The sequence below is a fragment of the Triticum urartu genome, chromosome 7A, assembly GCF_056163025.1.
Source record: "Triticum urartu cultivar PI428250 chromosome 7A, HENAU_Tu73, whole genome shotgun sequence".
NCBI classification, from domain to species: domain Eukaryota; kingdom Viridiplantae; phylum Streptophyta; class Magnoliopsida; order Poales; family Poaceae; genus Triticum; species Triticum urartu.
This window is the reverse complement of record NC_141879.1, coordinates 481244443-481316320: the sequence shown is the minus strand read 5'-3', so window position 1 is coordinate 481316320 and position 71878 is coordinate 481244443. Positions and strand designations below refer to the sequence as shown.

At 47.2% G+C, this 71878-nt stretch overlaps 2 protein-coding genes and 1 long non-coding RNA gene across 3 annotated transcripts; 2 read left to right on the top strand and 1 right to left on the bottom strand.

The window, feature by feature from the left end:
* The first annotated feature begins 27943 nt into the window (after window positions 1-27943).
* On the top strand, window positions 27944-29353 carry LOC147960054 (uncharacterized). Its single transcript, XR_015612072.1, has 3 exons — window positions 27944-28793; window positions 28879-28952; window positions 29043-29353. It is a non-coding gene; the product is annotated as an uncharacterized LOC147960054 (long non-coding RNA).
* A 2424-nt stretch (window positions 29354-31777) lies between these two features.
* Window positions 31778-35859, top strand: LOC147960053 (uncharacterized). The gene is made up of 5 exons (XM_087533111.1): window positions 31778-31816; window positions 33809-34091; window positions 34714-34836; window positions 34917-35204; window positions 35295-35859. The coding sequence occupies exons 1-5, from the start codon at window positions 31778-31780 to the stop codon at window positions 35321-35323; spliced, it is 762 nt and encodes a 253-aa protein (XP_087389237.1). The 3' UTR covers window positions 35324-35859.
* Window positions 35580-70418, bottom strand: LOC147960052 (uncharacterized). The gene is made up of 3 exons (XM_087533110.1): window positions 69224-70418; window positions 66034-66902; window positions 35580-35783 (listed from the first exon to the last, which is right to left on the bottom strand). Exons 1-3 carry the CDS (start codon window positions 70416-70418, stop codon window positions 35580-35582), a joined length of 2268 nt encoding a protein of 755 aa, XP_087389236.1.
* Between the last annotated feature and the right edge of the window lie 1460 nt (window positions 70419-71878).

Here is a 71878-nt window from a genome sequence, read left to right as displayed (position 1 = left end):
ATACCTTGCTTTTACCAGTGTCAGCAAATGTGATGTGACTCTTATCAGATGGACGTAAGGTTGAGTCCATGAGAAGACTTCGATCACCAGTCATATGATTAGTGCATCCACTGTCCATAATCCATTCTGAAGCACGAGGTGTCATACTCTGCATTACAGTTAGGAGGATAGGCTTCACCAAGAGTATTGTGAAGCATAAACATTTGACGGGCAAGAGGATTATGGAAGCTCAGATCAAGATTGGGACTGATAGGATGAATGGCAAGCGATTCAGGAACAAAATACATAGTGAGACCATTTGGGCATTTGATCTTGCGCCCTACAAGATGTTTTAGGTCCCCAGCAATAGCATCAGACGCCTTTGATTTTCGGCTGGAGACCTTTCCCTGCAAAAGAAAGTTAATTCTTCTTAACCACCCACATCTTCAGGGGTGGCTTAGAAGCAATGAGTCTAAGTGCAGCATCTGAGAACTTCGGCTTTGGAGCCCTAGCAAATAGCCTTGCAGGAGATGAATGATACTCATATGAATAAGCAGAATAGTTCTTAGTTCTATGAACATAGCGGTTTGAAGATACACACTCATATTCATACATCTGAGTACGGTTTCCCTGCAAAACATTGGCGTTAGGGTGACTCGGGTGAGTCCTCTGTCTGTATGAAGCCTTTGGACCATATGAAGCCTTAGGTCTGGGATTTGTCTTCTTCCCAGGTGGTGTCATGATGACATTCACTGGAAGCTTCCCAAGACAGCTTTTGGGAACCCAGATCTTCTTCATAGGTGGCCCATTCCTGCAGTTAGTACCAATATATCTGGCAAACACTTCACCATTCTGATTCATGAACAGTTTATAGTTTGCATCAAAGGATTCATCAATGACAACAGGATTAGCACAGGTAAAGCCAGATAAGGTGGATGGATCCACTGAAGGTCCCTTTGCAGCAACCCATGTGGTTTTGGGATACTGCTCAGGCTTCCAGTAGAAACCATCAACATTAATTTTGCTCTCGAACCCAACACCCTCTTTCCTAGGGTTTCGGTTCAGAATCTGCTTTTTGAGGACATCGCAAAGTGTCTGATGCCCTTTCAGACTTTTATACATCCCTATTTCAAGCAATGTCTTCAACCTAGCATTTTCATCAGCAACAGTAGTGGTATCCTCCACAGAGGGGTTAGTTACTACATCAGTAGTTGAAGACGATGCAACAGTAACAGTAGTGGAACATCCAGCAACAGAGGTAGCGTTATCACCCTCAAGGCATTTTAGACATGGTAGTTCAAATCCATCCTTAGCGGGACTGATCTGTTGAGCGTGAAGTGACTCATTTTCTTTTTGAAGATCTTCATGAGCCGCTCTCAACTTCTCAAGTTCTTGCTTCCTTTGAAGATAATCATAGGAGAGCTTTTCATGAGTGGTTGTGAGCGTATCATGACGACTTTCAAGTTCTTGGTACTTAGCTTGAAGATTTTTTATGTCTTCAACTAAGGACTGTGAATGAGTCATTTCCGCGTCCAACAGGTCATCGCTTTAAGATTTCCATGGCCTTTTGTTGTTCAGTTGCAATTTTAGCAAGTGTTTTGTAGCTAGGCTTGGATTCACAATCAAAGTCATCTTCACTAGATGTTTGAAAGTAAGCATCGCGTGATTTTACCTTGGCACCATGTGCCATGAAGAAGTAGGTAGGAGTAGGGTCGTCCATGTCATCAGCTTCAGCGTTGGTGTGGACATCATTGTCTTCAGTGTTGAAGATGGACTTGGCAACATAAGCAGTGGCTAAAGCTAGACTTGCAACACCAGGGTCGGACTCCTCCTCAAACTCCACCTCCACCTCCTCAGAAGCAGATTCCTCCTCTGAATCCATTTCCTTCCCAACAAAAGCACGAGCCTTGCAAGATGAGCTCTTCTTATGAGATGAAGACTTTGATGAGGACTTGGAAGAAGACTTTGAAGATTTCTTCTTCTTCTTGTCATCAGAATCATATTCCTTGCTCTTCTTCTTCTTCTTCTTCTTCTTCTCGTTGTCCCATAGTGGACACTCAGAGATGTAGCGTCTAGGTTTCTTGCACTTGTGACATGTTCTCTTCTTGTAGTCATGAGTAGAAGCTTCATCATTTCTTGAGCTAGATCGTGAAGACTTTCTGAAGCCTTTCTTCTTAGTGAACTTCTGGAACTTCTTCACAAGCATAGCAAGTTCCTTTCCAATGTCTTCAGGATCATCGGAACTGCAGTCAGATTCTTCTTCAGATGAGGAAACAACTTTTGCCTTCAAAGCGCGAGTTCGGCCATAGTTGGGACCATAGATATCTCTTTTCTCAGAAAGCTGGAACTCATGTGTGTTGAGCCTCTCAAGTATATCAGACGGATCGAGTGTCTTGAAGTCAGGACGTTCTTGAATCATGAGGGCAAGGGTGTCGAAGGAGCTGTCAAGTGATCTCAGCAGTGTCTTGACGATTTCATGCTTGGTAATCTCAGTGGTGCCAAGAGCACGAAGCTCATTTGTGATGTCAGTGAGGCGATCAAATGTGAGCTGGACATTCTCATTGTCGTTTCTCTTGAAGCGGTTGAAGAGGTTGCGAAGAACACTGATCCTTTGATCTCTCTGAGTTGAGACGCCTTCGTTGACCTTGGATAGCCAGTCCCAGACTAGCTTTGACGTCTCCAGAGCACTCACACGGCCATATTTTCCTTTGGTCAGATGACCACAGATGATGTTCTTGGCAGTAGAGTCCAGTTGAATGAACTTCTTGACATCAGCAGGGGTGACACCTTCACCAGTCTTGGGAACGCCGTTCTTGATGACATACCAGAGGTCGACATCAATGGCTTCAAGATGCATGCGCATCTTATTCTTCCAGTAGGGATATTCAGTTCCATCGAAGACGGGGCAAGCAGCGGAGACTTTGATTATCCCTGCAGTCGACATAGCTAAAACTCCAGGTGTTTAAACCGAATCACACAGACCAAGGGAGTACCTTGCTCTGATACCAATTGAAAGTGCTTGTTATCGACTAGAGGGGGGGTGAATAGGCGATTTTTATGAAAGTCTTCAAAACATGGAAGTTTCGAAGACAAACAGTAGAAATGAACCTATTGATATGCAGCGGAAGATAAACTACACAAAGCAAGCCATAGTCAAGTATGCAATAATGTGAGAGTACAATGACTAATGGCAACTAGGTAGTAGGGATCAGGATGGAAGATGGTATGAAGCCAAACAGCAAAAGTAGTCAAGCAATGAAGTCAAACAGGTATGACAAGCAGGCAATGACTTCACGAAGACAAACTGTAAGTAAAGGGAAGAGAGGATAGAACCAGTCACTCGTTGAAGACACAGGATTTGTTTGACCAGTTCCAGTTGCTGTGACAACTGTACATCTGGTTAGGGAGGCTGAGATTCAACTCAGAAGACCGCGTCTTCACCTTATTCCCCTTGAGCTAAGGACACACAGTCCTCGCCCAATCACTTTGGTAAGTCTTCAAGGTAGACTTCCAAACCTTCACAGACTTCGTTCACCGGCGATCCACAATGACTCTTGGACGCTCAGAACGTGACGCCTAACCGGCTGGAGGATTCACAGTCCTCAAGTGTAATAAGTCTTCAGGTCACACAGACAGAAAGACTTCAGTGATTCCTAACACTCTTTGGCTCTGGGTGTTTGGGCTTTGTCCTCGCAAGGATTTCTCTCTCTCAAAGGCTTCGAGGTGGGTTGCTCTCAAACGACAAAAGCCGTGCACTAACTCTGAGCAGCCACCAATTTATGGTGTAGGGGGTGGGCTATTTATAGCCACTGGGCAACCCGACCTGATATGTCCGAAATGACCCTGGGTCACTAAGGAACTGACACGGGTTCCAACAGTCAGATTTCAAACACACACGACAACTTTACTTGGGCTACAAGCAAAGCTGACTTATCCAGCTCTGGATAAGTTTTGCTCTCATTGTCTTCGCTCGAAGACATAGGATTTGGGTTGAGCATCACTTCAGTCACTCTGACTGTGTTCACTTGGAACCCACCTAATAGTACGGTGGTTCCTATGACTCAACAAAGAAGAAAAGGAAACAACGAAACAACTAAGTCTTCGCGCTCCATAGTCTTCACAAAATGTCTTCTCATGTCATAGTCTTCAATATGAATATCTTCATGTACCACCATTGTCGTCAATGTCTTCATACATTTTTAGGGGTCATCTCCGGTAGGTAAACCGAATCAATGATGGACACTACCTGTGTTATCCTGCAATTCTCACAAACACATTAGTCCCTCAACCAAATTTGTCGTCAATACTCCAAAACCAACTAGGTGTGGCACTAGATGCACTTACACTAATTAATATTTTAGTTAAACTTATTACACTGACACGTGGGACCCACTGTCAGGATTGACCTGGACTGCGCCCGTTGACCGCTGACATCACAGTGACGTCATGCTGGCGCAGTAACTCATTTTCTGGATTTATTCTTATATAGGAAATTCCAGAAAATGTTGCAAACTTCAAAAATTCATAGTAATTTAACCGTAACTCCAAATCAAACAAATTATATATGAAAATTGATCAGAAAAATATGAAGAATCTGTTTATGGCACTTTCATGCATGATTGAACAAGTTAACCTCACTGAATAGGATGAATCATGATTAGGGCAATTTATGAACTAGCATTTGGAGTTGGAGTTTAACCTTGTTTGAATTCCACTTCAATTAACTTGGCTTACTGCTGCATTAGGTTAATTTAGTTCTTTAACATGACATCTCATTCATTTGATTGTGCATTGCAGTGAATGTTGGTTCTTTGTGTTTGCCGGTGGTTGTTCCCTCTCAGTAGACGTGTTTTGACGATGAGTTCAATGACACCGATGAAGAGTTATATTATCTTCAGAAGTGCCAGGCAAGCAAACCCCCTTGTTCATTCCGATACAATCCCACTCTCTTGCCCCTGCTCTCTTTTACTGCATTAGGACAACAACGATTCATCTGTTACTCGCTGCGGTAGCTGAACCCCTTTATCCTTTGCATGACCTGTCATTGCCACAGTAAATAGATGAAACCCACTAGCATGAGTAGGAGTTGTTTGAGCCCTAATGTGCCTACTCATTCATGCTTGTTTGTCATGCCTGCTACTGCTTAGAGTTGAGTCAGGTCTGATTCATCGGGGATGAATTGGAGGTGTGTAAACATGTCCTATTGTGTGTGAGCTAAGCGTGTGAACATGATTTGGTAAAGGTAGCGGTGAGAGGCCATGTAGGAGTACATGGTGGGTTGTCTCATTGAAGCCGTCCTCAGGAACTGAGTTCTGTGTTTGTGATCCATGAAACAGTTACTACCACACATTAGGATCCTTAATTGAGTCTCTCGGCTTCTTAATCACCCTTGTACTCTGTCTAGGAGTTGCAAGTAGTTTATGGTGTTTGTAGTATGCTGGGGGCCGTGCGCAGCGCTGACCTGAGGGGTGGGCTGTGTTGCGGTAGGCACGTGGCCGGGCATGCCGGGCGCCCGTTTGGTGTCTCGGAACCCTGTACACATCGTTCGGGGCCGTATGTGGAAACCTCGGTCGGACTCCCTGCGGATGGAACCTGAATAGGCGATAAACCTGGACTAGAGACTTGAGTGTTTAGGTAGGCCGTGGCCGACCCCTCGCTGGGCTTCCGCTTGAAGGTTGCCGAGTACATGTCGTGTAAACGGCGATAAGTGGTGAGAGCATGTGTGAAGAAGTACACCATGCAGGGTTAACATCATCTATTCGAATAGCCGTGTCCGCGGTAATGGACTTCTGGGTTGCCTATAACAGTTCGTAGACAAGTGGAAGTGGATACTCTAAAATGCGCAAGATAAGCATGAGTGCTATGGATGGCGTTCTCGTAGGGAGACGGGAGGGGATCCATAGTGGTGTATTGATATGGTGAATATGTGGACTCGTGTGCGCCACCTCAAAAGGGTTACTTGCAGTCGTAGTTCAGGATAGCCACCGAGTCAAAGCTGGCTTGCTGCAGTTAAACTCCACCACCCCCTTTCGATACTGATGCATATGTAGCTAGTTCTGATGTAAGTCTTGTTGGGTACATTTGTACTCACGTTTGCCTATTTTATGTTTTGCAGAGAGACGTTAGTCTCGCTAGTAGTTCCGTGTGGACTTTGACGTTCAGCTTGATACCTTAGCTACGATCTTGTGCCCTCGACAGGATCTGGTAGATAGTCAGGCTTCTCAGCCTTTTTCATTTGTAGATGTCTGTACTCAGACATGTTGAGCTTCCGCATGTGCTTTGACTTGTATGCTCTGAATGTTGGGTCATGAGACCCATGTTTGTAATATCTCGCTCCTCGGAGCCTAATGAATTAATAAATACTGGAGTCGTAGAGTTATGTTGTGATGCCATGTTGTATTTACACATATTGAGCATATTGTGTGTATGATTGAAATGCTTGGTATGTGTGGGATCCGACAATCTAGTTGTTTATCCTTGACAGCCTCTCTTATGGGGAAATGCAGTCTAGTGCTTCCATGAGCCATAGTAGTCCGCTACAGCCCGATTCACCGGAGTCCTGCTAGCCCAGCACTACTGCTCAGGACACTTGACTGGCCGGCATGTGTTTCACTTCGTTCATGTGTCTGTCCCTTCGGGGAAATGTCACGCGGTGACATCTGGAGTCCTGCCTAGCCTGTTACAGCCCGGGTTACCGGAGTCCTGTTAGCCCAGTGCTACAGCCCGGATTCACACGCTGTTGACCGACATGCTCGAAGTTGATTCATGTATGCCTGTCCCCATGGGTTAGTGCCGCTTTGGGTTCACGACTAGCCATGTCGGCCCAGGTTCTTTGTCATATGGATGCTAGCGACACTATCATATACGTGAGCCAAAAGGCGCAAACGGTCCCGGGCCAGGTAAGGTGGCACCCGTGAGAATACAGTGCGTGAGGCCGCAAAGTGATATGATGTGTTACATGCTAGATCGGTGTGACATAGGATCGGGGTCCTGACAGCGTTGGTATCAGAGCCTGACTGCCTGTAGGATTACCAAGCCAAACTGGTCGAAGTCGTGTCTAGAAATGCTTTAGTTATAAAGGGAATTGATTATGGAAGGGAACGTAAGGCTCTTTTTACTCCTTATACCTCATGGCCTTCTGATCTGAGTCAACCTCTTCTCTCCTACGGGGATTAAGAACTAGGCCTTCTCATCTATCTATCAGGATGACGAGTTACTATGGTAGAGACTTATAGGATTGTTGAATTCAAGCCTCAGTTCAGTTTCTACTACTTTTAGTATGTTGTCAGTTGAACCAGGACCTTGATATTGTGATGTTGAGTGGTTATGCCATCATTTTGCATGATGTCTCAATTCTTTTTGAGCATTTTACAGCCGTTATGCTGTCCGAGTCATCCCAGGTTTCTAGTTAGTTTGATGCATTTGCAAATCCCTTCTTCCCATCCCGATGTCCTTTGGGCCAGATTAAGCACACTAATCGGTGAGTTGAGGTACTCTATTGCCTCGACATATATCTTGGAGTTATTATTATGACCCTAGGTGTCAGGATCATCTAGCAATCTACCATGTTTTGTGTTCCCAGTGTGATGATTCTGGCCACCATTCTCGAAAGCATCCCGTGATGCCATTAGTAGTAGGTATTCTACTCCTGGGTTTTCGAACCCGTGATTCACCCTACTTCGTGTTGATAGTGTTGCTCGTACCTTTAGAATATTAGTAACCTTTGCGATAGCCCTCGAGGTCCGTGGTATTTCCTTCTTCCAAATACCATGAACCATCCTTGGCAAAAATTCGTTTGAATCAAAAGATCACAACCAGGGTGTTCTTGAGGAGTACTCCATTCATATTGTGACTCTGCCAGTTCTTCCTTTCTACATGGGTTATCCGGAAGAAATATGTTGAACTCGTTCGACATGCTAACCTATGCATCCACAACTCAGAAAGTTATATGTTCCTTGAGTTGTCCCTCCTTAGTTGTTTTCTGACCTTCGACTATCAATTGATAGCCAGGAGTAGTTGTGCATTCGTGCTATCGATGCTTATTATTCTCGTGGTCCGTCAAGCCATTCAATTTCGGAATGACTAGGAGAAACAAACTCCAGTACCTCATCCATTTCTAGGATTGGGTCAAAGTAGTTGTATTCTGCAGATCAAATGCAATCAAGATTTTGTTCTGTTCTACCCTGAAGTATTACCCACTTTATGTCAGGAATGTCATGAGAATTGCACCTCCTCTTATGAATTCTTGATGCAGTGATACTCTCACCATCATCATTCATTCCTCGGCCCTCGTGTTGTTGTAACCGGAATGCCGACAAGTGAATTGTGATATGTGAAATCAATGCTCCGAGCAACTCGTTGCTTGGTAGTAATGGACAATATTCTCATTCTTAGCGTGTTGGTTATTAAATCATCATCCTAAGATTGGCCGTGCTACCTAGTCCTTATTTCTGGTGCACTCTTCGATCAATGAGTTGGGATTATTCAATCCCTTGCTTATTTGATCATATCGTCTTGCTCTGAAAAGCAAGATTGCTCTCGACCTTAGTAACATATCGGTGGTTCATGATTTTCCGAAGATCTTCTCAGAAGTATTACCTGGTTGTCACCCGACCGCTGTGTTGAGTTCGTGATCAAGTTGGTTTCCTTGTAAACCACCCCTTCTCCAAGAATCCGTGTTGGATATCCCTGAGCTGGTTGGTTAAGCTAAACAACAACTTGGAGAGCTGGAAGATAAAAGCTTGTCTGACTTAGTTCATGTTAAGGGATATCTTTTTGTGTGTGTGTGTGTGTGTTGAAGGAAGATGATATCTCCATTGATTGGTCCTCATGATCAGTTGTTGGATCTATTGCCTTGTTAAAACTTTGACTTGAGTATGGGCTATCGTCAAGTCAAATCAGAACCAACGATGTTCGTAATGTTGTCTTACTCGTGGATGATCCCTCGAGCATACACCATTACATCTTTTGGTCTGACCAATGCTATCACCGTGTTCACATGATGGTGGAAGTCCAGTGATATGGAAATTCCGATGAGTTGTTGTTGAGCCCATCAGCAGCATTTTGTCCCCCCCATGATTCATGTTGAACATTACACTAGTATTGGAAACTTTTTAAGCATTGCCTTCATGCTCCGCTCATGAGGTATACGTTTGGATGAAAGGAGTGACTTCCCCTAATTCACGTGCATTTGATGAAAGTTGCCGCCGTGAATTTGAGAAAGCCTGTTTTTTGCTTCCTTCAGAACCATCCCAAGTCAGTCATGCATGTGCGAAGTATTCGATGGTTTGATAGGCTCGCTACCTCCACTCCATGTGTAATTCCTTACACCTCAAGCCACTGATTGATTTGTTCAAGGAGAATAATTTCCTTCTTAAGAATCATGACTTATGTTAGGACTTCGTTATCGTCGATGATGGTTCCCCACCTGAACTCGGTAGTGTTTTATTATAAGACCGCCACGTGGTCATGCTTGTCTAGGACAGTGTGTTCACAGGTGTGTAGCAGAACCAGCTCATGTTTTGGAGCTTGCTATCGTAGTTCATCCCCCGAGAATCTGGCAACGTCATCTCGTCGATTTGTGTTGCAAAACTTTCACTTTTCTTTCTAGATTTGATGAATCTGGAATATCCTGACACCAACCAGATCTGAATCTCAGGCAGATATGATGGTTGGAACGTGTCCCAAGAGTTATAATATTGGTCTCTCAGTAACCCGGTAACGTGGATGTCATTGCCAACCCACCTAGATGGAAGGCCTATTATTGTAATATCTTGGTTGAAGAAGTTGGTCACTTCCCCATAAGGATCTCGCAGGATCTGCATCCGTAGTTATTCCTTATGGATTCTTGAGCTTCCGAAGTCCGACCTTTTACTTGATGTTCTAGTTATCAAGCTATATCTATAAATGGGTTGCGCTAGCACATCAAGGAGAACATTAGAAGCGGGGTGCTAAATGTCTCTTGGTCGATCATCCAGATTTCGTTCCCTTGGCCTCGCTAAGGTGAAATCTGAGAAAGGGGTGTCTTTCTATGCATCTGCATTGTCCATCACTATTCGTCAAGGTAGTAAGATGTGTTGCTAGGATCCTCGACACGGATGTTGGTAGAACCTTGATGAATATGGAAATGCTCAAGTTCTTGAGAGCACGCGCAAGCAAAATCATCTCTTGCGTTGTCTTCAACAAGGTAGTCCACATCATCCATCCTAGTCCTTTTATGCCATTTCCTCGAGCTATTTCAAACGATCATTTGTAAACTGCCTTAAGCTAGTATGAAGAGCTTCAATGATCTCTGGATCAAAAGTAATTCTTTTTGCCACTTAAGGGAATATTGCTGCGAGTCACCTTTCTTAAGGTGTCTCGTTGTGGTATCATGGCAACCCAACTCCTCGCTACGTTGACACCGTTCACCACCCTCCTAGGTGTGGGAATTCCGCTACTTAGTTAAACCTTTTCATATGCTCATTTCCATCATTCTTGTTGTGTGTATCGTGTCTCATCTCGACAGATGTCGCTATGTCTCGTTCTGTGAGTTGATCGTCGGTTGCTCGATCTTCAAGAAGATCGACTCTTCGAGAGTTTCTTTTCTTCCCGTTATCATGTTGGATGGAGTTCTCAGATCAAGACATCGAGACAAATATGGTGATCGTGACAACGTTCCTACGAAGTGCAACTTGGATCGTGAAGACCGTGTTAGCTCGTGCTCCCTCTATCTTCTTAACTCACGTCTTGAATCTCGGGACGAGATTCTTGTGTAGTGGGGGTGAGTTGTCACAGCCCTAGAGTTTGCTTGTAACTTGTGGCATTGCATCTATGCATCATGTTTAAATTTCATGAAGCTTGAAATGGGGATTGATCCAAACCCTAGCACCAGATCAAATCAAACTAGGTCCAAATAAAATATATTCTCAATGACCCAGAATGCCCTTTGGAAATATTAATGACTTCTGATAAAGGTGAAAACCTTTGCCAAAAATGGTGAACATATTTATAGGTCATTCCTGGATTTTTGAGTTAAATTTTAAAGTATTTGAATTTGGGCATTTAAACGCTATAAATAATTTAAATGCTCAAATATGCTAAAATTAAATGTGGACCACTGGAATAATCCATAGAGTGTCCACAAATTATTGCAGCATTTTACAAAGTGCTTTAGCATTTTTAATAAAGCCAAACAGTTGCAGAAAATAGAAAACAGAAACAAATATAAGAGCGAAAGAGTTACCTGGACCTACCTACTGTGCAGCCCACCTGGCCGGCCTGGCACTGTAGCATCCCACCAGGCCCATCTGCCAGTCGTCCTCCACCTCGCGCCAGAAGGACGTGAGGCGTGTGTTCGCCGCACGCCGGCACGCGCCCGTGCCACCTCCTGCTTCTGCCGCTTCCCCCTCGACGCCTGGAGTTGCCACGCGACACCTGGAGCCGTCTGGATCCCCCTCTCGCCCTCTCGAGCTCTTCCCCCTCCTCTTTTCTCTCTCCCTCTCATGCCCGAGCGCAGCCGTCGCCACCGACGCCGTTCGCCGCGGCCACAGCCACTGCCTCGCCTCGCCGAAGTGCTCCGAAGCTGCGCATCGACCCCCTCTTCCTCCCCACCGAGCCGCGCCCCGCCGGAAGCCCTGCAGCGTCGTCCCCGACATCGTCTTCATCCTCTGGCCACCGGCGAAATCTTCGGGGATTCGCGAGCTTCAGCTCGTCCCCGGCCTCGCCGTTGCCTCTACTGGAATCGCCGTGTGCCTCTTTCCCCTCTCTCCCCGTGCTCGCCCGCGCCTTCTAGCCACCGTGGCCATCGGAGCCGATTGCTCCTCACCGCCGGCCATGTCGCCACCGTGGCTACGGCCGTGCAAGCATGCGCCCAAGCTTACCGCTGAGCTCACCGCACCCCCACGAGTCCAACACGCCTAACCGTGGCTCCTGCCATGCCCTGCACCGTCGACTCGTTCGACGCCCGAACTCCGGCCGCCGCGGAAGTGCTCGCCGGCGTTTCTCCGGCCACTCCCCGGCCGTGCCACCACCACGGTTGGATGCGGATGAGCGTCCGCATCCCATAGCTGTGCTCCACGCGCCAAATGGTGCCCTGTGGGTGAAACCCGCACCTGCACCGCCGCGTTTGGTCTCGCCGGCGGCTAAACGCCGGCGAGTTGACCCCGCTGACCCCGTTTGACCACGGGTGGGCCCAGTTTGACCCCTGGGTCAATGACAGGTAGGGCCCAGCCCTGCTGACTAATTAGGATTAGTACTAATTAATATTTTAGTTAAACGAATTACACTGACACGCGGGACCCACTGTCAGGATTGACCTGGACCGCGCCCGTTGACCGCTCACATCACAGTGACGTCATGCTGACGCGGTAACTCATTTTTTGGATTTATTCTTATATAGGAAATTCCAGAAAATGTTGCAAACTTCAAAAATTCATAGTAATTCAACGGTAACTCCAAATCAAACAAATTATATATGAAAATTGATCAGAAAAATATGAAGAATCTGTTTATGGCACTTTCATGCATGATTGAACAAGTTAACCTCACTGAATAGGATGAATCATGATTAGGGCAATTTATGAACTAGCATTTGGAGTTGGAGTTTAACCTTGTTTGAATTCCACTTCAATTAACTTTGCTTACTGCTGCATTAGGTCAATTCAGTTCCTTAACATGACATGTCATTCATTTGATTGTGCATTGTAGTGAATGTTGGTTCTTTGTGTTTGCCGGTGGTTGTTCCCTCTCAGTAGACGTGTTTCGACGATGAGTTTGATGACACCGATGAAGAGTTATATTATCTTCAGAAGTGCCAGGCAAGCAAAACCCCCTTGTTCATTCCGATACAATCCCACTCTCTCGCCCTTGCTCTCTTTTACTGCATTAGGACAACAACGATTCATCTGTTACTCACTGCGGTAGCTGAACCCCTTTATCCTTTGCATGACCTGTCATTGCCACAGTAAATAGATGAAACCCACTAGCATGAGTAGGAGTTGTTTGAGCCCTGATGTGCCTACTCATTCATGCTTGTTTGTCATGCCTGCTACTACTTAGAGTTGAGTCAGGTCATGTAGGAGTACATGGTGGGTTGTCTCATTGAAGCCGTCCTCAAGAACTGAGTTCTGTGTTTGTGATCCATGAAACAGTTACTACCACACATTGGGATCCTTAATTGACTCTCTCGGCTTCTTAATCACCCTTGTCCTCTGTCAAGGAGTTGCAAGTAGTTTCTGGTGTTTGTAGTATGCTGGGGGCCGTGCACAGCGCTGACCTGAGGGGTGGGCTGTGTTGCGGTAGGCACGTGGCCGGGCATGCCGGGCGCCCGTTTGGTGTCTCGGAACCCTGTACACATCGTTCGGGGCCGTATGTGGAAACCTTGGCCGGACTCCCTGCGGATGGAACCTGAATAGGCGATAAACCTGGACTAGAGACTTGAGTGTTTAGGTAGGCCGTGGCCGACACCCTCGCTGGGCTTCCTCTTGAAGGTTGCCGAGTACATGTCGTGTAAACGGCGATAAGTGGTGAGAGCGTGTGTGAAGAAGTACACCCCTGTAGGGTTAACATCATCTATTCGAATAGCCGTGTCCGCGGTAATGGACTTCTGGGTTGCCTATAACAGTTCGTAGACAAGTGGAAGTGGATACTCTAAAATGCGCAAGATAAGCGTGAGTGCTATGGATGGCGTTCTCGTAGGGAGACGGGAGCGGATCCATAGTGGTGTATTGATATGGTGAATATGTGGACTCGTGTGCACCACCTCAAAAGGGTTACTTGCAGTCGTAGTTCAGGATAGCCACCGAGTCAAAGCTGGCTTGTTGCAGTTAAACTCCACCACCCCCTTTTGATACTGATGCATATGTAGCTAGTTCTGATGTAAGTCTTGCTGGGTACATTTGTACTCACGTTTGCCTATTTTATGTTTTGGAGAGAGACGTCAGTCTCGCTAGTAGTTCCGTGTGGACTTTGAAGTTTAGCTTGATACCTCAACTACGATCTTGTGCCCTCGGCAGGATCTGGTAGATAGTCAGGCTTCTCAGCCTTTTTCATTTGTAGATGTCTGTAGTCAGACATGTTGAGCTTCCGCATGTGCTTTGACTTGTATGCTCTGAATGTTGGGTCATGAGACCCATGTTTGTAATATCTCGCTCCTCGGAGCCTAATGAATTAATAAATACTGGAGTCGTAGAGTTATGTTGTGATGCCATGTTGTATTTACACATATCGAGCATATTGTGTGTATGATTGAAATGCTTGGTATGTGTGGGATCCGACAATCTAGTTGTTTATCCTTGGCAGCCTCTCTTATGGGGAAATGTAGTCTAGTGCTTCCATGAGCCATAGTAGTCCGCTACAGCCTGGTTCACCGGAGTCCTGCTAGCCCAGCACTACTGCTCAGGACACTTGACTGGCTGGCATGTGTTTCACTTCATTCCTGTGTCTGTCCCTTCGAGGAAATGTCACGCGGTGACATCTGGAGTCCTGCCTAGCCTACTACAACCCGGGTTACCGGAGTCCTGTTAGCCCAGTGCTACAGCCCGGATTCACACGCTGTTGACCGACATGCACGAAGTTGATTCATGTATGCCTGTCACCATGGGTTAGTGCCGCTTTGGGTTCACGACTAGCCATGTCGGCCCAGGTTCTTTGTCATATGGATGCTAGCGACACTATCATATACGTGAGCCAAAAGGCGCAAACGGTCCCGGGCCAGGTAAGGTGGCACCCGTGGGAATACCATGAGTGAGGCCGCAAAGTGTTATGATGTGTTACATGCTAGATCGGTGTGACTTAGGATCGGGGTCCTGACAGATTTCTAGAAGATGCTAGTCTTCGATAGGACTAGGCCTTCTCTCTATTCTGGCATTTTCTGCAGCCCAGTCCACATATACAGCCTTCCTTTGATAATGTTGCATATGTAGTGTAGATCCTTGCTTGCGAGTACTTTGGATGAGTACTCACGGTTGCTTTGCTCCCCCTTTTCCCCCTTTCTTCTTCTTTCTGGTTGATGCAAACAGATGTCGGAGCCCAGGATCCAGCTGTCACCGCTGATGCCTACTACTACGTGGAGACCGCCGACGACCTGGAGTAGTTAGGAGGCTCCTAGGCAGGAGGCCTTGCCTTTTCGATTGATGTTGCTTTTGTGCTAGCCTTCTTAAGGCAAACTTGTCTAACTCATGTCTATACTCAGATATTGTTGCTTCCGCTGACTCTTGTGTATTCGAGCTTATGTATTCGAGCCCTCGAGGCCCCTGGCTTGTAATATAAATCTTGTATTATTTTAATTTGTGTCTAGAGTTGTGTTGTGATATATTCCCGTGAGTCCTTGATCTTGATTGTACACATTTGCGTGTATGATTAGTGTACGATTGAATCGAGGGCGTCACAAGTTGGTATCAGAGCCGACTGCCTGTAGGTAGCCCCCTTTCCAACTCCTTGGCCGAAGTTGAGTCTAGTAGTCCAAAAATTTTACTAACATTGGATGTGTGTCTTACGGGCACACGTCGCCATTGGGTGGTATTAGGATCTTTTACTCCTCATCTATACTCTGGGACTCTGATCTCTCGTCTATTCGGGTTAAACATTTTACTAACTCTGACATTAGGCTCTCGTAACCACTTCCTCCCGGAGAGCCCTGACATTATCGATGATCGCTTGCTTCGCCAGAAGATTCTGCAGATACTCTTTGCTGTTTTCCCGAGAGCCTTGTACCCACCGCCTTTGCAATTTCGTGCCACCGATATATCCTTATGGATAAGTACATACAGTTGACGTTCATACCTTTGTCCCTAGATGCTCTTGTTTCTAAAAGATGCCACGAAATACTCTCCGTTGTCCCGAGAACCCGTTCTGCAATTGCCTTGAAGTTCTTTGCCACATGAATACCCCTACAAATAATTCCTCTCAATTACTGAAGATTCTTCATCCCCAGTTGTTTGAGTGTTTCACAAAAAATCTTCGAAATCCTATTTGATCTTCCAAAAATCCTTAGCAGCTTATTGCTCTTGAAATTCTTGCTTGCTTGCATTATGGTTAAATCCCATAAGTATAGTAATCTTATTGGCATCCTTTGCCATTATCATTTGAGTCTGTTGATTCAATATGTTGCGGATGCTCACAATCCTAAGTCTGATCATAGAATTCATCCTTCCGTCTTGGACGTCATTTGACCAAGAGTTGTTTCTCGACCAATCAAATTGCCGTCAAATTGTATCCCTAGGGCTATTCAACTTACTTATCTTTTGATCAGAGCATCTGCTTCTGATCTTCTATTTTTGAAATCATGATTTCTGTTCATTTAAGCATCAAATTATTCAGATGTTTCTATAATCCCAAGCCTTTGCATTCTTTCTTCTTCTGGTTGAGTACCGATACTCACATCAGATCCTATGTGGACCACCAGATCCTTTATGGATTTTATCTGACAACGTCCTTCATATTCAATAACCTCTTGGAGCCTTTCCTCAAATACATAAAGCCTTTGGTAAATTCTATCCTCTGCCTTCTCAACCATGCTCTGCCTTCGAGCTTGTGTTATTTTACTCGTGGAGTTTGTGGTATATGTTCCCAAGATGCCCCTATGGGTTGAACCTATGCCTTCCTTAATCCATGTGAACCCGAGAGTTTTCACGAGTCATACTCTTCTAGTGCTTAGCCAGATAACATTTCAACACTACAACTTCATTGAACGCGAGAAGTGAATGAAAGGTTATGCATTGGAGAAGTGGGAGTCAACCTTGAACTTTGTGTTCATGCCCATGGACCTAATGTGGATCTTATCATGGAAGATTCTTGTGATATAATAATCCCCTTATTATAAGTTCATACGGTATCTATGTTTGGTCCTTTGCAACCGTGGTTCTGACCATGATTGTTCCCCCTTTAATTCCATTTCTCAGACAAGTTAAAGCACTTGTCTTCTGCAGATCAATGCATCTCCGCAACCTCTATTTTGATCTTCCTTCGAGTATCACCCTCCGGTACCTCGAGAATATCAAAGAACTGTGTTGCTTCCTATGAGTCTTCATCTAATATTGCTTCTCACCGATTTCAGATTTCCCCCTGGATCTGAGTTATTAATCACTGGAGGACACCGATAAGTGGATCGGTTGAATAAATTCCGCACTCCGATTCTATAACTCTAAGTAATTTTCATTACTTACGAGTTTAATAATCCTTCAAGTCATTCCTAGCCTGATCGGCTATATCATTATCGTGCTAAATTTTAACTGTGCTACCTGGTCCTTCTTCTCGGAACAGAATTTTTGACGATGAGCTAAGCCTATGTCGATCTTCCTTGTCATATCATTTCGCCTTGAATAGCAACCTTGATTTCGAGTTTGTGTCATACCCGTGGTTCCAATAACCTTTCGCTTCATAATTTCTTTGACTTGATGTTATCAATGATTGATTACCTCTTCATGAAATCTCTGGACAAATGTGTCATGATCATCGTCAACATTCTGAGCTCTTCCAACATATCAATCGAATTCGTGATGAGAAATACCATCCTTGACCTTCGATGATTTGGGTTATCATCGACAACATTCTTGCCTTCCCCACCCCCCAACAAAAACTTGTTCATATAAAATTATGGCAACACATCTTTTTGACATGTCGATGGATTTCTGCTTAACCCATCGGCCACATCCTCATCTTGTTCCTGAAAAAAATTTGCATGAGATGTTCTAGAAATTCCTGATGGATCCTTTGTGTTCCCAAGGTCTAATCTTTACCTGATGACCATGTCAATGCTATCCCGAAGCATGGCTGTGGTACTTCGAACATCATTAAGAACATTGGAGGCGCAATGCTAAATGTTTCTTGATCACCTATCCAAACACTGTTGTATGGGTAACGTCATGAATTTCCTCGCCCCCTTTACCAAAGTGGTTATCTACTTGCTGCCCTTTCTTGTATATCCTGCTCTGCTTGTTCTTGTGAAGGATATACTCCAAATACTTGTGTTTAATCTGATAATCACATTTTTCCTTTCCATTGTTTTGTTAATCTTTCTTGTGATCTATATGATATAAGCACTAATATTTCCCTGCTTATGTAATCACCTCAGTGTACAACAGAGTCAGTAAGACCCTGTTACTGTTATTGATGACATTTCGGTAACCACTGATGGACGAGAACTTTGCCGATTGGTCCGCCTCGCCTTGCGAGCAAGAAAATGGTTCTCTTCGTCCCTTGCCCTTGGTACCAACGTTGTTGCCAACATAATTGGCAGGCTATCCTCTGACCTGCCTTGCTATCATGACCATGCAAAATGTTAGCGCCTTCCTGCTTTTGACCCACATGGTGGGCCCATAACCCATAGTTCCACACGATCGAAACCCGACTCTCATGTATATCTTTGATTCCGAAATATTCTTGCATTTGGCTTCGTATCATGTCACGAGCCACCTTCTGAGAGATGATCTATTTCCGATGCTCTAAACCCCTTTCTCACACTCTATTCATGTATAATCGTTTGTCCATTCGCTTGAAACTTCCTATGTACCTTCGTACTTGCTCTCGATGTTTTATTAAGTTTCAACTCGAGAGATACGTCTGCCTCATTCCTTGAATTGTTCACCAGATAATTAACCCTATAAGGGTCAGTTCTCTCGAAGTTACTCTTTACTTCCCCACTTAAATCTTGGGACGAGATTTCTTGTAGTGGAGGAGATTTGTAACACCCCCTGTGTTATGCTACAGTAACCTAACCCTAGTGATGCCATGCCATCATCCTTTTGCTAAGCCATTTACCACTTAATTAAAACTCAAGTCAAATTCAAATTTAAAATGCAAGTCAATTTATCATCTCTTCAATTTTTCAAACAAAAATGTTCGTTGGGTTGAAATATTCACAAACTAATTATCTTATAAGAGCCAACATTATTTGAGTATCTAAAATGTCGTTGACCTATTTAAACTTGGACCAGTAGTATTTAATTTATCCTTTACAATTTAAATAAATGGTGAAAGTTTTCCAACTGAGTTGAGACCTTGTATGCTGCATAAAAATCATACCTAGTAATTATGTGCAAAGTTGCACCTATAACAAAAGTCATTTGGTAGCCCAAATTAATCCAAGGCAGAAAAGAATAAAAGAAATCGAGAAAGATAAAATAAAAATGAAAAATAGAGAGAACCCCTCTGTTCATCAAGCCCAGAACGTACACTATACCAGGCCCAGCCCATCCCCGATCATCCCCTCACACTGTTCACCACGCACCCCGTGGACGCAGGAGCGTCGTCCATGGCCGGATAGCCACGGGGCGGCCATCCCGCGCCTCCCCGTCGTATCCCCAGTGGATAAGAGCATCTCCGCGACCCCCCCTCGAACCCTAGCTCTCTGTCCCTCCCCTCCTTTCCTCTTTTCTCGATCTGAAGCTCCATCGACCGGAGCCAGCGCATGCCATCGCAGACTACCATGGCCACCGGCCATCGCGCGTCATCTGTGTTGGTCCAGGAGATGTGCATCGACATCCTCGACATCCACGCCAACCCACACGAGCAGGAGCTTCGCCAAGCCGTCGCCATCGTCACTTCTTCGACCTCGGGCACCGCCACAAATTCCTGTCGATTCGCTCGGCCTCGTCCCTCTCCGGCTACCTCGACCCACAACACGTTCACTGTGAGAAACCTCACTGTTCCCCTCTAGAATCACCTCGAATTTGAGCCGTATCGCGTCGCAATAGTCGCCGTATTCTGGTCGTAGCTCTACTGCTCCGCCGCGTCCGCTGCCGCTCCTGCACGCTTATGCCGCAGCGCTGCTGCTCGAGCCGCCGCGTTACTGATCTTGCTGCCGCCTCTTAGTGCTGCTTGCGCCTCGCCCGCCACCCACGTGCCCGTCCGCCCCTCTGCTACAGCTGCGGTTGCTGCTGCCGCCGTCACCACACGTGCTCGCCTACACACCCCTGTAGCTGCCCCTGGCCCTGCCATGCTGCTCGCCGGCTCCGCCCAGCCGTGCTCGCCGCAGCGCCCGCCACCGGCCGCTGGTGCCGCCTGCCGGAGCCCCGCCTCCGCCCAACCGCCGCAGCCACCCGCGCTCCAGCCTCCCTATAGCCGCGGCCCGCGCCCGCCACACGTGGCTTCGCCCCCGCCGCGCCCGCTTCCGGACGCCTCCGCACGCGGCGCTGCTCGCCGCGCCCTATTCCCCGCTCGCCCCTACCCGCCGTGCTATGCTGCCGGCGCCGCTCGTCGCCCCTCGTCGAGGCCCCTCCGGCGCGGGCGTCCCAGCGAGGCCGCCGCTGGCTTGGCCTCTGTCCACGGGGGTCGGCCCAGTTTAACTACGGGGCTAAACCACCCCCTAAACTAACCCCCCACTACTACTAACCCGTGGGCCCAAGGCCATTAACTTAGATTAGATTTTAAACTAATTTAAGTACCCCCTGTCAATGACAGGTGGACCCACTTCTAGTTATCTCTTTAAAAGGAAAATACTAAATCTGTGAGAATAACACCTAGGCCCCACTACCCAGGTTTAACCAGTCAACAGTTGACTAGTCAACTATGACTGGACTAATTGACTGGGTCAACAAAGCCCCTGGCCCCACATGTCATTGGCTGTGGCTAGCCCGTGCTGAGTATAAAATGTATATTTTGTTTTTAATTCTATTTAATAATAAATCTAGGAACTTCAGAAAAATGCTAAAATCTTTAAAAATTCATAGTAAATAAATCGTAACTCGGATGAAAATGATTTCTACATGAAAGTTGCTCAGAACGACGAGACGAATCCGAATATGCAGTCCGTTCATCTGTCACTTGCCCCTAGCATGCTGAACATCGAACCTTTCCCCTCCGGTTCATTTGTCTGACAGACGTCCAGAACCGGGAAAACATTCCCGGATGTTTTCCCTCTTCGTCTATATCACCTAGCACCGCGTTAGATCGCTCCTAGCACCGCGTTTTACCATGTTATGCATTATGATGCTTTGATTGATCTATTATTTATTGTGTTCCCTCTCCGTTACTTCTTTCCGGTAGACCCCGAGACGGCTGCCGATGCCACTATGTTCGACTACGTCACCGACGACCCTCCTTGTCTGAGCAACCAGGCAAGCCCCCCCCTTTGACCATCCCGATATCGCCCATTCCATTCTCTCATTCTTGCATTAGATTTTGCTACTGTTATTGTTTGCTCCTATTCTGATGCATAACCTGCTTTTGTAGCCTGCTCATTGTTACCTACCTGCTTATCCTAAACTGCTTAGTATAGGTTGGTTAGTGACCCCCACCTTGTCCTTTTTGCCCCTGCTTCATCACCGAAGACCCGATCAACGGGATCGAAGACCAGGCCCCGGCATCGCACATCACTTTCCCCTTAGTTGTTCGACACTACTGGGTTATTATCGAGTACCGAGGGTGAGACCTCTTCAGCACTTCTGATGTTAACCCTGTAGTGTAGTCATTCGGTCGTGGTCATCGAGGGTGATTTCCTCCTTAACCACTTCCGATACGACTCTGTCGTGCAACCCCTCAAGTGTGAACCTCGGGGGTGATTCCTCTTACGTTCACCTTGATGATTACATCTAGTTGAATTCATCGGGGGTGATTCCTCGGGTTTTCCCCTTGATGTTTGGACACATGGTTACTATGGTTACTATGAATTTACACTGAACCATGTTACTAAAGACGGGTCGGCCCTGAGGGGTGCCCGCGCGAGCTTAATTGCGAGTGATGTGGAGACGGGTTGACCTAGAGGGTGCCCGCGAGATAATTACGAGGCGTGGCTGGGCATTCCTAGCCCTTGCCGCAAGTCCTCGAGACGGGGCAACGGGGTCACATCTTTCCTGAGTCTCTGCTTGTTACCGCGCGTTCCTAATCCACTAAGATTTGGATATTTGATCCGAGGGGCCTCTGGCCTGATAGCACTAACCATGACGTGGGCATAGTATGGGCGTTCTGCATCGTATACATCAGCCAAAGCTTAATAGACATCAGCGACTGAGCGGCGCGCGCCGGGTTGGACTGCGTAAGCGCCTACCTTGTTGAAGGAGGTAGCTAGGTCTGCTCACCGGCCGCCCACGCAACGTGCAGGAGTTCCCGGGGAGATGGCCCATGACCCTTGGGAGCATAGGTTTAGTCCGGCGTGATGGCCTCTTTATTAAGCCTAGGTCGGGTTGCGGCGTATTGTTTGGCCGAGGCCGGGCATGACCCAGGAAAGTGTGTCCGGCCGGAGTTAATCGAGCGTGGTGGGTAATTTGGTGCACCCCTGTAGGGAAGAAAACATCTATCGATAGCTTGTCCTACGGTAACAGACACTTGGAGTTGTATCCCGATCGATACAACTAGAACTGGATACTTGTGATGAGAACTGGATGGTGATGAGAATTGGATTGTGATGACACTTGGATAGTATGGCTCTGGGATTGCTTTCTCGCGGGGAGTCGAGAAAGGATCTCCGGACGAGGTTGATAACTCTTCTACTACTTTACTTTATGCTACTCTACTCCCTCATGTTGCTGCAAGATGGTGATTTCTAGAAGATGCTAGTCTTCGATAGGACTAGGCCTTCTCTCTATTCTAGCATTTCTGCAGCCTAGTCCACATATACAGCCTTCCTTTGATAATGTTGCATATGTAGTGTAGATCCTTGCTTGCGAGTACTTTGGATGAGTACGCACGGTTGCTTTGCTCCCCCTTTCCCCCTTTCTTCTTCTTTCCGGTTGATGCAACCAGATGTCGGAGCCCAGGAGCCAGCTGTCACCGCCGATGCCTACTACTACATGGAGACCGCCGACGACCAGGAGTAGTTAGGAGGCTCCCAGGCAGGAGGCCTTGCCTTTTCGATCGATGTTGCTTTTGTGCTAGCCTTCTTAAGGCAAACTTGTCTAACTCATGTCTGTACTCAGATATTGTTGCTTCCGCTGACTCTTGTGTATTTGAGCTTATGTATTCAAGCCCTCAAGACCCCTGGCTTGTAATATAAATCTTGTATTATTTTAATTTGTGTCTAGAGTTTTGTTGTGATATCTTCCCATGAGTCCTTGATTTTGATCGTATACATTTGCGTGTATGATTAGTGTACGGTTGAATCGAGGGCGTCACAGAGCCCCTGAATCCGGCGTTTACCGCCGTGTTGTCTAGGCTGTCTTCATTGTTTCGACGCTTGCTTTTATTGCGCCGTGGTTTTCCATTGCCATCCCTGACTTCGGATGTGCCTAGGTCGCCGGTGCCACTACGGGCCAGCCAACTATCTTCGCCCGTGCAAAAGCGGGTCATAAGGCTTGTTAGGGCCGAGGTGTCTGGCAAGCCATTCGTCCTGGACATTGTGTTTGAAAGCCGCTAAGGCTTCGGTGTCCGGGCAGTCGACAATTTGATTCTTCTTGGTGAGGAATATGTTCCAAAGCTTTCGGGCTGACTCTCCGGGCTGTTGAATTATACGACTTAAATCGTCTGCATCCGGAGGTCGGACATAGGTCCCCTGAAAATTGGCCCTGAAAGCATCCACAAGCTCTTCCCAACTTCCAATTGAGTTTTCGGGGAGGCTCTTCAACCAATGCCAAGCTGGTCCTTTTAACTTGAGGGGCAAGTATTTGATGGCATGGAGGTCATCTCCTCGAGCCATGTGGATATGATGGATAAAGCCCTCAATCCAGACCCCAGGGTCTGTCGTTCCGTCGTATGCCTCTATGTTCATGGGTTTGAATCCTTTTGGAAATTCATGATCCAACACCTCATCAGTGAAGCATAGGGGGTGCGCAGTACCCCTGTATTTGGATGTGTCATGGCATTCTGATGGTTGTAGTGTTCGTTTTCATTCCGAGCTGTTATTCGGTCAGTATGGCCATTTGGCCGGCCATGATTCTGTGCCGGAGCGCGCTTCCTAGATCCGTAGATGGACCTGGTCATACCGGCTTTTTGGTGTAAGTCCTCACGTAAATCGTGTGCTGACTTATGTGCGGCATCGTTAGCCGCCCTGTCACAGCCGCAGGGTGGTCGATCCGGCTGATTGGCCGTTTTATTTTTCGGCTGTATGGGCTCTTGAGCCTCGTCATTGAATTCAGGCAGTAGCTTGCGCTTTGGATAGCTCTTTGTGTGGCGACTGCCACCGTACTTTTCTTCAGTGTCAAGTACTTTATTCCATCTACTGATGAGTGTAGTTTGCGCGGCCCTAAGCCTTTGCTTCTGTTTCTTCAGACTCCTCGCGGTGGCAATAAGCCTTTTTTGGAGGTTCTCTTGCTCCAAGTACCTTTCCAGGATGATGTGTGCATCGTCGTCCGGACTGTTCTCCTCTCCGGAGACAGGTTGATTAGTTTTATCCTCGGCGTTACCGTGATCGGACAGCGGCTCTGTACTATGTTCGCTGTCCGCTGGTTCATCCTGCTCCATCGCTGGATCCATGTGGTCGTCGTTTTGTTCGGAGTCGACTGGGGTATTATTTTTCTTGCGCTGTTATCGCTGTTTTTGCTGAGGCGGGATTTGGAGCGGCGCCTACGCCGTCGCTTTGGTTGCTTCTTGAGGGAAATATCCTTCACTGCATCCTTCCATTCCTCGTCATTGTTTTCTGTGGGTGTATCCACCATATATATATCATGTGCTGAGGTGGCTGTCCAGCGCCCTGTGGGCGGTGGTTCCTATTCCTCTCCTGCATCGTCGTCCATACCATCGATGTATTCAGGTTGAAATCGAGCATGTTGGTTAAGTAATCGACAATGGCTACTAAGTGGGTGGTGGGTGGGAAACAAATTTCTTCGTCATCCGCTTCCCGCTCGAGCCGGACATAGTTCGGCCAAGGGCCTCCTGACAAGGATAGAGACCTTAATGAATTTAGCACATCGCCAAAGGGCGAGTGCTGAAAGATATCCGCGGAGGTAAACTCCATGATCGGTGCCCAATCAGATTCGATAGGCATGGACGCAGGCGGTTCAGAGCCTGTGGCCGGGGACAAAACCAAGGATCCGGCGACACAGGTCTCATAGGAGGTGAAGTCAGTATTCGGTTCTATCGCCACTGAGTGTGTGGCCTCCGAGGCGGGGTCCATCCACCCGTCCTCGGACGGTGCAATTGGCTCCAGATCTAGGGCCGGAGTAGCCATAGGTGTGATCTCCCGAACACCGTCCGACGGCAGACCTAAGTCGTGCTCGTCGTGACTGTGCGACGCACCTGACATGGGCTCGAATCCGTCAAAGATCAAGTCTCCGCGGATGTCGGTAGTATAGTTTAAGCTTCCAAACCTGACCTGACGGCCAGGGGCGTAGCTTTCGATCTGCTCTAGATGGCCAAGCGAGTTGGCCCGCAGTACGAAGCCGCGAATACGAAGATCTGTCTGGGGAGAAAAACCTTACCCTGGTTCACATCGTTGTCGATGATCGAACGAGCCATCAAGCCTTATGGTGACGACACAGTGGAACTCTCAATGAAAGCACCAATGTCGGTGTCAAAACCGGCAGATCTCGGGTAGGGGGTCCCAAACTGTGCGTCTAAGGCGGATGGTAACAGGAGGCGGGGGACACAATGTTTACCCAGGTTCGGGCCCTCTCAATGGAGGTAATACCCTACTTCCTGCTTGATTGATCTTGATGATATGAGTATTACAAGAGTTGATCTACCATGAGATCGTAGAGGCTAAACCCTAGAAGCTAGCCTATGATTATGATTGTTGTTGTCCTACAGACTAAACCCTCCGGTTTATATAGACACCGGAGGGGGTTAGGGTTACACAGAGTTGGTTACAAGGGAGGAGATCTATAGATCCGTATTGCCAAGCTTGCCTTCCATGCCAAGGAGAGTCCCATCCGGACAGGAGACGAAGTCTTCAATCTTGTATCTTCATAGTCCAACTGTCCGGCCAAACAATATAGTCCGGCTGTCCGCGGACCCCCTAATCCAGGACTTCCTCACCAGGCACATCCGAAGTCAGGGACGGTAATAGAAAACCATGACACAATAAAAGTAAGCGTCGAAACAATGAAGACAGCCAGACAACACGGCGGTAAACGCCGGATTCAGGGGCTCTCGACCCGGTCAATGGAAGAAGCCATTTAAAAGCAGCAGAGATGGACCGTCTAGCCTAAACAAGATTCTAGACAGATTATGTCAGATTCATGGCACATCTGACAAACCTGCGAATCACACCAATAGAGAATGCTGGGTTTTCAAGCAGGCTGGTAAGCTAAACGCCGAACACAAGGGGAGGGAGATAGCAAGTGAAGTCGAGGATGAGCCTCGCCAGCAAAACACTAGGGGATAGAAAAAGTTCCCACCAGAGGTCAAAACAGTGAACATGATTCACATGATGAAGAAGAGGAGCAAACACACACTCCGAGACGTATGCGCCGTAGAGCCCGTCACCCCCAAGTTCAACCCTTGGTCGGTGTCGTGGTTCTACATCTGACAGTAGAATAGGGGAAAGGTATGTAGAGGCAAGATCCCAGCTATGGAGAAGTTGTACGCAAGAGTTTTACGAGTTTAGGACCTTGTCGAAGGAAGTAACAGCCCTACGTCTCGGTGCCCAGAGGCAATCGACTAAATTATATGCGTGTGAGTTAGAGGGGGTGCGAACCCTTGTGTATGTGGAGGGGGTGGCTTATATAGACTGCGCCAGGACCCCAGCCAGCCCATGTTACAAGGGATTTAAGGTACATCAAGAGGGGGACGTTACTGGTAACGCTAGTAATAAAGAGACATATTGACCATTAAAGCCAAGACGTAATGTCCGTCCATTGCAGTACGGAGTGGCTTTAGATCTTCTGGCGGTCGAGTGAGAGTCTCTATGGTCGAGTGACTTCAAGTCTTTCGAGTGGAACGCTTCATGGTCGAGTGGATGATGACTCTTCTTCGAATGCTTCTGGTTTTAGGGTGATGTCCTTGGGGAGGGTATCTTGGATAGGCCTATGACCCTACCCTAGGTACATAGCCTCATCATTAGCCCCCGAATGGATCAGGGTTTGAGTGGGAAAGGAGTTGAAAACACTGTCGACCTGCTTTTCGCGCTTCAGGCGTGTTTTTTCCGGACCGATGAATCAATCATGGTGGCGACAACTTCTTTTTCAGTTGCCTTGGTCCATTCTTGGTTTTTGTCGAGTGAACTTTAGCTGAAAGAACTTCAAGCGCTAATACGGAGAAGGTCTTCCATCTGATAAGCTGTTCTGCTGCCCGCGGATCTTGCGGTATTCAAATTTTGCGAAGCGCGCGGGGCGGAGGAGGCCGCAGTAATCGGGATAGATAAGGCAGGGATGCCTTGATTTCTGCGCCACCTTTTTCGCCACGTATCACGCGCGTGACTGTTGCGGGATTTGATAAGATCGCCCGGGTCTACAGGTCAGTCACTCGGAAGCGACTCCATATAAGGCGCTGGGTCAGGGTTTTTGAACAGTGCGTCTTCATTCTTCTCCTTTCCTCTCAGTTTTCTCCGCTGCATCCGCTCCTGCGCCAGCGCTACCGCCCCATTCGAGATCTGCTCGCCGCGATGGGGAAGGAGAAGACGGTGGTACTGGGCGAAGGCGAAGGGGAAGAAATCCAGCCGGGGCGGATCTTCCTCGAGGTCCGGCCTGCCACCGCGCTGGATACAGCGCGACTGGATTCGCTCGGTGATCCGTCAGGACGACATCGACGACTTGGTCGAGGGGGACTGATCCCCCACGGATCGGGGCGACTCCTGGGGAACGTGACCGAGCCGCAGCCATAGGAGGGTGAGTGCGTTCTCCTCGCTACTCACATTGACCACGGGTTCTCCTTGCCTCCCCATCCTTTCTTTCGAGGCTTCTTGAACTTCTTTGGGGCGCAACTCCACCATTTTACCCCAAACACCATCGTGTATCTTGCCGCTTTCGTGTCTCTGTGCGAAAATTTCTTGGGTTGCCGACCCCACTGGGGCCTCTTCAAGCACATTTTCATGTGTCGCTCCCAGTCGGTCAAAAAAGCCAATCCGAGTGACGAGAAGACTAAAGTAATCCAGATGTGTGGGGGTCTTGGGATTCAGATGAGGGGTAAAAGTTCCTTCCCAGCCATGATCCTTCCCGAGTCGGTCCGAGGGTGGCAGTCGACCTGGTTCTACTGCAAAGACCAGCCGACTCCAGGTCAGTTGACTGGACTTCCACCTTTTCCCATGGCCCGAGTGGGGAAGCCCTCCGCCTTGAAGGTGATCCCGGAGGAGAAGGCACAAGTGAAGGCGCTGGTCAATCGGGTAGTCCAACTTGTCCGTGATGGGGTAACTGGTATGGATCTGCTGGAGGTCTTCCTCAGGCGACGCATTCAACCGCTTCAAGCTCATGATCATCCGATGTGGATGTATTCGGGCACTGATGACACCACTCGGATCCATCCAGAGGAAGTCGACGAAGCTACGTTGGTGGGGTGGCTGAGGAGCATCACTGGCAACAAAGATAACCCTGGGGGAGCCAGGAGAATTCCTCCGCTCGACCAATCTTACGAAGCAGACATGGTCCAACTCTGACTTGCCGAGTGTTATCTTGATTTATCATGCAACGATTTATAGTCAATCGACTGACTTTGTCTTGCTGTTGTCCTCTAGGCCCTGACTGAGATGTACTCGATGCCCAACAGGGAGCAGGAGCAGGACCCAGAGGGAGTGGCGAGCAGAGGTGAAAGCGGCGAGTGGCATTCTGACAGTGAAGGTGACGAGGAGAGCGACGATCCGAGTGATGAAGAGGAGGTCGACTCACCTCCCCGCAGGGAAAGGCGATCCAAGCTCACTCACGATCCCGCAAGCGCCCGCGACAAGGTAACCGTTCTGACTGGGCAGTCGTCGAAGCGTCCTCGGACATCTTCCCCATCGCTGACTGAAAAGGCCCCGAAACAATCCAAGGTTGTACCGCAGAAGACCCGAAAGGCGCTGCCCAGAATCAAAATCGACATCCTGTCGCCTCTGCGTAAGTGTCTTGTCTTTAGTTTTACCCGAAATTCTGTGTTGTTTGTTTTTCCTTGGTTTGACCAATCGAACCTTGAAACTAGCAGTGCCGCTACCTCTGGGACCTCTGCTTACAAAAATGAGGATGAGAACATGGAAGATGCGGTCACCTCCCGCCCAGGTATAATCTTTGCGATCTTGTCTTTGCTTTGTCGTTTGAACTGCGATATAACCAATCAAAGATGATCTTTTGACGACTGATCTTTTACAGCTCCTCTCAACGTCATTGACCTCCCCGACGACGACGAGGACGAGCCACAGAGGCCCTTGGTGAGGAGAAACAGGAAGACGTCCGCTGGCAAGACGCCTCTGTGGGGACCCCGACTCATAAGTCGAGATCACCGAATGCACGTGTACAGTGATCTCAGAGATCAATGCTCACTGAACACACAGAAGCTGAATAACAAGAGTCTTACATCCATACATACCGTTTTACACAAGTAGGACCATTATGGTCAAGTCTTGAGTGTATCATCGCAGCGGAAATCTTCAATAACAACTTGGACCCATGCCATCTGCCTTAACCCTACAGGCATTCTGACTGGGAAAGCGGCCTAGCTCGCACGATCGTCACCAAATAATTCTTCAATATGTCTTGTCTTTCATGCCTGGCCAATAAAATAACCAGTGGCAAGCCAATGAGTACTTTGAATGTACTCGCAAGCAACCCAAGGGTGATAACAGAATAATTATGCAAGGCACTACTGCTAAATTGGCATTTTTGCGGAAAGCTAGTTTTTCTCATGCAAGTATGATCAACATTTATCAAGGATATGAATGCGTCTGCAGCAAGTATCGGGAGGTTACAGACACCAACATCGGGATAGAGTTGTGAACAACTCATACTCAAGCTCATCGTGACTTCCTCACGAATCACGTCAACAGATTTACCAAACCGTGTTGTTTGTCAGAAACATATGGACGTAGTCTAAGCAGCACCACCCAACTGTCCTTGACCGTGGACACGGCTATTCGAATAGTTTTACACTCTGCAGAGGTTGCACACTTTAGCCACAAGATCCGGGGAACTTCCGTGTCATCCACGACCCACGATACCTCAAGTACCCGGGCTAAGCACCCGATCACTATATTTCCTTAGACGACACTAACAAGGAGTCCACTCGTTGTTCCGTATGCTCACGATGTACATCATACGAGACTGACTCGAGATCGTAACATCCGAGAGGGGACACAATGGTGTATCTGGTGCCCTGTAAAAACAGTCATGGCCGCCCTACCTGGCACGACCCCGTCCCGAGAGAGCGCACCAACAACTCTCCCGTCACTAGTAATGCGGGCTCCAAGCTAGTATCGGCCTAGGTAATCAATAATGCCCTTTCCCATATAAGGGTAGAGTGGTCGCGCATGTTTGGTTGGGACGGTCGACAAATCTTAAATCTAATCCGTCTCTGTAAACAACACTTTCATCAAGCCTCGGTACACTACTTCTCCACCAAGTAGTGACCTAGTTCATCATCATCTCCCAAGGGCATTAGTGGCACCCACTGGGTTGTTTGCAAGTATGTCAAACCACACTTGTTTCTTTCCATGCATAACCCTGACCCACTTTGCGTAGCCATCTACTATAGCATATTTCTACAACCCACCAACACAACTCTAAGCAAGGATAGAGTCATGAACAATGCAAGTATCAATGGAGTATGCAACGGAGGCAAGCCTAGCAAGGTTGCCATTCAAGGTATATCATGCACTCAGTGAAGCAACGAAAATGCAATCATGATGTAAAATGGTTCATCATGGTCAAAGGGCTGCTTGCCTGTTTTAACAAGGTCTTCGAGGTCTTCAAATATCTCTGGTCCAACTCCAAGCATTTCGTCTACTTCGTCAACTATCGTCGAAAGCAACCATAATAAGCAACACAACAAGGCAGGAAATGAAAGTGCTCTAAAATATTAATTTGGCTTTTCTAGGACATCTCTGGTTATATGAAAAATAACCAGAGTGGTTTCATTGGAATTGGGTCAGCAGATATTTCTAAACATTTCGATATGATGGAATCAAGGGGTTTATGGAATTGCAAGAAGTGTACAAAAACATATTTTTGAAAAATGAGAAAAGGCACCCATTTAACAAAAGATGATTTTAGAAGCATCTAGGAATTGGTTTCACTGGATTTGGAGTTCAAATGGATTTCCTATGAATTTGCAAAGTTGGCTATATATGAAGAAATAGACCATTATTTGAGGTGATACGGAAAGTATTAGTAAAAATGTTCAAACACTAAATTTTGAACTTATAGACATCTAGGATTTTGAATCATGGAATTTGGATCAAAAATGGGCTCTCTGTGATTTTCTAAAGTTTATCAAAGAAATGGAAAATTAGGATTTGCTAATTATTTGTGAAAGAAATATTTCTGTAAAAATGTTCAAGTAGCACCATGTGATAGGGAATGATTTATGGAGTTACTAGAAATTTGAATCATCCAATTTGGATATCCTTTGAATTCTTTATGGATTTTTGAAGTTTACTGAAAAAGAAAAAGACAAAGGATTTACCTACATGGGCCGGATCTGGGCGGTAGCAGTGCGCACTGGGCGAGGCTTCGCAGTAGGGCGCTACTGGGCCGGCCCAGCGGCTCGGCTGCACGCGCGCAGGGGGCCGCGTCGAAGGCGGGTTTGCTGGTATACGCCTTCGCACGAGGGAGACGGCAAAGGCGGAAGCTGTCTCCACTTAAACGGGCGGGGCCCTCTGCCGACGTCGCTGACCTGCGGGTCCCGCACCAACTCTCTCTCTCTCCCGCCTCCTCCTTCCTCCCGATGGGCAGAGGCAGGGGACAGACGGCGAGCGCGCCGGCGACGATCTCGGCCGCTCCGCTGCGCTCGGGGCCAGGCCGGTGGTCTGGGCGGATGCCCCGTTCCACGCCGCGCCTAGAGGTGGTTGCGCTAGACGCGGGGAGTGCCAGACTTGGGCGGAGCGTCGGCCATGGCGGAGACCGATGACGGCGAGGATGGGCACAGCGAGGCAGGCATGGGGATGAGGTCCTAGTGTGCGGGAGAGGCTTCTTGGGGTCGTGGGAGTCCTCGGGATGGGTCAGTAGGAGCGGGAAAGAAACGATGGCTCGGCTACGCCCGAGGGCACGACGGCAGTACTCCGGTCATGGAGGTGGGAAGAGGGCGCGAGAGGGAGAGGGAGGCTGTCAGGGAGGTGTAAGGGAGAGAGGGAGAGCGGGGAGAGGCTAGAGTAGTGATCGGGGTAGCCTTATATGGTCGGGGCTGCGGTGCACCGTGGGCGCGGCCTAGGGAGCGCTCGGCGAGCTCTGCGGAGGGAGAAAGAGGGCAAGGGAGGAGGGGCCCGACATCCTTGCGTGTACTGGACGTCGAGGCGACCTCGGGGGACACGAGGGGGAGGCCCGAGGTGGCCGGAGGCGGTTGGAAGGGGGCGGCTACAGTGCTAGAGCACACTGTAGCGCGCTCTAGAGCGTGCAAATGGCATGCCATGGCATTTTATATGCCTTGTGGGCGCGGCCACTAATGTCTGGTAGCTCTAGGAGGGAGTAAAGAATGGGGGAGGGGCATTGGATGGCCTAGGTGGCCACTGGAGTGAGGAGGGAGGTGAGAAAGGAGAAGAATGCTGTTGTCCAGAAGGCTAAAAGGGGATGTTTCTCCCTTCAATCATTGAGCTGAGGCCAGGGAAGAGTTACTGGAGGTAGGAGAGGACTAGGAGGAGCTATGGTAAAAAGTTGGTCTCAAGGAGATTAGTGGAAGAGGTCAAAATGATGATTTTGGAAAAATGGCAGAAGGTGTTTGTTGATGGTTTGGGCAAGTAAATTAATTCCACTTGCCATGAGAATTAACAGGATGAAATGGCACATAGAAGTAGGGTGTTCCACCAAGTTTGAGCTCATTTCGGCAAAGTAGCCAATGTAACTTTGGTAAACCCTAGAAATCGGCAGAAATGGCTTTACCAAGATTTAGTCATGCAAATCTATTCTCCTTGATGCACCACATGGTGTAGTGTCATAATTTGAGGATTTTAACATGTCCACAAAAATTCAGATCAAAAGGACACACTTGGTAATGTAGAGTTGTTCAAATTTGGTTCTGGACAAAAAGGGTTTTGGGGCACTTTTGTGAACCAAACTTGTTTTGATTGATATGAAACTTTGCAAGATCATCACATTATGCATATGTGACTTGCTAGAATTTTCCTGGATTTTTATGAAAATATTTCCTGTAGAAATATTTTAAATCCTTGAAATGGGCAGAAATGGTTTTGAGGGGATTTCGTGGGGTTATACTATTCTCCATAACATGAGGCTTGGCAATATCATCAAACATGTCATATGTGACATGATATAATTTTCTTGGAATTTTTGGGAAATATTTCCTTTGTAAATATTTCAAAAGCTTGAAATATCCAGAAAGGGTTCTTGAGGGATTTGACCAATATTTTGAACATGACCATGTGTTGAAACTCTTTTATATGGGAAATATATGCCCCCTAAGTTTCCCTGATTTTTGCCAAATATTTTTGAAACAGTAAAATAATCTTTCCCTATTAAAGACCATTTCTGGCCTTAAGAAAAAGCTTTTAAATAAAATAGGAAAATAACTTTTAAAATTATATTTTTGTGGTTTCTGGGAATCCTATATCTAATAGGTTTCAAATATACCATTTGAAAGATTTTTCACACCTCAAATCAGGTACTTGCAGTGCAAATCTCAATTCAAGGGTTTTTGGAAAACTAATTTTAGAAAATACTTTTTGGCCAAATTTTTTTTTCAAGAAATTATTTTTATGTCCTATACACATGGCATGATCATTGGTTCAAGAGTTTGGAGCAAGGAGATGAAGTATAGGAGTTGGAGGATTTTTTGATTTTTAGAGCACTTGCAAACATTAGTCAAACATTCAATCAAAGTGAAGACAAAACACTCAAAAGTTTTTGTCCAACCACATTTTATCATGATTTATTAGCTTAAGTTTTGTGGCATGAAAATCAGGGTGTGACAGCCTCAATCGACGCCGGTGGCGGAACCAGTAACTCAGGATGCAGGTGATGGCAATCGTACTTCTGTCTCCTTCGCCATAGCGCTATCGAGTGCTCAGCCTTCAGCCTCAGCCGCACAGACTCCCGCCGACCCACCATCCATTTTTGCTGCACATCACGTCCCAGAGGACCAGGTGGGTGCTGCAAAAGAGGCTATATGCCAGGCGGGCATTATGATGGAGAAGATGAAGATGGTGCAGGAAGCTAGCCAAGCTGCTTATGATGCCAGTCCGCTCTCCAGAGCAACGTCCAGTTTAGCAGACCGTCGACTGACTCTTCTGGCTTGTTCTGTTAGGATATGGTACCTGAAAACTTTCTTTCAAAGAATCTTTGCATCTGTCTGCGCCTTGCATCTATACACCCACTGGGTGTTTAGATTTGTCACTGAACAAACTCGCACTTTGAGCTGACTATGTTGTTGTCGATTGAATCTTTTTACTAGTGGGGACACGCTGAGTGCACCCACAAGGTGTAGTCCCCGAGACCATAATTGGTTGCGGGCAGTCGACTATGGTCTGAGCATTGGAATTTCTTCACTCGGCCTGGACGGACCATGACGAGTGGAACCTGAACCAGTGGGGGCATGCCAAGTGCACCCACTGGGTGTAGTCCCCGATACCGTGGTCGAGTGCGGGCAGTCAACCATGGTCTGAGAGCAACCTTCTTTTCGTTTCTTTACACTCAACTTAGACAGATCGTGTCGAGTGGAAACTGAACCAGTGGGGGCACGCCAAGTGCACCCACTGGGTGTAGTCCCCGAGACTACTGTTGGATGTTTGATTCGGCAGTAGTCTTAGAATTTAATGAGTTTAACCTTTTTTCTCTCCGAAATAACCAATCTTTTCACCTGTCGCCTGACTTGTTCTTTGGTTGCAGAAATCTTGTGATCTTGGAGCTCGTTTTGCTAACCTGGAGAAGCAACAGATTCAACTCAACCTCGATCTAGAGCTGGCCAAGGAAGATCTGCAGAAAGCTAAGGATGACGCTGCTGGTAAGAAAGACTTGTCGACTGATTTATCCCTGGACCGGATTTCATTCTGCTTTTTCTGAATCAAGCATTATTTCTTTTAGAGAAACTAAACCAAGCTCTGGCAAAAAAGGATCAAGATCTGGCGGCCGCACAGAAAAAAACTGATGAGAAAACCGCTCTAGCTGAACAGAAGTTGGCTTCAGTCGGAAAATTGGAGGAAGAAAACGCCAAGCTAAAAGCTGCTCTGGATGAAGCCAATAAGGAAGCAACTCGCCTGAAGAAGGACAAGGACAATTTGAACGAGAAGATGGAAAGCATTGCTCGTAAGAGGAACGATCTGGAGAGTTATCTGGGAAGCCTTGCTAAGAAGTTCTTCCTCATGCTTGAAGGTACTTTCTTTGATCCGACTGGTTTGTTCCTGTCGACTCAACATATAACCACTAACTGACCCTTGAATTGTGCATGCGGAGTTTTGACAGGACTTCGAGGAAGAGACTGGTCGAATTGAACCAAGCTTGGACCCCATCAACTCTCCAGTGAAGGATGAAGCTGCCATGAACGTGCTCCGACTGGAATCTTGCATCGCTGGTGTTGTTGATTATCTCGCCCGATTGAAAGTCGCAATGTCGCGGATTGACACAACTCTCTGGCCCATGGCAATGCTCCAGAAAGACCTTGAGTCTGTAATGGCCCGGCTCAATGAAGTTCCCAGTCGAATTCAGGAATGGAAGAAGTCCTCTGCCCGGTGCGGCGCTGATGTGGCTCTATCTCTGGTTCGTGTCCACTGCCGGGAAGTGCGGGAAGAGAAGCTGACAACGATCAAGGTTGCTAACACCAAGAGGCACGACTTCCAGTCCTTCATGGAGACCTTCATTGCTGCCACCACTCGGATTGCTGACGGAATCGACCTGGACAAATTCGTCGAGCCTGCCAGCCCTCCTCCTGCGGAGTGAAGAAACTCTTATGCCCTGCCTTAAATTTGCCTCGGAATGCCGAGTGATTTTGTAATCGTTGAAATCCTTCGGGTTGGATGCCCGAGTACTATGATCTATGGTCTTGAACTTTAGGATTTATCTGAACTTGATTTATCTCTGAATATGCTTGCATTTGCCTTCGAGAGGAATTTGTTCTCCACATGGAATAATCATGAGATGCAGCTCTGAGGTGGAGACTCCAGTCGACCTGCACCTCATCGTCCTTGCGGATAAGGATGGAGCGCACAATGTACTCGTGGCGCAGCTCCGAAGGAGAAGATTCCAGTCGACATGCGCCTCGTCGTCCTTGCGGATAAGGATGGAGCGCACGTTGTACTTGCGACGCAGCTCCGAAGGAGAAGGTTGTAGTCGACCTACACCTCGTCGTCCTTGCGGATAGGGATGGAACGCACGTTGTACTTGCGGCGCAGCTCCGAAGGAGAAGGTTGCAGTCGACCTGCACCTTGTTGATGACCCACAAGTATAGGGGATCTATGGTAGTCCTTTCGATAAGTAAGAGTGTCGAACCCAACAAGGAGCAGAAGGAAATGATAAGCGGTTTTCAGCAAGGTATTCTCTGCAAGCACTGAAATAGTAGGTAACAGATAGTTTTGTGATAGGATAATTTGTAACGAGCAACAAGTAACAAAAGTAAATAAAGTGCAGCAAGGTGGCCCAATCCTTTTTATAGCAAAGGACAAGCCTGGACAAACTCTTATATAGAGAAAAGCGCTCCCGAGGACACATGGGAATTATCGTCAAGCTAGTTTTCATCACGTTCATATGATTCGCGTTCGGTACTTTGATAATTTGATATGTGGGTGGATCGGTGCTTGGGTAATGTTCTTACTTGAACAAGCATCCCACTTGTGATTAACCTCTATTGCAAGCATCCGCAACTACAACAAAAGTATTAAGGTAAACCTAACCATAGCATGAGACATATGGATCCAAATCAGCCCCTTATGAAGCAACGCATAAACTAGGGTTTAAGCTTCTGTCACTCTAGCAACCTATCATCTACTTATTACTTCCCAATGCCCTCCTCTAGGCCCAAATAATGGTGAAGTGTTATGTATTCGACGTTCACATAACACCACTAGAGGATAGACAACATACATCTCATCAAAATATCGAACGAATACCAAATTCACATGACTACTAATAGCAAGACTTCTCCCATGTCCTCAGGAACAAACGTAACTACTCACAAAGCATATTCATGTTCATAATCAGAGGGGTATTAATATGCATAAAGGATCTGAACATATGATCTTCCACCAAATAAACCAACTAGCATCAACTACAAGGAGTAATCAACACTACTAGCAACCTACTAGTACCAATCCCGGACTTGGAGACAAGAATTGGATACAAGAGATGAACTAGGGTTTTGAGAGGAGATGGTGCTGGTGAAGATGTTGATGGACATTGCCCTCTCCCAATGAGAGGAGCGTTGGTGATGACGATGGCGATGATTTCCCCCTCCCAGAGGGAAGTGCCCCCGGCAGAACAGCTCTGCCAGAGCCCTAGATTGGTTCTGCCAAGGTTCCGCCTCGTGGCGGCGGAGTCTCATCCCGAAAGGTTGCTTATGATTTTTTTTCTCGACGAAAGACTTCATATAGCAGAAGATGGCCACCGGAGAGCCAACAGGGGGCCCACGAGGCAGGGGGCGCGCCCCCCACCCTCGTGGGCAGGTGGTGGCCCCCCTGACGTATTTATTCCGCTCAGTATTTTTTATTATTTCCAAAAATAACTTTCATGGAGTTTCAGGACTTTTGGAGTTGTGCAGAATAGGTCTCTAATATTTGCTCCTTTTCCAACCCAGAATTCCAGCTGCCAGCATTTTCCCTCCTTATGTAAACCCTGTAAAATAAGAGAGAATAGGCATAAGTATTGTGACATAATGTGTAATAACAGCCCATAATGCAATAAATATCGATATAAAACCATGATGCAAAATGGACGTATCAACTCCGCCAAGCTTAGACCTCGCTTGTCCTCAAGAGGAAGTCGATAATGATAAATATGTCCACATGTTTAGAGGTAGAGGTGTCGATAAAATAAAATACGGACATGAGGAAGTCGAATGTGGGGTTCCGGCAAACCTTTAAGGTTTGAACACTTGGGTGTGCGCGAAGTCTTTCCCTCCTACCGATCTACGCTCTAGCTTGCTAAGATCTTGCGTACGAACTCGACGAACTTGCAACACAAAAAGACACGAGGTTTATACTGGTTCAGGCCACCGTTGTGGTGCAATACCCTACTCCAGTGTGGTGGTGGTGGATTGCCTCTTGGGCTGATGATGAACAGTACAAGGGAAGAACATCCTCCTGAGGTTGAGGCGTTCTTGTGCGTATGAACTTGTGGTGTGTGGGTTTGATATTAGTTCTACCTGCCTCTACTGTGGTGGCTTGTCCTATTTATAGAGGCCCTGGTCCTCTTCCCAAATATCGAGCGGGAACGGAGCCAACAACGGCGGGCCAATTTGAAGGGGGACAGCTAGTACAAGCTATCCTGACAAAAGCGGTCTTTGCCTGCGAAAAGCTCTGGGGTGACGCCGTCTTGAGCTCCACGATGACCTCCGCCTTGCCATGCTCCTGGTCTTGGTCTCATTGCACCAATATGGCAACCTTTGCTTGATGCGTCGGTACTCTTCGCCTATGCTTGCCTCCTTAGCACCAAAGAGGAAATAAGGATGCTGCGCGCACCGGCGCCCGCCTGGCACCGTTCGTCATGGCTCACGTCACGAGAGCCTCGTGAGGTTTGCCCCGCCTTGATATCTCCGCTCCTTGTGAGCCTGCCTAGCTAGGCCACTCTAGAGGAGGTCTTGCATCGTCCGCCTCGCGAGGCTTGGAACCTCGCGATGGTCTTGGGTGCCTTTTTGACGAAGATGGGCCGTACGGCCTGCTGCTTAGCCATGTTGTGGGCCGCAGGCAGGCAAGTCTGGGGACCCCCGTTCCTAGAACGCCGACAGTAGCCCCCGGGCCCAAGGTGCGCTCGGGATTGGCTTTGCGGCGAAGCCAAGGGTAATGTTCGGAGCACCACGGGCCCCAGAAGCCTGCGCCCTCGGTCGATGTGTGGCGGTTGATTGGACGTGGGCGTCTCCGCTTCCCCACGCTGCCTCGGCAACTGCACGACTTGACAAGTCATGCTACATGCAAGGAAAACCTTCATTACCTGCGGAGCCCCTGTTGCCCATCTCTTCCTCGCTTGCTCGCTTCTCCGCTCCATTGCTTGCAGCACTGACAAATGGCGCCCATCAGAAGGTTTTCTGCCAAAGAAAAAGGGAAAGCTCCCCGTGATGATCTGGGGCCACTTCTGCCGAAGAAGAGGTCAATCCACCACCGTGACGACGCGGCGATGCAAGTGGTGACGAGGCCTTGGTGCGAGCGGCCTCCACTGGGGTACCCGCTACCCTTGGATGCCCGAGCTGAGGGCTCGGGAGGTAGGAGCGACGAGCAGCGCCGCCCACGCCGCGCCTGGGGTCGCCGCACCACGGCGCCGCGTGCCGTTGCCCCTGGGGTCCACGCGTTGACTCCTCGCGCGAGTTGGTGCTGTGGGCGCCGATGCCACCAAGCTCCTGGATCCGCTTCCCATGGTTCTTCTCCGACGTGATGCCGCTGAGGGGGCTGCTCGAGCTCTAGCTGCAGCATGCTGACTGCAGTGCTCCGGCGACCGGAGCAGAGATCGAAGCAGTCCCCACCGGCAAGATCTTCATGACTCGTGGCTGGGGCGAGGTCGCGTGGGTCTGCCGTGCGAGGGGAGCCCTCGCGATCCACTTGGAGTACGACGGCGCCTCCACACTCTCCTTCAAGGTTTTCGACGCCGAGGGCCGCCGCCTGGTCCCCAGGCAGGCTACAGTCGTCGCTGGTATGCCAGGTCACGTGCCGTGGTCAAGGCCAGGAGGTGTGCGGCCCGAGGTCCAGTAAGAGCCCCAGAGGCGCGATGCTCAGGAGGTCCCCCTTAGCGCTCAAGCAGCCATGGTGAGGCAAGAAAGGAAAAATACTTGGCCGCAACGGGGCTGCGGCATGGAGTAAGTGACCATTAGGCTCAGATATTTAGCCGATCCTAGGGTGAAAATTATCTTGCTGACTTCGTGGCGATTCCTGATGTCGTGCTAGGGCTGTGCGCCAATTCGTGCGTCATAGCCAGGTCGGTCCATTCGAGTCCCCCCCCCCTCATGCTCTCCTTAGTGCTCTATGTCCTCAGGTCCCGGCCCTCGAGCGAGCTCAGCCCCGCTGGTATGCCAGGTCACAATGCCGTGGTCAAGGCCAGGGGGTGAGGGCTAGAGAGCCAGTAAGAGCTCCTGAGTCACGATGCTCAGGAGCCCCCCTTTTAACATGCAAGCGAATAGCACGAGGGAAAAGGAGATTCGGGGTGCCGTCTACTATCCTTCCCTTGGGACCCCTGTGAACAGGCACAAGAAGAAACATGGTTGGCCATTACAGCTGTTAGCCTGCCGCTGGTTGCTCTAGGTGAGGTGAAGGCACCGAGGGCGTGGTGAGGTGACGTGCATGGCGCGTGCCGCGAGCCAGAGCTCGACCACTCAGATTTGTCGGTCGTGGCAGGGACGAAACCATGCACCAGCGTCGTGCCTATGTGAAGGCCCCGGGGGAGGCTACGATCCAGCAGGCAATAGCCGTTGGCAGGTTAAGCATGATGAGCAGATCGACTTGTATAAATGCAAGAAGATACATGCCACTGGGTCTAGCCCGAGCGGCTTGGGGATGATGCAGCCCGAGGGGCGCCCCAGCAAGGTAAGCTAAAGACTTAAGCAAAAGGGATACATGCCACAGGGACGGACCCGTGTGGCCTGGGAATAATGCATCCCGAGGGGCGCTCCCAGCTTAACCGAACTTGGAAGATGTCACCTGGTTCTGTAGACGAAGTAGAGTTGGTGCAGCGGAAGCCACGCGTTGAAGGAATGGCTCCTCATGAGCCACCGGGACCCTGAGCCTCGGGAGGCTCTGGGGGCTTAGGAGGTTCCCTAAAGACCGTCTCCATCTCCTCCAGAACGGCGTGGAACCTGGCCTCCCGAGCCGCCAGGACTTGCCGCACGTTGCGCTGATAGGCCGACGCCATGCTCAGCAAGCCGAAGGGCATGCGAACTTAGCTGTGTGGTGGGCCCTCATAGCGGCCCACACGTGATGGCCAGAAGCATTCCTGAGATGCGGCCCTGTTGAGCCGTGGGACATCGACGCAGACACGCAGCCCGACATCCTCGCCTGGATGGGGAGCTGCGCCTTGTGTGTGGCTGTGGCCGCGCATGGCTCTTGCTTCTTGCAGTTCCTGGGTGGTCTTGTTGATGAACTCCTGGGTGGTGGGCACTCCTCGCCCTGTGCTCTCCTGAGGAAGCGGTGCCGTGAAGCACGCTTTCAAGTGGTGCCCAAGCGCCTCCCTCATGAGGTTGGCAAGGTCTGAGGCTCTCCATGAGAGAGCCTCCGAGTCCTGTGTGAGGAGGGCGCCGGGCGCGCTTTCCTATGCGATGGAGGGAGGCGCCCTTGGAGCGGGCGCTGATCCTGACGAGGCTCCCGACGCGACGCCATCTTCTTGGGGTCCTGCGCGGCGCGGCAGCTTCTTCCTGGGGATGGTCTCCGGAGGGCCTTCACTTCTGCTGCCAGGGTTGTCGATTGCTGCGGCTTGGAAGGCGCGCTCAAGGGAGCACACCGTATCCCTCTCTTCACATGGGACCGTGATGATTCCCCCGCTTCCTGGCATCTTGAGAACGTTGTAGCCATGGTGAGTGACTGCCATGAACTTGGCCAGGGCTGGATACCCGAGGATGGCATTGTACGGCAGGCGGATGTGCGCGACGTCGTAGTCGATGAGCTCGGTGCGGTAGTTCTTGCGCTCCCCGAAGGTGACAGGCAGGCGGACTTGCCCTATCGGTGTGGTGGAACCGTGAGTCACTCCTGAGAAAGGCTTGGTTGGCTGGAGCTGCTCATAGGGCACTTGGAGGTTGTCGAACGTGTCGATGGATAGGACGTTGAGCCCTGCGCCGCCGTCGATGAGAGTCTTGGTGACTTGCACATTGCTGATGACTAGGGAGCACAGCATAGGGAGTGCGCCAGCAGTGGCTGCTCACTTGAGCTGGTCTTCCGAGTTGAAGGTGATGGCGCATTGGGACCACCTGAGCGGGCGCGTGGCCTCGAGCTTGGGGAGCACCGCGTTCACCTCACGAGCAAACTGTTTGAAGATGCGCTGAGAGGCTGGGGCCAGAGCTCTGCCCAAGATGAAAGTGATCACACGCGGCTCCTGGAAGCCCCCAGCCCCCTCATCCTGGTGGTGGTCGTCGTTCCTTCTTGGTGGTGGCAACGGGGGAAGACGGGGGGTTGCCCTGGGGGCGATCCTCATGAGGCGGGTCCCTCCAGGTGCCCTCACTAGGTTGGTCCTGCCAGCAGTCCTCACGAGGCCGGTCGCGCCACTCCTGGCGCGGGCCACGGTCGTCCCAGCATCCGCCTCCGCGTCCTCCTCCACGGCTGTAGCCCCGGTCGTTGCGCTCGGGGCGTCGACCGTAGCGTCCTTCCCGTATGGCTCTGAGCTCTTGGCAGTCGCTGGTGTTGTGGGTGTTCAGGTTGTGGAAGGCGCAGAACGGTCGGCCGTTCTTGGAAGACTCAGGCTGATCTCTACCTCGCTTGGTGCTGGGCTCCGCTGCGAGCACTACTGCCTCTTTGCGCTACACGTCCTTGGCCTTGGCCTTCTTCTCCTCCACTCCTGCAGCTGGCAGCTCAAGGAGAGAGAGGCGCCCCTCCTCAGCTCTTGCGCACTTGGTCGCCAGGTTGAACAGCTCCTGAGATGTGCAAAGCTCCTCGTGGATAGCCAACTCTTCCTTCATCTTGACGTCACGGACGCCGTCTAAGAACGCAGATATGATGGCTCTGTCCGTGACCTGGGGGATCTTGAGGCGGGTGTTGTTGAAGTGCTGAATGTACTTCTGGAGGGTTTCTCCTGGTTGTTGCTTGATGCGGCGTAGATCGCCCGCGGCCGGTGGGCGGTCGCGAGTGCCCTGGAATTTGGCGACGAAGCGGTCGCGCATCTCGTCCCAGGAGGAGATCGAGCCGTGCTGCAGGTTCAGGAGCCAGGAGCGGGCCCCATCCTTGAGAGCCATGGGAAACCAGTTCGCCATGACTTTTTCGTCGCCGTTGGCTGCTTCGATGCTCAGCTCATTGCTACCTCTTGAGCACTGCGTTGGATTTCCCCAAAGAGGAGAGGATGATGCAGCAAAGTAGCATAAGTATTTCCCTCAGTTTTTGAGAACCAAGGTATCAATCCAGTAGGAGGCTACGCACGAGTCCCTCGTACCTAGACAAAACAATAGCTCAACGCAACCAACACGATTAGGGGTTGTCAATCCCTTCACGGTCACCTACGGGAGTGAGATCTGATAGAGATGATAGATAATATTTTTGGTATTTTTGGTATAGAGATGCAAAGTGAAAAGTAAAAGGCAAAGTAAAAAAGCAAAGCGATAATAAAGTGATGGAGATTGATATGATGAGAATAGACCCGGGGGCCATAGGTTTCACTAGTGGCTTCTCTCAAGAGCATAAGTATTCTACGGTGGGTGAACAAATTACTATTGAGCAATTGACAGAATTGAGCATAGTTATGAGAATATCTAGGTATGATCATGTATATAGGCATCACGTCCGAGACAAGTAGACCGACTCCTGCCTGCATCTACTACTATTACTCCACTCATGGACCGCTATCCAGCATGCACCTAGAGTATTAAGTTAAAATCAGCGTAACGCCTTAAGCAAGATGACATGATGTAGAGGGATAGTTTCATGCAATATGATAAAAACCCCATCTTGTTATCCTTGATGGCAACAATACAATACGTGCCTTGCTGCCCCTTCTGTCACTGGGAAAGGACACCGCAAGATTGAACCCAAAGCTAAGCACTTATCCCATTGCAAGAAAAACCAATCTAGTAGGCCAAACCAAACTGATAATTCGAAGAGACTTGCAAAGATAACCAATCATACATAAAAGAATTCAGAGAAGATTCAAATATTATTCATAGATAGACTTGATCATAAACCCACAATTCATCGGTCTCAACAAACACACCGCAAAAAGATGATTACATCGAATAGATCTCCATGAGAGAGGGAGAGACCATTGTATTGGGATCCAAAAAGAGAGAAGAAGCCATCTAGCTACTAACTATGGACCCGAAGGTCTGAGGTAAACTACTCACACTTCATCAGAGGGGCTAGGATGATGTAGAAGCCCTCCGTGATGATGGCCCTCTCCGGCGGAGCTCCGGAACAGGCCCCAAGATGGGATCTCGTGGGTACAGAAGTTTGCGGCGGTGGAATTAGGTTTTTGGCTCCGTATCTGATCGTTTGGGGGTACGTAGGTATATATAGGAGGAAGGAGCAGATCTCAAAGACAGGAATGGGTATGCTTGTTAGAACACTATTCACAATTTTTACACCATTATCGATATCTAGTCACACAACTAATACACATGCATATTGATCTCCTTCTTAAAAGTTCAAAGAGGTGCGGGACAAGCTCCTAGAAATGGAGCGCGTAGAAGCACTTCAAGAGGAAATAGCGGGATTTTTGCTCGACCAGGTCATAAATCCGAAGGGAGAATACTATTACCCGCTACCGCTCCCATCGACCAGGTCATGAACCACTTCTGTCATCGTGCTCCGAAGGCACCAATTAGGCTAATGCCACTGGCTCCGAAGGTAACATGCATATGTAGGAGAAATTGTATATAGCTATACATGTGTGTATGTGTGAATTAATATGGTGGTTTGTGAGACATTGATGATATATATATGATTGGTTCTACTAGAAATTCTATTTATATATATATATGCATAACGTGTACAATGTGTAGTATCGTAAAATACCAGCAAACGAAAAAGAATTAAAATGGAAAACACAAAATTAAATGAAAAAGAAATCATAAAACCAAAAAAACCCCAAACATTTTAGTACACCACACCAACCGGTACTACAGGGCTCCCGGCCCTCGGAGCTGGCTCATGCCACGTGGTTGCCCTTTAGCACCGGTTCGTGCTGAACCGGTACTAAAGGGGGGGCCTTTAGTGACCACACTTTAGTGTCGGTTATGGAACCGGCACTAAAGGGCCATACGAACCGATGCTATTGCCCGGTTCTGCACTAGTGAAGCATAGGAGAAAATTTATGTGGAAGCAAGAGGAAGAGATCACCGGAGCCAGCTGCAAGGTAAACTGGGCGACGGTCTGCACGCCAACCACGCACGGAGGCTTGGGCATCCTTGACCTCGAGCGTTCCAGTCGGGCTCTGAGACTGAGATGGCTCTGGATTGCTTGAACAGACCCCGGCCGCCTGTGTGTGGGCACTGCGCCGCCTTGCTGCGAACAGGACATAGCCCTCTTCGCACCTGCAACCACAGTGGCAATCGGGGACGGCTTGACGGCCTTGCACTAGTGCATAACCGGGCAATAGCACCGGTTCGTAAGGCCCTTTAGTGCCGGTTTAGGAACCGGCACTAATGTTTCGGCACTAAAGGCCCCCCCTTTAGTACCGGTTCAACACGAACCGGTGCTAAAGGGGATCCACGTGGCACGAGCCAGCTCCGGGGGCCGGGAGCCCTTTAGTACCGGTTGGTAACACCAACCGGTACTAAATGGTTGTGGGTTTTTGTTTTATTTTGTATTTTTCAATTAAATTTGTGTTATCAATTTAATTTAGGATTGTTTTACGTTATAATGAGTTGTAGTCGTCATCATCATCATCATCATCGCATATTAATAAATAAATAAACTCTAGCTAGCTAAAAATCATCATAGTCGTCTAATTACCACTATTTAATCATCATAGTCATTACCGCTAGCTATCTAATCATCATCAACGCTGGCTAGCTTAAAGAGGAAACATTCACTTTGTAACAGAAGCAAAGATATCATCAAGTTCAACATAATCATCACCAACATCGAAGTTCAGGACACGGACAAGAGACAAGTACTAATTAAGAGCATGAACTAGTAGCTACTGACCCTGCTACTCCCTCTCAGGTAGAATAACATAGAACATGTATAGCTCTCCTGATTCATCATACTGGAGCATGCAGATGAATCTGTCTCCTAATCATGGGTTGCGCTTCTCCTTGCTGCCCCCTAGTACTTCTCTGCGATCATTAACAATCTTGCTCCAATCTTTCACTATTAAGCATTCTTCACTTTCAGAAATCTTGAATGCACTCATGTGCAATGTAGGAAATCTTGGTCGTAAGCTAACCATTGACATGCGACCTTTTGTCTCGATCCACTGAGGCACAACTGTCATCGGAAGTCCTTGTTGAAGAACATCGTATAGTAATTAATATACTAAGCAATGAAAGTTTAGCTTCAAAAATAATGTATGCAAAAGATGCACTAATTAAGGACAAATATTTAAAATCTTACCATCTTTCGATTATAGATGTGACCGTAGTTCAATACGATCACCATTGGTCGGACGTTTTGAGTACTAACATTTCTAAGTTCAGGAAAAAAATTTGTCTTGACAGTATTAAGATCCTCAAGCCATGAAACATAATGACTTATCTCCTCGCAGTTTAGTTGAGCCCCGGGGCAGTAGTAGGTCATGTCTACCAAGCGCCGGACATGTTTGCTTGAACCGAAATAAGCTGACAATACAAATTAGTTGTCAACTATTTTTGAATAAACTGTATGAAAGACATAAACATATGCATGCATGGTTGAGAAAAACTCACCAAATGGTAGAACTGGAGGCGTTTGCACATCGACCCAGATGTCTATATTACCTTCAATATCATCTTCCGGACGAATATCAAAGGTGATAACCATATCAGGCTCAAATGCATATGCCTTGCATAGTGCTTGCCAAGTTTTGCATTCAAAATGGGTGTATGTGTCTCCATTATATAATTTGACGTTGAAAGTATACCCATGCTCCGTCTTCAAGTAAACTCTCTTTACCCCCATATCATCTATAGCACTAAAACCTATCTTATCCAAGACAAAAATTCTTGCATGGCAGGGGATGCGCTAGTAGAATAGTGAAAATTTAAAATTATAAGTTGAAGCAAATGAAGCATAAGTTTTGCATTCAAATAATAATTGACAAAGTGACTTACTGTATCAACTTCGAATGTCTCATCCAGCTTGATGCTGAAGCACCTACCATCAACAAGGAAATTTTGGTCACACAGGCCGCGCTGGTCTTCACAGTGTTCGCACATAATGAAATCTTTTTTGTCGTCAGATGACATTTCCTATGTTCATATAGGTGAAACATTAAACACCTATATCTAGCCAAATATATATTCATCTGACATTTGACATTAATATATCTAACTATATTCATCTGTAATAATTGACATTACTATATATTTAACTTTTCTATCGAATTCATCTAACATTCGACATTAATGTAACATTTATATAAACTAAAAATATATAAATAAATTAAATAAACAGAAAAAGTCATTAACAAATAATATTTTAATTAGATCATCAAATCTCAGATACCTAAATTTTCTTACTAAAAATAAACTAGTTATATTAATTATTCAACTAGTTCAAATCTCATATACCTAATTAATATCTAGCTATATTCATCTCTAACAATTGACATTAATATATATTTAACTTTTCTATCTAATTCATCTAACATTCGACATTAATCTAATATTCGATCATCTAATTAACTTTTCTAAAAAACAGAAAACAGAAAATGTGTGTGTGTGTGTATGTGTGTGTGTGTGTATGTGTGTGTATGTATGTATGTGTGTGTATGTGTGTGTATGTGTGCGTGTATACTGCAGTGCCGCCCCGTACGCCGCCGCCCCGTACGTACGAGCGGGGACGCCGGCGTACGGGGCGGGGGCAGCGGCGTACGTACGGGCCGGTGCGCGCGACGTGGGTGCGAGAGAGACGTACGGCCGCGGCGATGACGACGGACGGCGGCGGCGTTCGGGGCGGCAGCGCGAGACGATGACGACGACGGGCGGCGGCGGGGACAGCGACGATGACGACGGACGACGGGCGACGGGCGGCGACGACGGGATCGAGCGGCGCGCGCGGCGATGTCTCGCGAGAGGTTGGAGACGAAGTGGGGAGATGAAACTGAAATTTTCGTAAGTGCTATATATATAGGATGGGCCTTTAGTACCGGTTCGTGGCTCCAACCGGTACTAAAGGCCTATTTTCGCCAGGCCAAGCGGCGGGAAACGAAGGCTTTTAGTACCAGTTGGAGCCACCAACCGGTACTAAAGGGGGGGGCCTTTAGTACCGGTTGGAGCCACCAACTGGTACTAAAGGCCTTGCGCTGCCACCCCAAAGTTTAGTCCCACCTCGCCCGGCGAAGGGCAGCCGCACTGGTTTATAAACCCAGCCGCGGCTACCTCTTCTATTTATATCGTTTTTTCTTTTCTGCATTATTTATTTTCTTCTATTTATTTTTGAGTAATTTTTTTGTATAGTTTTTTTATTTTCTGCATTATTTATTTTCTTCTATTTATTTTCTTCTGGAAATTGAATTTTGCATACTGACAATTAGGTAAATGACCAAAAAACAACAAATGATGTCAGAACATGTTGGAAATTGATGACATCGCTTTAAATGCTGGATACTGAACACAAAAGAAGTCCGGAGTTCAAATAAGTTTAAAAAACATTGAAGTGTCCATGTAACAGATGAAGTGCGTCCAGTTTTTGCCGTGACCCTCTCTACTCTTTCGCGCATGCTATGCGGGTGATATGATGATACCATGCTTCAAGCCATTCGGAATAGTGTAGACTACACTGCACATAGCTCAGTGCAATCTATGCTATTCCGCAAGGCTTGAAGCTAATCAACATGTAGGTGAGCATTGCAACTCTTCGTCATTGTCTGTGCACTCACGGCTTATAAACCACTCATACTGCCTCTCTCTTGGCGAAGATCACAAGATAGTTTGGTTAAATTGCATTACTTGTAAGTCCAGTTAACATGGATGCTTATGATGCAAGAGCAACAGCAAAAGTGAAAATTTGGCACAAATAGGTAGTTGTGTAACTAAAATAGGTAGGAGGAGAGATAGCTCTTATGTCACAAAAAAGAAGTTGTATCAAACCTTTTATGTCGGATCTAGAACAAACCAATCGGTATCGCCATCATACAGCCCAACCGTGGCTCGTGATGCATATATATGCATATCAAATGCAGGGTTGGACGTATGATGGCGAATCCGAATAATTTGTATTCAGTCGATGAACTGGTAGATGTATGCAGTCGATGAACTGGTAGATGTATGTAGTTGATGAACTGAAAGACTTATGCAGGGAAGGCGAGAGGTGGGCTATATATAGGGTCGTCTGGCTCACAAAGTGATTGTGGTAGTTTCGATCCAACGACTCACGTACATGAGCTAGGAAGAAACACACCCTTGATCCAACGACTCGCAAGAGCTAGAAAGAAACACACGATCCGTGTGATTCTTCCTGATTGGTGGGATGCACATTAGTACCCACTCTGGGCTTCGGTGAAAGTTGTAGAGGGGCTCCGGAGCATCGGGATGGCACGAAAAGCTAGGAGTTGGCATACCATGTGTTTAAAAGTGCTCTTAGGGTGGTACATGCCAAATATTCACTCACTCCTTGTGTAGGGTCTTCACCGGCATCGATTCCTCACTCCGAGTCTAAGTACTTTTCGGCTGAAAGTACCATAACCGACGAACATGAGGGAATTTTGTGTAGAGGTGGTTCATGCCATTGTTTTGGTACTTACTAGGGACCACCCTAACAAAACCAAGCAAAGAGTTGCACATTAGTACCCACTCCGGACTCCGAAACCCTGATACTGGGAAAGAGTTTGTCCAGTTTGTACACGAAGAGCGTCCAGTTTTTGCCGTGACCCTCTCTACTCTTTCGCGCATGCTATGCGGGTGATATGATGATACCATGCCAAGTTTCAACATTTTCAGGATTCATTTTGTAGTGATTTTCAATTTCACGGTCATTTAGCTGTCTAAACAATTAGGTAAATGACCGAAAAACAACAAATGATGTCAGAACATGTTGGAAATTGATGACGTCGCTTTAAATGCTGCATACTGAACACAAAAGAAGTCCGGAGTTTAAATAAGTTATTGAAAATAAAAAAGAGGTGCAATGCTGGTTAATTTGCTTCAAGCCATTCGGAATAGTGTAGACTGCACTGCACATAGCTCAGTGCAATCTATGCTATTCCGCAAGGCTTGAAGCTAATCAACATGTAGGTGAGCATTGCAACTCTTCGTCATTTTCTGTGCACTGACGGCTTATAAACCGCTCATACTGCCTCTCTCTTGGCGAGGTGGGACTAAAAACAGCTTGCCATAACCTCATAGCCTGACCGCAGGCTGACACAGCCTCTTTAGTACCGGTTCGTGGCATGAACCGGTACTAAAGGTTCGCCACGAACCGGTACTATTGACCCTTTTTCTACTAGTGGAGTACGTCCGTGGAGCTTCGAGGGGCCCACGAGGCAGGGGGTGCGCCCTCCACCCTCGTGACCACCTCGTGGCTTTCTTGACGGAGGGTCCAAGTCTCCTAGGTCTTATCTGATGAGAAAATCACGTTCCCGAAGGTTTCGTTCCGTTTGGACTCCGTTTGATATTCTGTTTCTTCGAAACTCTAAAATAGGCAAAAAACAGCAATTCTGGGCTGGGCCTCTGGTTAATAGGTTAGTCCCAAAAATTATATAAAAATGGAAATAAAGCCCAATATAGTCCAAAACAGTAGATAATATAGCATGGAGAAATCAAAAATTATAGATACGTTGGAGACGTATCACTCATAGAGCTGCAGGAACTCCACGGGGTCGGCGGTGCCGTCGTAGCGAGGAGGCAGGTCCGGCTTGAACTTGCTTGGCCAGGCGACGCTACGCAGTTCGAGGGTGAAGGCACGGCAACCGACCGTGGTCGCCGGGGCCTGCTTCTGAGGCGGAGCTTGATCTTGGCGTGGTCCGCGCTGCGCCACCGCAGGCGGCACGTGGTCTTGACGAGGTGGCACGGGGAGCGCCGGTGCAGCTTCTCGCGGCCGCGGGATTTCTTGGCAGCTTCTTTCTTCACGCGCGGGCGCCGGGCGCGGTGGATCATGCCGCGGAGGCGCGCGCCTTGGTGCCAAGGCACCGTCTTGGGGTTGAGGCGGTGGAGGCATGCCATGAGCCCCGTCGCCCGCGGCTGGTTGAGGGGGAGGCAGAGAGTGAGACGGCACCGGAGAGCCCCCTGCAGCACGGACGAGCTCGGCGACGCGGTCGAGCCACTCCTCATAGAGGTCGTTGACGGGGCGGTAATGCAGGTGCTCGTTCGCTGCGATGAGAGTGGCTCGTGCCTCCATGGGAGCGCGGTGCGCGTGGGACGAAGAACCAGCAGGGGCGAGTGACGGAGTAGTGGTGCGGACGTCCTGCCGCACTGAAGGATGTAGAGAGGACGCCTGCTGCTCGTTCCCCGCCGGGCCGGTGGCAGCGCTGGTGGCGGGAGATGGAGAGTGACGAGGTGGCCCGCCTACAGGAGCCGTCTGAGCAACGCGGGCGGAGAGAGCAGCCCAACGCTCAGCTCGAGCACGGCGAGCGTCCGCCATGGAAGCGACGGAGCGATGGAGCAACAAACCGACGAAAGGGAAACTACGGCGCACCCCTACCTGGCGCGCCAAATGTCGGATGTGGGGTTCCGGCAAACCCTTAAGGTTCGAACACTGGGGTGCGCGTGAAGTCTTTCCCTCCTACTGATCTATGCTCTAGCTCGCTAAGATCTTGCGGACGAACTCGACGAACTCACAACACAGAAAGACACGGGGTTTATACTGGTTCGGGCCACCGTTGTGATGTAATACCCTACTCCAGTGTGGTGGTGGTGAGTTGCCTCTTGGGCTGATGATGAACAGTACAAGGGAAGAACAGCCTCCTGAGCTTGAGGCGTTCTTGTGCGTATGAACTTGTGGTGTGTGGGTTTGATCTTAGTTCTACCTGCCTCTATTGTGGTGGCTAGTCCTATTTATAGAGGCCCTGGTCCTCTTCCCAAATATCGAGCGGGAAGGGAGCCAACAACGGCAGGCAAATTTGAAGGGGGACAGCTAGTACAAGCTATCCTGACAAAAGCGGTCTTCGCCTGCGAAAAGCTCTGGGGTGACGCCGTCTTGGGCTCCATGATGACCTCTGCCTTTCCGTCCTCCTGGTCTTGGTCTTGTTGCACCAATATGGCAACCTTTGCTTGATGCCTCGGTACTCTTCGCCTGTGCTTCCCTCCTTAGCACCAAAGAGGAAATAAGGACGCTGCGCGCACCGGCACCCGCCTGGCACCATTCGTCATGGCTCATGTCATGAGAGCCTCGTGAGGTTTGCCCCGCCTTGATATCTCCGCTCCTCGTGAGCCTCCCTAGCTAGGCCACTCCAGAGGAGGTCTTGCGTCGTCCGCCTCGCGAGGCTTGGACCCTCGCGAGGGTCTTGGGTGCCTTGTTGACGAAGATGGGCCGTACGGCCTGCTGCTTAGCCACGCTGTGGGCCGTAGGCAGGCAAGTCTGGGGACCGCCGTTCCTAGAACGCCGACAGTGGGCATAATGATTATTCTCATAACAGCAACATATATGGATATTGTCATATGATTTCTTATGCTCAAGTAATAATCTATTCACAATGCAGAAGTACGAACCAGAAACTTTATTGAGAACTAACAAACTATAATCTCAGTCACTTAAGCAATTGCAATTTATCTTAACATCAGAAAGAGTCTATGTCAGAGCTTTCTAGCAAGTCCACATACTCAACTATCATCTAGTCTTTCATAATTGCTAACACTCACACAATACTTGTGGTTAAGGAGTTTTAGTCGGACACAGAGAAAGATAGGAGCTTATAGTTTCGCCTCCCAACCTTTTACCTCAAGGGTAATGTCAACAATAATAACTCATGCTGGCTTACATCCAATTAGATATATCTATCAGGATCTTTTCAACACCCTGTGCTTGCCAAAGGATAAAATAAAAAGTATAGGTGAAGATCACCATGACTCTTGCATAAGGTAGAAGGTAATAATAAAAGATAGGCCCTTCGCAGAGGGAAGCAGAGGTTGCCATGCGCTTTCAGGGTTGGATGCACAAAATCTTAATGCGAAAGAATGTCACTTTATATTGCCACTTGTGATATGAACCTTTATTATGCAGTCCGTCGCTTTTATTTCTTCCACATCACAAGATCGTATAAATCTTATTTCCTCCACACCAATCAATCATACGTATTTAGAGAGCAATTTTTATTGCTTGCACCGATGACAACTTACTTGAAGGATCTTACTCAATCCATAGGTAGATATGGTGGACTCTCATGGCAAAACTAGTTTAAGGGTTTTTGGAAGCACAAGTAGTATCTCTACTTGGTTCTAAGAATTTAGCTAGCATGAGGGGGAAAGGAAAGCTCAACATGTTGGATGATCCATGACAATATACTTTATCTCAGATACAAGAAAACATAACCCATTCCGTTGTGTTCCTTGTCCAACATCAACTCTTTAGCATGTCATATTTTAATGAGTGCTCCAAATAATAAAAGATGTCTATGATAGTATATTTATATGTGAAACCTCTCTTTCTTTATTACTTCCTATTAATTGCAACGATGACCAAACCTATGCTTGTCAACTCTCAACAATTTTTAATCATCATACTCTTTCTATGTGAAGTCATTACTCTCAATAAGATCAATATGAACTCTTTGTTTATTTTTTTATTCTTTTCTCTTTTCTTTTATTCACTCTAGATCATAGCAAAATAATCAAGCCCTTGACTCAACACTAATCTTTATTATATAGCTCACGGCCTCGATTACAAAGAGGGATCATAAAGCAAAACTCAAAACTAGATCATGTCAAAAACTTTATTCTACTAGATCAAGATACTACTAATAGGATCAAACTAAGAAAAACGGTAAAGATAGGAGATGTGGTTGTGATACGATACCAGGGCACCTCCCCCAAGCTTGGCAGTTGCCAAGGGGAGTGTCCATACCCATGTGATTATATCTCCTTTGCTGGTGAAGAGGATGGTGGTGATGATGGATAGTCGCACATCAAGCGTAAGAGGTCCTCCAGCTTGCGGATAATGCCCTTGAGTGCAACAATATGCTCCTTCAACAAAATATTTTCACTTGTGAGATACTTGTTCTGTATACGAGCTAACTCAATCATCTTGAAAGCTTCGATCTCAGTTGGGGTAAGAAGATTATGATCAAGTTGAAGGATGTCTTCTATTGCCGGAACTTGGTCCTCTGTGGCCTTGTTGATCCCTTCATCCTTGTTGATCTTTGTCGGTGTAAAAACCGGCGGATCTCGGGTAGGGGGTCCCGAACTGTGCTTCTAGGCGGATGGTAACAGGAGACAAGGGACACGATGTTTTTCCCCAGGTTCGGGCCCTCTCGATGGAGGTAAAACCCTAGAAGCTAGCCTATGGTATGATTGTTGTTTGTCCTATGGACTAAAACCCTCCGGTTTATATAGACACCGGAGAGGGTTAGGGTTACACAGAGTCGGTTACAATGGGAGGAGATCTACATATTTGTATCGCCAAGCTTGCCTTCCACGCCAAGGAAAGTCCTATCCGGACACGGGACAAAGTCTTCAATCTTGTATCTTCATAGTCCAGCAGTCTGGCCAAAGGTTGTAGTCTGGCTATCCGGACACCCCCTAATCCAGGACACCCTCAGTAGCCCCTGAACCAGGCTTCAATGACGACGAGTCTGGCGCGCAAATTGTCTTCGACATTGCAAGGCGGGTTCCTGCTCCGAATACTTCATAGAAGATTTTGAACACAAGGATAGTGTCTGGCTTTGCAAAATAAGTTCCACATACTACCGTAGAGAGAATAATATTTGCACAAATCTAATCTGCTGACGTATTCCATAGCGTGACATCACACCATGGCCAAGCCCTTATTCGAATCGTTTTTACTGTCCCACCTCAGCGCGTTTTGCGAGGCGGTTTCCTTGGCACGTCCTATCGAAGCAGAGATCATGTCCCCTTTATTTACGGGATTCTCATCAATACGGACGTGGGTAACCCAGTCATGCCCGTTGGTATGTTTTCTCGATCAAAGGGGAGTCCCAAACGGTCATGGGGAGGGCTCTTGGTATTCAACCTCTTTATAAAGAGACCAAGGCTCGACTCCTTTCTTTCAATCTCAATCGAATCCGCCTCTTGCCTCGAGTTCCAACACCCAAAGCTCTAGATTCAGGCGCTTCGGACCTTCAATGATGTCCGGCTCCGACCTTCAAGGCCGGTGGATGCCTTCCTCCGTTACGGAAGAAGATGTGCTAAAGCTAAGATATGCCAGGTATCTAACCGGCGAAATCTCGCATAGGCTGCCTGCTCAAGGGCAGGTTATTCCCACTCCTAAGCCCGATGATAGCGTGGTGTTCGTGTCTCACTTCCTTTGGGGGCTTGGCTTCCGGATGGACCCCTTCGTGAGGGGGCTCATGTTTTATTATGGGCTGGAATTTCACGACTTGGCTCCGGAGTCCATCCTCCACATCTCATCGTTTATCGTCATGTGCGAAGCCTTCCTCCGCATTACTCCTCACTTCGGATTGTGGCTTAAGACCTTTAAAGTAGAGCCAAAGATGATCGAGGGACAGCACGCGGAGTGCGGAGGCGCGGTTATAAGCAAGAATGCTGACGCTCCATGGCCTGAGGGCTCTTTTCAAGAGGAGTTCAACTTATGGCAACGAGAGTGGTTTTATGTCACACCTCCCAGGGGCACCAAGTGGGTGGCGCCACCTACTTTTCGCTCGGGTCCCCCACCATAGCTAGCATCATGGTTCAATAATGGGTTGGACTGGGGGCATTCCAAGGATGTGCCCTTGTTGCAGGGCCGAATTCGAGATCTCCTAGAAAGATACATCAGTCTGGTCGTAGTGACGCAGGTCATGCTGATTCGCCGAACCTCGCCCTGCAAACGTCGCCCCCTCCGCCTGTGGGAGTTCAATCCGGAGGGACCACGAGCTCTCCAACATTTTATGGGCGCGACGCCCATGGAGATGTACAAATTGTTCTTCGGATCACAAGCAATGTGTCTGGACTCAACCGAGGACGCAGGCCTGAGCTGCAATCGCCCGGATACTCAAGTAAGTAGCCCCGTACTTGGACACGCTATCCGTATCTTTATAATAAAATTGCCCTGAAAAGAGTTGTCCCTTAAACAGGAGTGGATAGCAAAAGCAAAGCTAATCAGGTGTCCGCCCCCCCTCCCCGAGACCACGCCTAATCCTGTGTTAACCAGGATGTTGGAGGTCGTGCCTTTGGAAGAAGGCGAATGGGGGAACAAGGAAGCTACGGCCTCCCCGAAGGAGGCTGTCAGGAAAGGAGGAATCGAGAATTCCTCTACCCAGGGGAAGAAGAGGACCGCCTCTGAAGACACGGAGACCATGGTCTCAAAGCGGGGGAAGAAATCTTCGTCAGAGGGTCTTGCGCCGGGGGATGCCTCGGCTGCACTGTGCCCCCAAGGGGAAAAAATGAGAGACATCCCTGTTCTATTTCTGAGGAAAATAACTGAAATTTTACCTTGCAGTTCGGATCTCAGCCCTTCTCAGCAGAGCTCATCTTCGGGGGATCTTCTTCCGGAGATGATGGAGAGCGGCACGCCTCCCCCTACCGTACCACCTTGCGAGGCGAGTTACCCTGAGGTGTCGTCACGGAGGGTTTCCCTAAATCCGGCAGAGCCGGAAGGCAGTCGTATGGCCCCCCAAAGCCCTCCGTGTCCGGCCTTCGAAAAAGGCCATCAGACGGGTCCGGCACCGTTCGGTGCACGGTCGGAGGAGCTGAAGGATCTGTTCGGCCGAGCGTCTATCTCAGAAGAACACCGTGCATTGATGGGTACGGTGATTGAAAGGATGGTATCCGCAGATAGCGGGTTGCACGAGGCCGTCAGGAGTTTACTGACAGGTTTTGAGGTACGCAAAATGATGTACCTTTTGGTAGTTCCACATATATAAGATGCGCCTTGTGTAGATAGTAGCCCCTGAGACTCTGTGCGTTGTAAAAATAATGACGCGCAGAGGATCATAATCCCAGGTGTAATATGTCGCCTTTACTATGTAGGTGGCGAAGTGTCCGGTGGCTAGCCGGACTGATGAATTTGCCGAACTGAAGCGGCAACTTGACGTGGCAGATGCCGACATCGCGCTTGTCAACAAGCGGCTTGACGAGGCACAAGTTATGTAATTTCTCCAGAGACACCTGGTAAGAGGATCTTGAGGCCCGTATCTTACAACATGTATGCTTGATGCAGATGGTGCCGCTGGGATGGAAAAAGCGGTAGGCGTAAGCGAGGCAGTTGGCCTTCGCCTAGTGCCGAGGCGGTGCCTAAGCACCCTAGGCGCGCCCTAGGCAGTAACATAGTTTTTACTCATAGTGTATTTGTGATTATTATATGGGTGTTGATATTAATTTAGGGCATTTAAATAAGTTAATTGTCGGCTACTGCCATTGGAATATAACCCATTTGGCATATCAATGCAGTATGTGGCATGATTTCATGCTTGGGTAGACATTTCTTTGCTTGCCCTGCCTAGACCTCCATTTATGCCTTAGGCGAGGCGTTTGGCCATTGCCTAGCGCCTAGGTGTGCCTAAGCGCCTCCTAGACACTGCCTTTTCCAACAGAGCCGCTGCCATGGAGAACCTTCGGGCGGAACTTGCCCGGGCCAAGGAGCAGGCCAGGAAAAGCGATGCGGATGCCTTAAAGGCTGTTGAAGAGCTGAAAGCCGAACAGGCTGCTCACTGGCGAAGCAAGAAGGAAATGGCCGAGATGGTTGTAAAGTTGAAGAGCGCTGCCGACCGCTGCAAGCTTCTTGAAAAAGAAGATCGGGCGGAACAGACGGACCTGGAGAAGGCCACTACCGAGGCCAAGGATGCACGCTCTGCGATGAGAGCTATGAAGGAGGAGCTATGCCAGGCCGGAGATATCGCGGCTGGAAAGCCCTTTATGCTGCGGATGAAGTTCAGGGATCCTAAATATGCTCCGTTGGACTGGTTGTGGAGTACGGCGGACACGTATCTGGATTTGGCAGCGAGTGCCGCAGACGCAGCCGAACACTTCCAGATCAAGAGGATCACAAAGTGGAAAAGCTTTTTTGGTCGCAGTTCCACAATCCAGAGCGTCCACTTCCATTAACCGATCGTTTGGCCGAATGGGCGGAGCTGAATAGGTTATCCGGACTCGCCATGAAGTATGTCGTGAGTCATCTGTGGCTGGGAAGACCCGAGCCGAAGAGTTATTTTAGCTTGGTGTAGTGCCGCATATCAATGCAGTGAAGAGGTTAGCATGCATAGAGGGTGCACGGATGGCTCTTGCCCATTTCAAGACATACTAGGCGGAGATGAAGGCCACCGCTGTTGCATCCCAAGACTCAGACGGGAGTCGAGTACCTGCCGAGCACTATTTTCAGGAAGTTTTGCAGGGCGCTCGTTTAATAGAGACGCAGTGCCCGAAGGATATTATGTTCGAATAACATGTATTATTGTAAAACAGTGTTTTGATGTAATATAAAAGCTTTTTATACTTGTGCCTTCAAGAATTGTATATAACCTGAAAGATGGCAGTCTTCGGCTTCAGCCCCCGCGCATATAATGCGGGGGTGTTCGCAGAAGGCGCATTTTCACACTTGATCAAACGTCTTGGTCCTATTAAGGAGGTGATAGCGCAGTGAACTAGGCAACCGGACTATAATGCTTTATCACTTTCACTTAGCCATAGGAGTTTAACAGTGGGGCTACTACATACCCCTGGGGGCACCGCGCTCACCCGAATTCGGGGCGCATGCGTTCCTGGTTAGGAAACGGCCCTTTGTTAATACGGAGGAATCCTAAAGATTCCGGTGGGTCATCGAGTGGTTGACCAGTCTCATGCTATATCATGACAGTCAGTTTTCGGCTTTCTCTACTGAGGTGCTCGCCTGGCTGAACCGGGGCACAATCGCAGTAGTTCTCCTGGTGCTGCCTTAGCCGATAGAGCGGAACGTAAGGTAGCAAAACACAAGAGCCAGGCAAACCCAACATTTGACCAAAGACATGATTTAGAGCTGATGCATATAAGGCCAAACTCGCGACGCCGAACACTCCCTAAGGTATTCGGTCTTTTATGAAAACAGGCGGAACAACGCACTTGGTAATAAGCCCCTGATGTCCAGGTACGTGCAAAACTCTGACGTGGCCACATGCCAAGACACCAGCCTCCTCCTCAGCTATATAGAGAATCCGGGGGATGTGTATCAACAAGAGACAGTAAAAAAGGTTTACGTAGGGTCTTAATCTAAAAAGAATCCTCGAGACGGGTCCCTGCTGCACGTCTGCGCCTGTCTCTCCATTGTGCTGTGTCCTGGACGGGCGTAGCATGGTGTTCATCTGTAAAAGAGAGGAACTTAGCTGACAAGAAAAAGAATAGTAGTGCGGAATGTACGTTGTACTAGATAAACAATGTATAATTTAAGACGGGTAAAATTGAGCCTTACTGTCATGTATTTTACATAAGCGGAGCCCCTTTTATAAGGGTGTACGGCTATCAAACCTTTATCAATTATATGTTTGTTCCGGACTCGCCTAGCCGAGTCAGTGGTCTTGATGACCTGGTAGATGCTTTTGTTGGTGAAGTTGTTTTAATGTATGGCTGTCAAGGCAGCCGCATATTCTTTTGTGGACCGGGCATCTTAAGCGTAAGAGATGCATAATGCGGTAATGCGTTAAAGCAGGCGAAAGCCTCTCGTCCCAGTAGTGCTTGAGAGCTACTTGAAAACGGGGTGATGTGGAAGGTTAGCTTTTCGTGGCAGGAGTTATCGGGCGAGCCGAACATAACTTCTAGTCGGAGAGAACCCATGCAATGGGCATCCGGGCCTGGCATTACTCCTTGAAAGGAAGTGTTGCTATGGCGAATTCTTGTTGGGTCTATCCCATTTTGCGGATTGTGTCCTGATATAGCAGGTTTAAACCACTACCGCCGTCCATCAGGACATGTGTAAAGTGGAGTCCGTCGATTATTGGATCTAATATCAAGGCAGTCCCGCCTGCATTCCGGATACTTCTAGAGTAATCCTGATGGTCGAAGGTGATCGGTTTAAACAACCAGTGGCGAGACTCCTTTGGGATAGGCCATATGGCGCGTATCTCTCTATAGGCGCCACTCCTTTCATCACGTGAAGTAAGTTTACTGTTTTGACTTCTTGTGGGAAATTCTTTTGTTTCACGGTGCTTTGCTTGTGGGGTTCGTCATCGTCCTCACTTGGTGTGTCGAGCCCCTTGTGTTCGGCATTGAGTTTGCCGGATTGCTTGAAAACCCAACAATCTCTGTGGGTATGATTTGCAGGCTTGCCGGGAGTACTGTGGATTTGACATATCTTCTCCAAGATTTTGTTCAGGTTAGATAGCTCGTCCCTGTTATCCTTAAGGGGCAGCTTTTTCTGATTCTTCCGAGAGTTTTTGAATCCGGCATTGACTGCCGTGTTCTTCGGGCTGCTTCCCTTAGTCCGGCGCTGGTCCTTGTTGCGTCGCGGTTTCCCATTTCCATCCCTGACTTCGGATGTACTTGGGTCGCTGGTGCTGCATCTTGCCAACCAGCTGTCCTCTCCCGCGCAAAAGCGGGTCATGAGGCTTGTTAATGCGGCCATTGTTCTTGGCTTTTCTTGGTCGAGGTGTCTGGCGAGCCATTCGTCCCGAACGTTGTGTTTGAAGGCTGCTAAGGCTTCGGCGTCCGGACAGTCGACTATCTGATTCTTTTTAGTAAGAAATATGTTCCACAGTTTCCGGGCTGACTCTCCGGGCTGTTGAGTTATATGGCTTAAATCATCCGCATCCGGGGGTCGGACATAGCTCCCTTGAAAATTTTCCTGAAAAGCATCCTCGAGCTCCTCCCAACTTCCAATGGTGTTTTCGGGAAGGCTTTTAAGCCAATGCCGGGCTGGCCCTTTGAGCTTAAGGGGTAAGTATTTGATGGCGTGGAAGTCATCTCCCCTGGCCATGTGTATGTGGAGGATATAATCCTCAATCCAGACTCCAAGGTCTGTTGTTCCGTTGTACGCCTCTATGTTTACGGGTTTGAATCCCGCTGGAAATTCATGGTCTAGCACCTCATCGGTAAAACAGAGGGGGTGTGCGACACCCCTGTATTTGGGTGTGCCGTGTTGTTCGGATGTTTGTTGAGTTGCATTGCTTACTAGAGTTTGCTTTCTTGGCCCGTAGATAGACCTGGCTGGGCCATCCTTTTGATGTGAATCCTTGGGCGGATCGCGTACTGGCTTGGGTGCGGCGCCGCTTGCTGCTCTATGTTGGCCATGAGGTCGTCTATCCGACCGGGTGGCTTCCTTGTTTTTTGATTTAGGGCGCTCTAGGGCCTCCTCATCAAATTCAGGCAGTAGCTTTCGCTTCGGATAGCTCTTTGTGTGGCGGCTGCCGCCACATTTATCTGCGGTATTGAGTACTTTGCTCCATCTGATTCTGAGTGCATCTTCCGCAGTTTTGAGCTTCCGCTTCTGCTTTTTCAGGCTACGCGCAGTGGCGACGAGCCTTTTGTGGAGGTTCTTCTGCACCAGGAACTTGTCCGGCGTGAGGTCGTCCGGACTGTTATCTTCGCCGGGGACGGGTTGTTCGGTTTGTTTATCCAAGTTGCCCTGTTCGGACGGTTGCTCGATGGCATGTTCGTCATCCGCCGATTCGCCCTGCTCTATGGCTGGGTCTGTATGGCTGCTGTCTCTGTCGAGGCGGGGTTTGGAGCGGCGCTTACGTTGCCACTTTGACTGCTTTTTGAGGGAACGATCCCTCATTGCGTCCCTTTGTTCCTCGTCGTTGCTTCCTTTAGGTGTGTCCACCATGTATACATCGTGAGATGAGGTGGTTGTCCAGTGCTCTATAGGCGTTGGCTCCTGTTCGTCTCCTACATCGTCTTCCATACCGTCGATGTCTTCGGAGTCGAAGTCGAGCATGTCGGTTAAATCATCGATAGTGGCTACGAAGTGGGTGGTGGGTGGGCATCGAATTTCTTCGTCACCGGCATCCCAACCTTGCTGACCATAGTCCGGCCAGGACTCTCCTGATAAAGAGAGAGACTGTAGTGAATTCAGAATGTCACCGAAGGGCGAGTGCTGAAAGATGTCCGTGATGGTGAACTCCATGATCGGTGCCCAATCGGATTCGATTGGCAGGGGCGCGGAGGGTTCGGAGTCCGGAGAGGAGTCCGGCACCTTGGAGCCACGGGGTTCGCAGAAAATAGGGATGATGTTCGGCTTGATCGCCGTAGAGATTGTAGCCCCCGAGGTGGTGTCCAACCACCCGTCCTCGATTGGTGCAGTCGGCTCCGAGCTAAGGGTCGAAGCGGACACGGGTGCGGCCTCCAGGGCACTGTTCGGCGGCAGAGCTAGATCATGCCCGCCGTGACAGTGCGGCGCGCCCGGTTGTGGCTCGAATCCGTCGAAGATCAAGTCCCCGCGGATATCTGCCGTGTAGTTCAAATTTCCAAATCTGACCTGATGGCCAGGGGCGTAGATTTCGATATGCTCCAGATGGCCAAGCGAATTGGCCCGTAGAGCAAAGCCGCCGAATACGAAGATCTGTCCGGGGAGAAAAGTCTCACCCTGGACCGCATCGCTGTTGATGATCGGAGGAGCCATCGGGCCTAAAGATGATGACACAGAGGAACTCTCAATGAAAGCACCAATGTCGGTGTCAAAACCGGCGGATCTCGGGTAGGGGGTCCCGAACTGTGTGTCTAGGCGGATGGTAACAGGAGACAAGGGACACGATGTTTTTACCCAGGTTCGGGCCCTATCGATGGAGGTAAAACCCTACTCCTGCTTGATTAATATTGATGATATGGGTAGTACAAGAGTAGATCTACCACGAGATCAGAGAGGCTAAACCCTAGAAGCTAGCCTATGGTATGATTGTTGTTTGTCCTACGGACTAAAACCCTCTGGTTTATATAGACACCGGAGAGGGTTAGGGTTACACAGAGTCGGTTACAATAGGAGGATATCTACATGTTCATATCGCCGAGCTTGCCTTCCACGCCAAGGAAAGTCCTATCCGGACACGGGACCAAGTCTTCAATCTTGTATCTTCATAGTCCAGCAGTCCGGCCAAAGGTTGTAGTCCGGCTATCCAGACACCCCCTAATCCAGGACTCCCTCAATCTCCATTGGCTCTTCCCTCTTCAGCTCTATCTTCATTAGCCAAGCATCGTTGTCACCATTGTTGGACGAGGGGGACGACATGATGCCTGGCCTTGACAACCCTGACAGAGAATAGCTCGAAACAAGAACAGAGGACAATTGCGTGATACAGGAGTCAAAACCTTTGGGAGATTATATAATGAATTTTTACCGACCAAAATACGTATCGTGTAAGAAAACAGAGTCCGGAGAGCACACGAGGTGCCCACGAGGTAGGGGGGCGTGCCCAGTAGGGTAGGGCACGCCCTCCACACTCGTGGAGGCCTCGTGTCCATCCCAGACCGCTTCTTATTTTCTATTTTTCTAAATATTCCAAAACGGAGAAATATTGCCATAAAAATTGTTTCGGGGTTACGGTTTCGATAACATTGGTGTTTGGAGTCTGAAACGTTACGTATAGTGTCCCTTATGTATTCCTCCGGCGTTACGGTTTCGATAACATTGGTTTCAACATTTTTGGGATTACCTGAGATATAATGTTTGATTCTTTGACCGTTCACCACCTTCGGATTTGTGCCTTCGAAGTTGTTGATTTTTATGGCACCAGAACGATAGACCTCCTCGATAACGTAGGGGCCTTCCCATTTAGAGAGAAGTTTTCTAGCAAAAAATCTTAAACGAGAGTTGTATAGAAATACATAATCACCTACATTAAACTCACGCTTTTGTATCCTTTTGTCATGCCATCTTTTAACTTTTTCTTTAAACAACTTGGCATTTTCATAAGCTTGGGTTCTCCATTCATCAAGTGAGCTAATATCAAATAACCTCTTCTCACCGGCAAGTTTGAAATCATAATTGAGCTCTTTAATAGCCCAATATGCCTTATGTTCTAGTTCGAGAGGTAAATGACATGCTTTTCCATAAACCATTTTATACGGAGACATACCCATAGGATTTTTATATGCAGTTCTATAGGCCCATAATGCATCATCAAGTTTCTTGGACCAATTCTTTCTAGATCTATTAACAGTCTTTTGCAAAATTAATTTGAGTTCTCTATTACTCAATTCTACTTGACCACTAGACTGCGGGTGATAAGGAGATGCAATTCTATGATTAACATCATATTTAGCAGGCATTTTACGAAAAGCACCATGAATAAAATGTGAACCACCATCAGTCATTAAATATCTAGGGACTCCAAACCTCGGAAAAATAACTTCCTTAAGCATCTTAATAGAAGTGTTATGATCGGCACTACTAGTTGGAATAGCTTCTACCCACTTAGTAACATAATCAACAGCAACTAAAATATGTGTATATCCATTAGAGGCAAGAAAAGGTCCCATGTAATCAGAGCCCCAAACATCAAATAGTTCAATAACAAGTGAATAGTTGATAGGAATTTCTTGATGTCTACTAATATCACCAATTCTTTGACATTCATCACAAGATAAGACAAACTTACGGGTATCCTTGAAGAGAGTAGGCCAATAAAAACTAGATTGCAATACCTTATGTGCAGTTCTATCTCCAGCGTGGTGTCCTCCATAAGCCTCGGAGTGACACTTGCGTAAGATCTGTTCCTGTTCATGCTTAGGTACACAACGTCTAATAACACCATCTACTCCTTTATAAAGATGTGGGTCATCCCAAAAGTAATGTCTCAAATCATAGAAAAACTTTTTCTTTTGCTGATATGTGAAACTAGGTGGTATAAATTTAGCCACAATATAATTAGCATAATCACCATACCATGGAGCAGTACGAGAAGCATTTATGACATTTAATTGCTCATCCGGAAAGCTATCATCAATAGGTAGTGGGTCATCAAGAACATTTTCTAACCTAGCCAAGTTGTCTGCAACGGGGTTCTCAGCTCCCTTTCTATCAACAATATGCAAATCAAATTCTTGTAGCAAGAGAACCCATCTAATAAGTCTAGGTTTAGCATCTTTCTTTTCCATAAGATATTTAATAGCAGCATGATCAGTGTGAATAGTTACTTTAGAATCAACAATATAAGGCCTGCACTTATCACAAGCAAATACAACTTCTAAAAATTCTTTCTTAGTAGTAGCATAATTTCTTTGAGCATTGTCTAAAGTTTTGCTAGCATATTGGATAACATTTAATTTCTTATCAACTCTTTGCCTTAGAACAACACCTACAGCATAATCACTAGCATCACACATAATTTCAAAGGGTAAATTCCAATCAGGTGGCTGAACAATAGGTGTAGAGATTAATGCTTTCTTAAGTATTTCAAATGCTTCTACACAATCATCATCGAAGACAAATGGTATATCTTTTTGTAACAAATTAGTCAGAGGCCGACAAATTTTTGAGAAGTCCTTAATGAACCTCCTATAAAAACCGACGTGACCAAGGAAACTTCTTATACCTTTGATGTCCTTGGGACATGGCATCTTTTCAATAGCATCAACCTTGGCTTTATCAACCTCGATACCCCTTTCAGAAACTTTATGCCCCAAGACAATGCCTTCATTAACCATAAAGTGGCACTTTTCCCAATTCAAGACAAGATTAGTTTCTTCACATCTCTGCAAAACTCGATCAAGGTTTCTCAAGCAATCATCAAAAGAGGATCCATAGACGGAGAAGTCGTCCATGAAAATCTCGCAAATATTTTCACAAAAGTCAGAGAATATAGCCATCATGCATCTTTGAAAGGTAGCAGGTGCATTACATAAACCAAAAGGCATACGTCTATAAGCAAAAGTACCAAAAGGGCAAGTAAAAGTGGTCTTTGATTGATCATTGGCTGACACAGGTATTTGAGATAAACCAAAATAACCATCTAGAAAGCAAAAATGTGTATGTTTGGATAATCTTTCTAGCATTTGATCGATAAAAGGTAAGGGGTAATGATCTTTTTTAGTAGCCTTATTTAATTTGCGGAAATCAATTACCATCCTATAGCCTGTAATAATTCTTTGCGGAATCAATTCATCTTTATCATTAGGAACGACGGTAATACCCCCCTTCTTAGGAACACAATGGACAGGACTTACCCACTGACTATCAGCAACGGGATAAATTATACATGCCTCAAGGAGCTTTAGTATTTCTTTTCTTACCACTTCCTTCATCTTAGGATTCAGTCGTCGTTGATGATCACGAACTGGTTTGGCATCTTCCTCCAGATTTATTTTATGTTGACATAGAGTGGGACTAATGCCCTTAAGATCATCAAGAGTATATCCAATAGCAGCACAATGCTTCTTCAGAGTTTTCAATAATCTGTCTTCTTCATGCTCTGAAAGGTTAGAACTAATAATAACAGGATATATCTTTTTCTCATCAAGATAAGCATATTTAAGAGTATCAGGTAACGGTTTCAGCTCAAACATGGGATCACCCTTGGGTGGAGGAGGATCCCCTAGGATTTCAACAGGAAAATTGTGTTTCAGAATGCGTTCCTGTTTAAAGAATACTTCATCTATTTCCCTTCTTTCATTCATAAACATATCATTTTCATGGTCTAGCAAATATTGTTCTAAAGGATCACTAGGAGGTACGGCAATAGAAGCAAGACCAATAATTTCATCCTTACTAGGTAATTCCTCTTCACAGTGTTGTCTACTAAATTTAGAGAAATTAAACTCATGACACATATCACCCAAGCCAATAGTAACAACACTCTTTTCGCAGTCTATCCTAGTACTAACTGTGTTCAAGAAGGGTCTACCAAATATAATGGGACAAAAGCTATCTTGTGGGGAACCAAGAACAAGAAAATCAGCAAGATATTTAGTTTTTCCACACAAGACTTCAACATCTCTAACAATTCCCATTGGTAAAATAGTATCTCTATTGGCAAGTTTGATGGTGACATCAATACCTTCTATCTCAGCAGGTGCAATTTCATGCATAATTTCTTTGTATAAGTCAATAGGTATTGCACTAGCACTAGGACCCATATCACATAAGCCATGATAACAATGATCTCCTATTTTAACAGAAATAACAGGCATGCCTACAACAGGTCTATGTTTATCTTTAGCACAAGGTTTGGCAATTCTTGCAGTTTCACCGCAGAAATAAATAACATGCCCATCAATATTATCAGCCAAGAGATCTTTAACAATGGCAATATTAGGTTCAACTTTAATTTTCTCATGAGGTTTATAAGTTCTAATATTGCTTTTACGAACCACAGTTGAAGCTTTAGCATGATCCTTTATCCTAACAGGGAAAGGTGGTTTCTCAACATAAGAAAAAAGAACAACAGGATCATTATAAGTGATAGTCTTTTCTTCACCTTTAGTAAGTGCAGCTACTTTTACTTCTATGGGAGGAAGATATTTAAACCACTTCTCCTTGGGGAGATCAACATAAGTAGCAAAATATTCACAGAATGAAACTACTATCTCAGAGTCAAGTCCATATTTAGTGCTAAACTTACGGAAAACATCGGTATCCATAAAAGATTTAACACAATCAAACTTAGGTGTCATACCTGACTCCTTACCTTCGTCGAGATCCCAATCTTCAGAGTTGCGTTTAATTCTATCCAATAAACTCCATTTGAATTCAATAGTCTTCATCATAAAAGAGCCAGCACAAGAAGTATCAAGCATGGTGTGATTGTTATCAGAAAGCCGAGCATAAAAACTTTGAATAATTATTTCTCTTGGGAGCTCATGATTGGGGCATGAATATAACATTGATTTAAGCCTCCCCCAAGCTTGAGCGATGCTTTCTCCTTCGCGAGGCCAAAAATTATATATATAATTGCGATCACGATGAACAAGATGCATAGGATAAAACTTCTGATGAAATTCCAATTTCAATCGTTTGTAGTTCCATGACCCCGTATCATCACATAGCATATACCATGTCGATGCATCTCCCTTAAAAGATAAAGGGGAGACCTTCCTCTTAACAACATCTTCGGGTACACCTGCAAGTTTAAATAATCCACAAACTTCATCCACATATATTAGGTGCTCATCAGGATGCTTTGTTCCATCTCCTACAAAAGGATTAGCTAGCAGTTTTTCTAACATACCCGAAGGAACTTCAAAGGGAACATTTTCATTTTCAGTAGCTTCAGTAGGTTGAGGAGCAACTCTTTGCTCTACTGGTCGGGGTGAAGATACCCCGAACAAGCCCCTCAGAGGATTACTTTCCATAGTAACAAGTGACAGTAAATTTCAGCACAGTATATAAATTTTTCCTTACAAAATTCCACCTACCAAAGGCGCTTCACTCCCCGGCAACGGCGCCAGAAAAGAGTCTTGATGACCCACAAGTATAGGGGATATATCATAGTCCTTTCGATAAGTAAGAGTGTCGAACCCAACGAGGAGCAGAAGGAAATGATAAGCGGTTTTACCCACTGACTATCAGCAACGGGATAAATTATACCTGCCTCAAGGAGCTTTAGTATTTCTTTTCTTACCACTTCCTTCATCTTAGGATTCAGTCGTCGTTGATGATCACGAACTAGTTTGGCATCTTCCTCCAAATTTATTTTATGTTGACATAGAGTCGGACTAATGCCCTTAAGATCATCAAGAGTATATCCAATAGCAGCACAATGCTTCTTCAGAGTTTTCAATAATCTCTCTTCTTCATGCTCTGAAAGGTTAGAACTAATAATAAAAGGATATATCTTTTTCTCATCAAGATAAGCATATTTAAGAGTATGAGGTAACGGTTTAAGCTCAAACACGGGATCACCCTTGGGTGGAGGAGGATCCCCAAGGATTTCAACATGCAAATTGTGTTTTAGAATGCGTTCCTGTTTAAAGAATACTTCATCTATTTCCCTTCTTTCATTCATAAACATATCATTTTCATGGTCTAGCAAATATTGTTCTCAAGGATCACTAGGAGGTACGGCAATAGAAGCAAGACAAATAATTTCATCCTTACTAGGTAATTCCTCTTCACGGTGTTGTCTACTAAATTTAGAGAAATTAAACTCATGAGACATATCACCCAAGCCAATAGTAACAACACTCTTTTCACAGTCTATCCTAGCACTAACTGTGTTCAAGAAGGGTCTACCAAATATAATGGGACAAAAGCTATCTTGTGGGGAACCAAGAACAAGAAAATCAGCAAGATATTTAGTTTTTCCACACAAGACTTCAACATCTCTAACAATTCCCATTGGTAAAATAGTATCTCTATTGGCAAGTTTGATGGTGACATCAATACCTTCTATCTCAGCAGGTGCAATTTCAGGCATAATTTCTTTGTATAAGTCAATAGGTATTGCACTAGCACTAGGACCCATATCACATAAGCCATGATAACAATGATCTCCTATTTTAACAGAAATAACAGGCATGCCTACAACAGGTCTATGTTTATCTTTAGCACAAGGTTTGGCAATTCTAGCAGTTTCACCGCAGAAATAAATAACATGCCCATCAATATTATCAGCCAAGAGATCTTTAACAATGGCAATATTAGGTTCAACTTTAATTTGCTCATGAGGTGTATAAGTTCTAATATTGCTTTTACGAACCACAGTTGAAGCTTTAGCATGATCCTTTATCCTAACAGGGAAAGGTGGTTTCTCAACATAAGAAAAAGGAACAAGAGGATCATTATAAGTGATAGTCTTTTCTTCAACTTTAGTAAGTGCGGCTACTTTTACTTCTATGGGAGGATGAAATTTAAACCACTTCTCCTTGGGGAGATCAACATAAGTAGCAAAATATTCACAGAATGAAACTACTATCTCAGAGTCAAGTCCATATTTAGTGCTAAACTTACGGAAAACATCGGTATCCATAAAAGATTTAACACAATCAAACTTAGGTGTCATACCTGACTCCTTACCTTCGTCGAGATCCCAATCTTCAGAGTTGCGTTTAATTCTATCCAATAAACTCCATTTGAATTCAATAGTCTTCATCATAAAAGAGCCAGCACAAGAAGTATCAAGCATGGTGCGATTGTTATCAGAAAGCCGAGCATAAAAACTTTGAATAATTATTTCTCTTGGGAGCTCATGATTGGGGCATGAATATAACATTGATTTAAGCCTCCCCCAAGCTTGAGCGATGCTTTCTCCTTCGCGAGGCCAAAAATTATATATATAATTGCAATCACGATGAACAAGATGCATAGGATAAAACTTCTGATGAAATTCCAATTTCAATCGTTTGTAGTTCCATGACCCCGTATCATCACATAGTATATACCATGTCAATGCATCTCCCTTAAAAGATAAAGTGAAGACCTTCCTCTTAACAACATCTTTGGGTACACCTGCAAGCTTAAATAATCCACAAACTTCATCCACATATATTAGGTGCTCATCAGGATGCTTTGTTCCATCTCCTGCAAAAGGATTAGCTAGCAGTTTTTCTAACATACCCGAAGGAACTTCAAAGGGAACACTTTCATTTTCAGTAGGTTCAGTAGGTTGAGGAGCAACTCTTTGCTCTACTGGTCGGGGTGAAGATACCCCGAACAAGCCCCTCAGAGGATTACTTTCCATAGTAACAAGTGACAGTAAATTTCAGCACAGTATATAAATTTTTCCTTACCAAATTCCACCTACCAAAGGCGCTTCACTCCCTGGCAACGGCGGCAGAAAAGAGTCTTGATGACCCACAAGTATAGGGGATATATCATAGTCCTTTCGATAAGTAAGAGTGTCAAACCCAACGAAGAGCAGAAGGAAATGATAAGCGGTTTTCAGCAAGGTATTCTCTACAAGCATTGAAATAGTAGGTAAAAGATAGTTTTTTGATAGGATAATTTGTAACGAGCAACAAGTAGCAAAAGTAAATAAAGTGCAGCAAGGTGGCACAATCCTTTTTGTAGCAAAGGACAAGCCTGGACAAACTCTTATATAGAGAAAAGCGCTCCCGAGGACACATGGGAATTATTGTCAAGCTAGTTTTCATCACGTTCATATGATTCGTGTTTCGTACTTTGATAATTTGATATGTGGGTGGACCGGTGCTTGGGTGCTGTTTTTACTTGAACAAGCATCCCACTTATGATTAACCTCTATTGCAAGTATCCGCAACTACAATAAAAGTATTAAGGTAAACCTAACCATAGCATGAGACATATGGATCCAAATCAGCCCCTTACGAAGCAACGCATAAACTAGGGTTTAAGCTTCTGTCACTCTAGCAACCATCATCTACTTATTACTTCCCAATGCCCTCCTCTAGGCCCAAATAATGGTGAAGTGTTGTGTAGTCGACATTCACATAACACCACTAGAGGATAGACAACATACATCTCATCAAAATATCGAATGAATACCAAATTCACATGACTACTAATAGCAAGACTTCTCCCATGTCCTCAGGAACAAATGTAACTACCCACAAAGCATATTCATGTTCATAATCAGAGGGGTATTAATATGCATAAAGGATCTGAACATATGATCTTCCACCAAATAAACCAACTAGCATCAACTACAAGGAGTAATCAACACTACTAGCAACCTACTAGTACCAATCCCAGACTTGGAGACAAGAATTGGATACAAGAGATGAACTAGGGTTTTGAGAGGAGATGGTGCTGGTGAAGATGTTGATGGATATTTCCCTCTCCCGGTGAGAGGAGCGTTGGTGATGACAATGGCGATGATTTCCCCCTCCCGGAGGGAAGTGTCCCCGGCAGAACAGCTCTGCCGGAGCCCTAGATTGGTTCCGCCAAGGTTCCGCCTCGTGGCGGCGGAGTCTCTTCCGAAAGGTTGCTTATGATTTTTTTTTTCTCGACGAAAGACTTCATATAGTAGAAGATGGCCACCGGAGAGCCAATAGGGGGCCAACGAGGCAGGGGGGCGCGCCCTGGGGGGGTATGGCGCGCCCCCACCCTCGTGGGCAGCTGGTGGCCCCCCTGATGTAATTCTTCCGCTCTGTATTTTTTATTATTTCAAAAAATAACTTTCGTGGAGTTTCAGGACTTTTGGAGTTGTGCAGAATAGGTCTC

Coding starts and splice junctions, on each gene's coding strand:
- LOC147960053 (XM_087533111.1), top strand. CDS start 31,778: ATGGCGGAGACCGATGACGGCGAGGATGGGCACAGCGAG. Junction 34,837..34,916: donor AGCTAAGGATGACGCTGCTG/GTAAGAAAGACT, acceptor TATTTCTTTTAG/AGAAACTAAACCAAGCTCTG. Junction 35,205..35,294: donor GTTCTTCCTCATGCTTGAAG/GTACTTTCTTTG, acceptor GAGTTTTGACAG/GACTTCGAGGAAGAGACTGG.
- LOC147960052 (XM_087533110.1), bottom strand. CDS start 70,418: ATGGAAAGTAATCCTCTGAGGGGCTTGTTCGGGGTATCTTCACCCCGA. Junction 66,903..69,223: donor TGTTAAAATAGGAGATCATT/GTTATCATGGCT, acceptor TTAAAATAGGAG/ATCATTGTTATCATGGCTTA. Junction 35,784..66,033: donor ATCCTAAGATGAAGGAAGTG/GTAAGAAAAGAA, acceptor AATTTAAGGCAG/GGCATAAGAGTTTCTTCACT.